Source organism: Diadema antillarum, unplaced genomic scaffold (genome assembly GCF_040938485.1).
Source record: "Diadema antillarum isolate AM-2024a unplaced genomic scaffold, OU_Dant_1.0 seq00000343_RagTag, whole genome shotgun sequence".
NCBI classification, from domain to species: Eukaryota; Metazoa; Echinodermata; class Echinoidea; order Diadematoida; family Diadematidae; genus Diadema; species Diadema antillarum.
Genome location: NW_027271355.1, coordinates 1,039,944 through 1,112,032, shown reverse-complemented (window position 1 = coordinate 1,112,032; position 72,089 = coordinate 1,039,944). Strand labels below are relative to the sequence as shown.

At 38.8% G+C, this 72,089-nt stretch overlaps 2 protein-coding genes across 2 annotated transcripts; both read left to right on the top strand.

Moving 5' to 3' along the window:
* Positions 1 to 4,391: 4,391 nt before the first annotated feature.
* Positions 4,392 to 8,614, top strand: LOC139730933 (monocarboxylate transporter 13-like). Its single transcript, XM_071641816.1, has 4 exons — positions 4,392 to 4,575; positions 5,968 to 6,114; positions 7,811 to 8,425; positions 8,595 to 8,614. The coding sequence occupies exons 1-4, from the start codon at positions 4,392 to 4,394 to the stop codon at positions 8,612 to 8,614; spliced, it is 966 nt and encodes a 321-aa protein (XP_071497917.1).
* Positions 8,615 to 42,087: 33,473 nt separating this feature from the next.
* On the top strand, positions 42,088 to 70,376 carry LOC139730912 (monocarboxylate transporter 14-like). The gene is made up of 4 exons (XM_071641791.1): positions 42,088 to 42,264; positions 62,229 to 62,375; positions 65,229 to 66,452; positions 69,336 to 70,376. The coding sequence occupies exons 1-4, from the start codon at positions 42,138 to 42,140 to the stop codon at positions 69,533 to 69,535; spliced, it is 1,698 nt and encodes a 565-aa protein (XP_071497892.1). The 5' UTR covers positions 42,088 to 42,137; the 3' UTR covers positions 69,536 to 70,376.
* The last annotated feature ends 1,713 nt before the right edge of the window (positions 70,377 to 72,089 follow it).

Below are 72,089 nucleotides of genomic sequence, written 5' to 3'. Positions count from 1 at the left end.
TTATCCTGTGGTCATCTGAAATTAGTTTAAGTATATTTTGACAATATGTTAATCATGGCTCGACACTAACTTTTTTGTTTGGTGGCCCGATGGGGCCACCAAAATCCTAAATTTCAAATTTTTGGTGGCCCGACAGAAAAATTTGGTGTCCCGAAAAAAAAAAACACAATAAAAAACATTAAAAGTCCTTTTTTTTTCATGAGTCAAATATTTAAGATTTATGATAGTAAGAATTAGAAGTTGGACATATCTACTTATAAATAAACTTCAACAAACTTGCAACACTCACTCTCACTCTCAGGCATTCATTCAGTCCTTTTCATCCATCCTTTGAACAAATTTAACTGCTAATTTCCGGCGCAAAGAGTTACGAATTTATTGACATACTTTTCAAAATATTTTGCCCTTTTTTGAAATTTGGTGGCCCGACTTTCATTCATTTTTGGTGGCCCCGGGCCACCGGGCCACCGTTAGTGTCGAGCCCTGTGTAAATTCAAAACTGTGATTTCAAACCCTATAAAAATTGTAAAAGAAACATCAATTTCCAAGCCCTGGTCTTTTGCGTGATTTCCTCCTTTGACTCGCACATGTCTGTAAATATTTTTAATGCAATTTTATGAAATGAATAAATAGAATTGGATTGAATTGATTAGTTTTTGAGATGCATGGAGAGCTTTTGTTAGACCGTGGTGACGAATATTATATCATTTCACATGTGTGTTCCAACAAAGGTGAAATACGTAACACATTCTAGATAGAGCTTGCCTGAGGATTCTTTCCGTTTTCCGCACATGAGTAGATCGACACGTTAACCGACTTATGATAGTAATAGTAGTAGTAGTAACAACAATAATAATGATCACAACAACAATAATTATCACAGTAATAATGATGATGATGATAATGATAATAAACAGTACTACTCATAAAGCGCATAACACATGGTGCATATAATGTCTCCATGCGCTCAAAAAAAAAAAGAAGAAGAAGAGACAGATTATACAAATACATTATAGCTATTACGAAGATGGTACCGAGATTCATGTTTGCTCATCACTGTTAAAAAAAAAAAAAAAAAAAAAAAAAAAAAAAAAATGTTTTCAGGCACCATAAGGAAATGTTCGTTCTCCATAAGATTTGGTTCTTCTCTTCGGAGTAACAAATAAGTCTTTGCTTTTGTTCCTCTTTCGTATGTAGATTTGAAGTAGCTCTCTCAAGTCTAATGCGGAACAAAATAATAATGCTAATGGCAATATCTTAAACTGTCTATCCGAATTTTTAGAACTCGTGATATTGGACACTACTTGTGCAGCAGAGTTTTTTGATTGCTTGACCGGCAATCCACAGAGCTATCCATTACAAAAATCACGATGGTACCGTAAGTTGCCGCGCCACGAGGGCGAAACACATGCAGAACATCTAAGAATCAACACAGGTCTTGGGAAATGTGTGCATTTCCCTGTTCATGCTGCATTGACACCATGTTCCCGGCGGCCACGCGGCAGTCCCGCTTCAGGCCGCCGTAGACAAAACGGGATGGACGTGAGAAAACGCGGTGGAACGGGATGGGCAAACGTGACAGGCCGTGATTGCCGTGGATGCCGTGTCAGATTTTTAAACGGTCAGTCACTGCAGTCCCGGTGCTAATGAGAAACATTGTAGACCGTAATAAAACGGGTTGAACGCAACAAAGCGTAACAGCACATAACAGGACGTAATGAAGCTTAGAGATGGTCCGTAGTTGGACGAGACGGAAAATATTGTATAGTCTAGCCTGACCATGCGGATGCCGTGAGAACGGCGTCTGATATAGCTACATGTTCACCTGAGCGAGGACTGGAACAAACAAGACTAGAATACAGAGAGGGAAAAAGCAGAAGAATATCCCATCGATCCACGGCGCATTACGTTCCCGGCAAACGGGACTGCCGTGGCCTCCGCGAACATCGACACAAATGAAGGGAACTGCCCCACGGGCATGCGGGTGCACTTAACGATTGCGACACCGAGGAATCATACAGCCCACGAGTCATACAGCCCACGAGTCATGCAGCCCACGAGGTATACAGCCCACGAGTCATACAGCCTATGAGCAACAAGGTCGACGAGACCGACACAAAGCTCCGTGTTGTAATGTTGAACCCATGGGCTATTTTTCCGTAGTGTCGAACTCATGGGTTGTATAACTCATGGACCGTTTTTCAATGTCGAACTCACTTTTAAGTTAGTGGTTGATGAGGGTGCGACCTTCTATACTGTACACGCTTTCTTTTAAATTTATAGGGAAACTAGGACAGGTCTTCGATGGAGATCTAGAAAACATGTAAACTTTTGAGTGATAAAACCGAACCATGGTCTTTCACTGTTCTGAGGACCTCTGAGTGGAGTTTGAGCACATAAACTCCTCTTACATATTTCAGAACTGGAGTGAAATAAGTTGGTCTTATACCTGGCTAATAATCATCTGATTAGACCAACTTGTATCACTCATAATTATTATGAGACTTGATAGTCATTGAATCTTTCACGTATTTTTACATAATTTTGTTGATTTTTATTTTTTTATTTTTTACGCAATGTGTGTCTCCGGAGAATTATTTACAGTGTGTGAGACATTAGAACTCACACCTGTAAATAAAGTGGACCAGCCCGAGCCCTATCACATGGCAAAGAGACTAAAATAAATCTGGAAAATAATTATCAGGAAAATGAAAAATACAAGCATGTTACAGGGTGCTACATAACTTTATATTACCACTTGCCCGGTCGGGCAAGCAGATTTTCAAATTTGCTGCAAAACACTTGCCCGAACATGCATTTTACTTGCCCGAAAAGAAAGTCCAAAATGTAAGGAAATAATATAGAAAATTATGTGTTAATCATTTGAATAAACCGCACAAGCCCAAGGTGATTTGCACGCTCACAATGGAGTAACAAATTTGGTCCAATCAAGTGTTGCCGTTACATTGCATTGGGGCTTCTTCACATAAGTGTTGGAAAGTTGCTGAATTCTTTGGGATTTGTGTGGTTGACTTTTGGGGTTTGTTTGGGGAATATTAGTGAAAAAGAGGTGGCTTCAAAACTTTTTACTTGTCCAATTCGGGCAAGCATTTGTTCTCATTGTTCAAAAATACTTGCCCGAATTTGATTTTCACTTGCCCCGGGCAATCGGGCAAGTGCTTATGTAGCACCCTGTGTTAGAAACTACTTAGTAGGTGTGGTGTTGATGAGGATAAATCACTCCACAAAGTACATATCATTTAAAGGCTGGAAACATATTCTTTTAAATAATTACTTAAAATGCCACATTCTTTTGAAGTAGATTCAAAGATTACGTGAAATGCAGATTTTAGGGCTGGAGTTAATTAAATTTGTCTACTCAGATGAGAAATACGAAAAAAAAATGAAACTTTCTACAATCTTTTTAATATACATGTATTATACCTTACCTATATTACATTACATATCATATTAAATTACATCCGGGAGGTGAGACACAGTCATGTGTGATCTTACAACATTTTTGTGATGTCGCAGTTCATGTATTACCTGTCCATTCCAAACGACGTGTATGTTTTAGGCATTTATCTTTCATGTGTGTATAACATTAAAAATAATTTGTATAACATGCGTTTGTGTTTGTATATCTATTCATTATTATTTATTTATTTATTTATTTATTCATCTATTTATTTATCTATTTATTTATCTATTTATTCATTCATTCATTATTTTACCGCTGCATGGGAAGGCTCGACAGTTCGTGATGTCTCAGTAGAGGAGAGCTATGAAGAAAAAAAATAGAGAGAGGGAATTGGACGAAGTAGTCTTTAACCGTAACTTGATTCCCCCTGTCGTCTGAAAGAGATAAGTCACGTGCTCTTTATGTGCTGATTATAATAAAATAAATATACCTTTATCATTGCCTTTATGTATAAAAGGATAGTTTAATATTTTATCCAAATTTATGGATACTTTTCCTCTATGGACTATCAAAGCTATGCCTTCTTCCTTATACAATAGTGTACTGTGTACGTTATATAAACTACTTCTTGAATTGGAATATACTACGCATGCTCACTTGCATTTTTGTCTTGCAAGCCTAGAGAAGTATCTTGGAGTTGTCGGGAATAATCTGTGTTTGAAAGCTTTGCATAAGATTCGATATGCGCGTAATTACAGAAGAAGTATAGTGTGGAGGTCTCAGACTCCAGTGAATGCAAACATCTTGAAAGCACCACAAGAACATTCAAATTTACTCGTGTTTTTTTTTTCTTAACTTCTTTGCCGAGTCTAAATGCGGTAACTGTATATATCGCATTCTCAATGTAGTGACTCTTGCATTTAGCGTATACCTGTTCCCATGTACAGGTGCTTGATAACGCCGTAGGATGAAGGTGACCAGACAGCAGTGGCGATGGGTCGTCCTTGTAGCCACGGTCATCAGCTCGCTGTTCTTCGAGGGGTTGCTCGCGGCTACGGGGGTCTACCTCGTCGTTTGGAAGGGGTACTTCGACTGCACCGCCGCAGAAATTAGCTTCATCGCCAGTACCCAAGTCATGATGTTTCACGTCGGTGAGCTGAGAATGCTGTTTGTCAATGTCAGAAAACAAAACAAAACAGAAACACTAAGAAAGATATGCCTGTATCAATTTTATGCCTCCATTCAAGAGGGTCGCAGTTGTCTGTACACTCGTATACCGTAGATCTTAACCCATTCCATACTGAATTCTGAAATGCACATAGACTTGCTGTTAATACGCAGGCCACCAGGTTCCCGTGCGGAACGGAATAACGAAAGTGTAAGAAAATCATATACCGTGGATTTGTATGATACGTTTCAATGCATGGCTCAATTATATGTCACTGGAAGTGACTTGAGTTTGAAAGTCTATTCAATAAAATGTCGCAAATTCCACAGTGATACTAGTAGCCTCTCTCTTTTTTTTTCTTTTCCTGGAACCTCTTGAAATTAAAATGGCAATCTTTATAGTGACCACTTCGTTTCAGTACATGTTGCTTTCCATTCATAAAATTAGAAAACACGATGAAAATGACTTCATAAAACGATGAGAATGACTCCATAAACATTACAATATGACTTGCGTGATGTTGTGCCCCCGTTGTGCCCAATTATCAATTATACTGTAAGCATGAAGAATGCCTCAAAGAAGCAATGTGTAAATTTTGCCATCTTTAACACTTTTGTTGTTGTTGTTGTTGTTGTTTTTTTAAAGATTGAGAATTACTTACCGGTGTGAAACTTCTGGGGTCACTCCTCAATGTTGCGTCAGTATTTCCGACGGGAAGGAAGTGGCCAGGCTTCTTTGTGGTCATTCTATTCCCATCACCACACGTGTCTATAAAGAAATCGTAAAAACAAAACAAAAACAAAAACAAAAATTTGCTTCCATGCCCAAATAAATTCAATAAGAGAAAAGTTGAAAAAAAGGTGAAGTTTAAATTAAGTCAGAATAAAAAAAAAACATATCTAAACAATTTTAAGGTAATAGTATACATGAATTTACAGTTTTCATGCAAAACAAGTGAGATGCGCTATGGGGCGCCAAGTGTCGCATGACCTATTTCGTAACGAAATAGGCCATGCGACACTTGGCGCCCTGCAGTGCGCAAATGCTGATTATGTTGAGTGGTTCATGCCTATCGAGGTCTGATTCCTTCTCCGACCTGTCCGATTCTGTTGGAAAGAGGATGGGGAAGCGGAGGGGTGACTGTGGAGGCACGGGCGTATGATTGTGTGTGTGTGTGTGTGTGTGTGTGTGTGTGAAAGATCTTCATATTTTGCACTATTGTGCATGGTTAAAATGTACTTAAATCATGTAAATGAGTCATACAATCTCCTTTCTGCGATTATGTCATGATTGAGCAGGAATCACACAATTCAGTATCCATTCAGTATCCATTCAGTATCTATCTTTTCAACATTGTCTTACCTTCTTGTTGCAGGTGGGCTATCGTCTGGTGCGCTAATCAACAGGTTTGGATATCGTGTGATGGCCACATTGGGTGGTTTGATGTCGTCTCTTGGAGTTCTGTTGAGTGTGTTCGCGCCCTCTCGTCTTATGCTTTGCTTGACGTATGGAGTGGTATCAGGTGCGTTTACATCTGTATGCGTTTGATGTCAGGACAATTACCCCCCCCCCCCCCCTCCCCCCCCCCCCCCCCCCCCCCCCGGTTAAATACTGGTTAGTGATATTGTTACAGTGAAGAATTAGGGTATGGGTTAGGATTAGGTTAAGAGTATAGAGTTTGGGTTAGGGGTAAGATTAGGTTCAGGATTTGGACTAGGGCAAGGTCCAGGGGGAGGGTCCGGGTATAATAGCCCAGAGGATAATTGTCCTAGACCTTGTAATGTAATATGGTTCCATGACATTTGCTCATGAGACAATGGCTTCCATGAATATAAATTCTACCCACAAACATAACCATAACCCTAACCCTAATCGTAATACTTACATCAAACTAAACCTAAAACCCTATCACAACCCTAACCCGAAGTCCTTGAAGAAAGTAAGACGAGAAGAAGAGAAGATTAAAATGATGCCAGCATTTCTCGATTTTCAGCATGAGATTGTGTGAATTGTGTGAATTTCATAACAATGTGCACTATGCCCTATTTAAAGAAATATTGAATGTTCACATGGCCACACGATAGACAAGTTATTACGAGTACATGTATAAAGATAAATTGACTGCTTCGAGGGACATCGTTAAAACTATTAGCCCATAAGAGGTGATTTCTAAACAGTGCTATACCCCGAGACAAAGTCGGGTCAAGCCCCTTGAGTTCCCCTTTTAATGCTAGAATAGCAATTCATGTGAAACGTGTAAAAAATGAAAATCATTACACTGTAGAATCGCAAAGGAGCAGTGACTCAATGTGCTGATTAAAGTAGGCTTATACGGCGGCGAGGTGAATCAGTCATATCTGTCGGACATATCAGTCGTATCTGCCTTTCAGTCGAAATGGCTCGGGTTCGGGCGCAGGTTTAAACTCAACGGTGATTCGTACTGGCCCATGTTGTGTGTTATCATGCCATCCCCTCTGTAATAGGGTCAAAATATTCTGTCTCTCGGATAGGACATAAAATAAAGGTCCCGTGTAACAGAGAGCGACACAGCCACAACGTAATTCATTCATTCTGTCCTCGCAAAGAACAGGGTGTATAACCTGGTGAAGTGGTAAACCCTAGGCATACTTCAACTTCCAGGACCCTTTGGACGACAAGCTAGTGCAGCTGAGTAATAGTGGATTATCTAGCCATCTTGTGAGATGGAAAACAAAACAAACGAACAAACGAAAGCAGTAACACTACTCACTAGCACTACAAAGTTGCTGTGTCCTCTAGATGGTATTAGTCTTCCGGTCAAGTGCGTGTGTGACTATTCATTTTCCTCTCTCTATCAATGTATTCACTGTCACTTCATTATTTACTGCATATCTACTTGTTTGTTTGTTTGTTTCATTTTTCTATCTGAGAAGATGGCTTGATAGCCCACAGTATTCAGCTGCACTAGCTGGTCTCCATGGGGTCCAGTTGGGTGTGAGGCGAGACCACTCCACCGGTAATGCACCCTGCTCTTTACTAAGAATGAATGAAGCGGGATCTGTTATGTGCATGAGTTGAGGATCTCTCACACACAGGACCTCCATTAAAATGTTTATGTCCTATCCAACGGTCAGAGTGTTTTGCCTCTTACTAGAGGGGACGGTATGCTTACTGACAACATGGGTCAATGAAAATCGGATGAGATATTATGAAGTCTGTTCCTCTCTTCGTTTATACAGGGTTTTTCGCTGGAGCATTATTCCCTGCCAACGCCGTAGCATTAGCCAACTACTTCGACAAGAACTTTAGCACGATTCGCGGTATCTCGTCGGGCGGGTCCGGCATCGGGATAATTCTCTTTCCACCTCTGGTCCAGTTCCTTACCGACGTGTACGGCTGGCAGGGCAGCCTGCTGATCGTCAGCGCCATTATGGGAAACCTTGTCGTTGGGGGCCTCCTCCTTAGGCCGGTGGACTCGTGGGGAAAACGACCAGTTGAGAATCAAGGCGAAGTCCCACAGCCAGAGCACAGAAGGCGGGACAAAGGCGGTCCAAATGGCGCGGTCTATCAGAGGGTGTCGGGATCGAACGATATTGCTGACGACACAACTCACGAGTTTAACCGGTGTCAACCCATGGACAATGAGGGAAACGCCTACGTCGGGGCTCGTTCACTTTCAAGCAATTGTGAAGGCGTCGCAGGTAATGGCGAAAGCCTCACAGTTGATGGCAAAAGCACAGACGAGACCATCACAGATGGCATGGAGACAAGCTTTATGGATGTTGAGATCATAAGACCATCCAACAGTGAAGCACAATCCGCAAGATACGCGCAGATGGAAACATGCCCTAAAGGTGATGGACACTCATGTGAAATTACTGCAACCAATGAAGTTGCAACTGCGTCACTCGCTATGGAATGTCGCGATGTTGCCAACGCCATATCCATAATGACTCGGGTCAAAAGTAATAACCCTCTTCGCGCAGTTTTTCATGCCGTTGGACTTTCCATGCTCTCTTACAGCTTCCGCTTACCGGTCTTGATGTTTTCACAATTCATAATCGCCATTTGTTACAATGCTGTCATAAGCCACCTTCCTAACATGGTAGTTCTTCGTGGAATCAAACCCCAAATGGCGTCTTTCTTGATGTCGTTCCTCGGAATCGGTAGCACGATTGGCCGAGTTGGTGGCGGTGTTCTGCCCGACTTGAGCAGGCTGTCCCCCTCGAACGTGTACATGATTTTCATGGTCATCTGCGGTGTGACGGTCATCGTGTGCATGGCGAGCTCGACGTACTGGCTGTACGCGCTCTCCTGCACGTTAGCTGGCGTCTCCAGCGGCGGCACATTCAGCCTACAGGTTGTTCTTGCCTGGAATTACGTAGGGAAAGATCACTTGGGCAAGGCAGTGGGACTCGTCTTGCTAAGCCACGGACTAGGAGGTATTGTCGGGCCTGTGCTAGGAGGTTAGTATGTAGTCTGCCCGAGATGCAGGTACAATATAACTGGCAGTTCTTAACCATTTTTCAGAAAGTTGCCCTTACGATGAGGCAGCTATGACATTGAAAATGTGCAGAGTATGCCATTCTTAAGCGTAGGTATGATTATTCTCGTTCGTATAATGTCACTTTGTCAATGGTTTGCTTTGTTTAAAAGAATTAGACATCGATTTGTGATGTAGAGCAAAGGAAGTTACTTAATGACCCATATCTATGGTGTGTTTAATGTATTACTCAGAATTTGTCGGAAATGTCCACTGTCATGACCAACAACGACACCTTCTAACATAGCCCTCAGAATCCATCAATCAAAACGCAGACTGAAAAAAAGATGTCGGCGTTTCGGTGGATTCATCTTACTACAATGAAGAAAAATGTAGTACTTTTAGTTTACCGTTTGTTGATCCCGTCAAAAGTGAAATCAACAAATCCGTTCAGAAATGTCTATACATCCTAGCTTAAAGGTCGTTTCGAATGTCGATAGATCTTTTTTGTTGAAGGGGAAGGGAAGGATGTTTCGTTTCCTTTTTTATTGCTATGCTTTTGTTTTGTTTTTGTTTTGTTTTTCTTTTTATGCGTCCATTTAACAAGATTCGCTATCTAACTATGAGATTCTAAAGTGTGATACCCGCATAGGCCATGGAGGAACTTTATTTAAAGTAAGACTGGTATAAACCTACTGTGAAGTCCTCCAAAGAGTCAGCTTGTAAATTTTCAAACTTACGCTAAGCCATGCCTTTGTTTTTCATGTTAGCGTTGTGTGTGTGTACAGAATATATTATGTGTGGGATTTTTATGTCATCTGCCGAACACGTTACCAAAGATTAATTGTAGCACTCACTGCGAAATCCTCTGCGTTATTTTCCAGGTTGGCTGTACGATTTAACCGGGACATACCACCTGACGTTCTACGTTTTCGGAGCGACCCTGTCGCTGTCCGGTTTCGTCTTCCTCCTGGAGCCGATACTGCGGCGACTTGAAGCAAAGAAAGCCAGACGTATCCTGAAGGAGCATGGATATGATGATGAAGCTTCCGTTGAAAATGTAAACGACTAATGACGTCATTGTGTGAACAGGCTGTAGAAACAGTAAAACCCTAATGGTGAGGAGTATGATGACAACATATGACTTACAGTGTTCCAAATTTAGGGGCCTACTCTGTAGAGTGTTCAAGGCGTATACTATTATTATACGCATGTATTACCCTGGTCACTGGAAACGCCTACATCACTTCCAACCAACATTGACAGTGCTAACTCTCCACTCCCTTGGGAGCATTCCAGCCTGTCGTCATCTTCCAGGAGCGCACATGCTGATCAACCAACATCCTCATCCTACCAGGTACCCATTTATACTCCTGGGTAGAGAGCAGCAATGTGGACTAAGTGCCTTATGGTAGGGCAAATGTGTCGGGCTTCGTTGAGCTCGACCCCACGAACCCAAGCCACATTTATGTGATTCAGAGACGTACAACGCTCTTATCCACTCGGCAACGACACCTCCTAAAGAATAACTAATAAATCTCCAGATTGTATATTATGTTTCAAAGGCTATTGTGCTATTGCGCCATAAGGTTTCCATGCCATGTTTGTTGACTTTGACGAACAGGCAACTTCGTCTAAAAGGGAGCGTTTACACCGAGCACGGTAACGGCAACGGTCATTTTTTTTTTCTTTGCTATGGTGCGCCAAAAGGAATCATGTCTGGTTCTATTTAAAAAATGATAATAACGATTCTGTACAAAATCACCCAAAATATTATTCTAATGTCAAAATCAAGAGCAACTAAATACCAGTTGAAGATTGATTTTGTGACAAAATTATCGTTTGGGAAGTGATATTGTAACAGAACAAGACATGGTTTCTTTTGGCGCACCATAGCAAAAACAAAAACAAAAACAAAAACACGAAATCAAAAACAAAAACAGAAACCCGGACCGTTGCCGTTACCGTGCTCGGTGTAAACGGGCCTTAACCCTAAATAGACTGGGCTATTTTGGTAGCTCGAAAGACTGGGGGGGGGGGGGGGGGGGGCTAAAGGGCCCCCCTTAAGATCTCAGCCGTGGATCGCGCGATCGCCGCGGAAATTTGCACAATGGTAGTGTGCGATGAAATCTACAAGTTCGTATATTTAAATCTTCCAAAATAGTCTTTTTTATTTTATTTTGATTAATTATGCTAATTTATGCGAGAAATCAGACTCTTTGACCTAAATCAGTAAATAAAGCTCCAAAAGAGCTCATTTTTGGTCTAATTATTCTTTGTGGCATTCTTAGCAAATGTACTTGAAAAAAAATTCGGTATCAAAATTAATTTCTTATTTATTTTATTGTTTTATGAATTTCTTATGTATTTCTTTGTTTTTTCGACCTTTTGTTTTTGTTGTTTTTTTTTTACAAAATTTCTGGCAGACACTTTTTGAAGCATGATACTCCTAAAACAAATTAATTTTAGCCATTGAGAGTAAAACTAAGCATATCTACATGAACCATGTGAAAAAAAAACTCAATTTGCATTGACTTTGTACACAAAATCACATTTTTGAGCCATTTTCGGCCTCACGTGCATGTACAAAAAGTTATGTAACTTCAGAACCGTACCCCCGGGCGTCACAAATTTGGTGTCAAAATGTGCGGGAAACTCGAAAGAAAAAAGTCATAGAGCATCGCGGCGAGAGCATTGCGTGTTGCAGAGTAATTGCGCGAAATGTCGAGGGGGGGGGGCCTTTTAGGCCCCCCCCCCCCAGTCTTTTTAGGGTTAAGTCCAACTCGCAACTGGTCAAAAGAATGGCTAGTCGCTAGAAAATTCTACTTCCGGCAGATTATGAACATCTCTCAATTCAGACTGTCTTTATAATATCCAGTTGTAGTATAAATCGGAAATGCCGTGTATACAGGAGTATTATCATTATTTTTTGTTTGGTGGAATTCATTGCCGAATTTATTGCGATCCTTGAGCAGAGAAACCAATATTCCGAAAAATTACATTCAGAAACTATGTAAGCAGTGTAAACCAGTTTATGGATATTCAAATGCATAAGTCTGAAAAGTCTTCTGGACGTCTCCTTCAAGGTTTCAAAGAAATCGAACTAAAATAGAAGTAAAATAGTGAGAATGACATGGCAACCACCCGTCATGAGCAAGTTACCCGAGTTCATGATGTTTGTAAAGGCACAAATCTTCCATCAACTGTTAATGTATATTATAATGATAATAGTCACGGAGATGTTTCGGTCAGTGATTTAGCAAATACGACTCCTTCCCCACATTACTAGCAGATGATTCTTAACAAAGCTTTGATTTGATTTGAAGGATGTACGTCGGGTTTTTTTTTTCTTCTGTTTATGTAAAGGCATGGAAATCTAATTAAGGTTTGATTATAGTTTGGTGCATGGGAGCGGATTGGTGTAACGATTAATAAAACCTCATTGAATTTGCATAGAAGGTTGCTTCAAATCCCGTTTGTGAGAAACTTCAAACCTGTAGTCAACTGTCGTCTGTATAGCTCATGTAATTTTCACTAAGAAAGTCTTTCATTATTTATTATCATAGTGCTTGTGAAAAAGCGGAATTCAGCTAGTTCCTTCTTACTACTTGCATGTTCCAATGGCCATAAAACTTCCACTGTTCTCATTTTATCGTATCATACTCCATTCCATCTTCATATCTTTATGTAAATATCCACAAGGAACACGGAATTGATTTTCACTGTTACATAATTTCCCAATGCGATTGGTATGAAATGCAGACTTCCTGGATCACATTAATGTGAGATGCAATGGTCTTAGCTTGAGGTTTTTATTTTTCAATTATTTTGTTATTATTATTCATTTATTTTTATTTATTTCTTTTTTGATAACGCAGACGTGCAGAGGAAGAAACAAACTGTTCTGCGCATGCGCAATATCGCTTATCAAAATCAACCTCGCGTCGCCTGAGTTTGCACGGTCTGTTAATTCTGGGCTATTTTTGCCCCAGCTTCCAATAAGCCAGTTCGTAATTAGCTCATGTACACCTCGGTACAAATGACCTTTATTTTTTTCTCAGTTGGTTAAGCACATCACTCGTTTTCAAAGCGGTATAATGCATAAGCTGCCCAACATAAAGTTTATTTATGGAATTCGTGTGCAAACAAAGTATGAACTTGTGTTTAGACCAGGTGACCAGAATAGTCCGTCAGTTGACATTTTAGCAGAGAAAGTTTTAACATGTAGGACCCTACCAAACCTATATTCCTTGAATATATTGGTTTGGATCATGTAACACCCTGTTACTTACAAGGGCATATACATTAAGAAACACAAATACATTACACAAATCTAGAATGAAATCAGTCATAAAAAAACCCGACCACCCCCTCCCCTCCCCAACCGAAACAAATCTAGGGCCTACATCTATCCTAAATATTAAATCCTACCAACATCTGTCATACCATTTATAACTATCCTTCTTCAAATCCAATCCCCAACCCACCAACCCCTGATTAAACAAAACCTAAATCATCCCACACCCCATTCACCAACCCAAATACATACATACACACACACACACACACACACACGAAGGTTCGTTATTCCGAAGTTTCGTTTTTTCCGAGGCTTCATTTATCCGAAACACACAATTCCCTATACCTAGAGGTTCGTTGATCCAAAAATGAAATTCGGAATAACGAACCTTCGGAATAATGAGCCTTCGGACGATTGAGCCTTCGGACGAATGAGCCTTCAGAATAACAAACTTTTGCAATAACGAAATGTAACCCCCTTCCCACATACCGACGCACACCCGAACCGATACCACATTCCTTCCTGATGAAGCGATTTCCCAATGTTGATAGATAAGACATAATGGACCGTATGCAGAAAAGCAGCATCCGCCCGTACGCAAGCTCCACTCTGAATTCATATACAAATCTGCCAAACAAACTCATCAAATTCAAAGCTGCTGATAAAATCAATATCAACGTTTATGCCAGCAACAGCTTACTAGGTATCCCTCCCCACGCGCAGCTAAAAAACACATACGCAAAAAACTGACATAATAAACACATTCTTCCATCACACACACACACACACACACACACACACACACACACACAAACGGACACTAAATTATCATGTGCACGCGCACATACACACTTCCTTGAAACCTCACCATGACTTTTTACGTGGCATGTTTGCATGGATGTAGCCATGTAAGTTATGTGTTAGTATTTCAATGATTAAGTCCAGAACGATATTACCCAGCAAAATGTGCTTCGAGGGCGGGCGACAATCCGTGCCGCCAACGCCCGTCACGGATTGTCGCCCCGAGCAGGAGGCGACAATCCGTGTATAGGGGCGACAATCCGTGTCGCAACATTCTTCATGTTTCGCGGCTTATGTGCAGTCAGTAAAATGTAATGAAAAATATTACTATGAACTTTGCACTAAGATGCTATGAGAACAATGTTTCATTGCAAAGGGCAATCTGATAGATGGAGGGTTATATTTATGATACTTTCAGGTGTCACCCAATACATGATATTATGAACAGGTATTATGAATAGGGGGAAGGGTTATGTTAATGCACTGCCATTGCGCCTGAATCCTAATCAAGGGAAATTCCTGTTAAGGTGCATCATTGTAATAAATTGCACGATTTTAGAATAACGTACACGGATATTGATTGTTAGACGCCACATTTGAACTTGCACTCTTTACGCGCAGATACTGAGAGGTTTTAAAGGCTTGTTCTATATCAGATGTACTCTGGAGAATTTTATTGCAATGGTCATAATGAATCACTGCTTTATTTTCAAGTTATATGAAGTATGAGAAGCAATCAATTATATTGTTGTTGTGGGTTTTTTTTCTTTGACCTTCGTTGTATAATGCAACAACAAAAATATAAAAAAAAAAACCTGTGTGGACACAATCGAACTATTTTGTGTACTAAAACATGTCTGGTAGGCCTATGGTTCTTGTGAATGGATACACTCCAGAACAAGTTTTAGTTAACAGCGTAGGCTACATTTCCCCAACAAAAATGTTTTGATGTAAAGGCATTGAGGTAAACAATTCATGACAATTCATTTCATTATTGCATTTGAACATAAGGAGTTTGAACAAGAATTTTGATAAATTCTGTTGTTTTCTGAATAATACTCATGACATATCTTTTTCTATAATAGGTTTTACTGAAACATGGATTACTCAGGATTCTGCTTCCGCATATTCTCTTCCAGGCTATGATTTTATAGAGAATAGTAGACGCGATAGAATGGGCGGAGGTGTTGGTTTATACGTTAAACAAAACCTTGACTACGTTATACAAAAAGATTTGATTTGTATGAACGGAATCGTTGAATCATTATGTGTTGAAATTAAGGTCGCCCGTGCCAAAAACATACTTGTATTTATAATGTATAGACCTCCTAATCGTAACACCCAAGATTTTTTGGATTATTTGCAATTTCTATTCCATAATCCAATATTTCATAATAAAGACTGTTATATCATGGGAGATTTCAATATAGATTTATCTAAGTTTCAAATAATGAATACTGCTCAATCTTTTCTTGATACTATGATGTCCACATCTTTTTTACCCCTTATAACCAAACCAACTCGAGTAACCAATCACTCGGCAACTCTTATTGATAATATATTCTGTAATATTAACCCCTTACCGGTCTCCGGTATCATCCTTTCAGATTTATCAGATCATTACCCTATTTTCACTCACATACCCCTTCAGAAAAAAATCACCATAAACGACCCGGTGTCAACTTTCCGGAAGGTGACACCTGGTAGTATAGAGAGGTTGCAAAATGACCTCGGTAATGTGGATTGGTCTTTTGTATATAATACCGAAAATACAAATGAGGCTTTTGACTTGTTTATGAGTACTTTAATTTCGGTTATGGATAAGCATGTTCCTGTTGTTAAAGAGAAATCCAGAAATCATAAAAGATCCCCTAGACTTCCATGGGTATCTAAGTCCTTACTGCGATCAATCAATCGAAAGAATAATTTGTATTATGCTGACAAAATTAAACGTACTCAGCAATCTCATGATAAATACACTTCATATAAAAACGTCCTCACACAATTAATATTACGTTATGAGAAACGGAAATATTTCACTACTCAGATAAGTTTGTTTAAACATGATATCCAAAATACTTGGAAAGTTATCAATATGGCTATCAACAAAAATAAGGACAAACCCCGTATTACATCAATCAAATATGGTGATGTATTTGTTGATGATGTTTCCTCAATAGTTGATATTTTCAACCAGTATTTTTCACAAATAGGAAGTAATCTGGCCCAAAATATTCCACATAGTCATCTGAATTTTCAAGATTATTTAGAAGTTCCCAATCCAAGCTCATTGTTTTTCGTGCCTTTGCATAGAAATGAATTATTAGATATAGTTCAGAATTTGAAAAATAAAAAAACTATGGATATGACGGCATTGATAATGTCCTTTTAAAAAGTATTATTGATTATATTGTTGATCCACTTGTATATGTATTTAATTTGTCTATAAGTAATGGTGTTGTCCCTGAGGCTATGAAAGTCTCCAAAGTAATTCCCGTCCATAAAAAAGGGGAAAGGGAAGATGTCTCCAATTATAGACAAATATCCCTGCTAACCTCTGTTTCGAAAATATTAGAAAGGGTTGTTTACACCAGGCTTTTGAAGTTCTTAGACACCCATAAAATTATTTCTGATTATCAATTCGGATTTCGGCAAAAGCATTGCACATCTCATGCAATCCTTACCTTCCTTGATAGAGTTTCAAAAGCGATAGACACATTTTATCATACTATTGGAGTTTTCCTGGACCTCTCCAAGGCCTTTGACACCATAGACCACAGCATACTACTTCACAAATTATCACATTATGGTATCAGAGGAAAGGCCTTGGAGTGGTTCAGGAGTTACCTTACTAATCGAAAACAGTTTGTATTCATCAACGGACATGCATCGACTACACAAAATGTTAACTGTGGTGTTCCTCAAGGAAGCTTATTAGGTCCCCTTTTATTTATTCTCTATGTTAATGATATGTCAAATTCTTCAAACATCCTCTCTTTCTTATTATTTGCGGATGATACCGATGTGTTTTTATCTGATTCTGATTCTGATCGATTAATTGATATTTTAAATAGTGAATTAATGAAGTTACTTCAGTGGATAAGAGCGAACAAGTTATCAATAAATTTGCAAAAAACTAAATGCATAATGTTCAGTAATTTGCTGGAAAATTTACCGAGAAATATTTCCTTGGAAGACACGGTCATAGAAGAAGTTTCCTCCATCAAATTCTTAGGTTTGATCCTGGACAATAAACTTACCTGGGGTTCGCATATTGATTCTGTATGTCGTGTTATTTCAAGCAATATAGGTGTTATAAACAAAGTTAAATTTTATCTTCCCAAAATGTACTTTTTATGTTATATTCCACTTTGATACTACCTTACTTAAATTATGGGATACTCGCATGGGGAAACACTTTTTCTACTTATACAGAAAGAATATTATTATTACAGAAAAAAGCTCTTCGTATCATTTGTCACGAATCGTGGAGAAGTCATACTAATAATTTATTCCACGAATATAATATTTTGAATGTTTTGAATATTTTGAAAATTCATGATCTTTATCGTTTGCAAGTAGGACAATTCATGTATAAACTCACCAACCATTCTCTCCCCCTTGTGTTTGATTCCATGTTTTTAAAGAATGAAACTGTTCATGCATATCCAACCCGTCAATCCCATGAATATCATTTGCCTTTGAATAGGACGGTTTTCGCAAAATCTTTATTCTCCTTTTCTGGACCAAAATTCTGGAATTCTCTGGATAATAATATAAAAGAAGCTTTAAGTTTTTACACATTTTCTTTAAAGTTAAAGAATCATCTAAAAATTTCGTACGCAGCATAATTCATTTTTCTTTTTTTACTTTTGATTTTCAAAGTTGTTGCTTCGTTATTCTCACTACTCTTTCTTCATCAGCGAGCCCGTGCTTCTGTGCCTCCAGTGCCCTGGTTATGACCCACCATTTTCCTCTCCTCTCCCCTCCTCCCCCCCCCCCCCCCCCCCCCGCCCTTGTCCACCTCGGACTTACTACCTTCTTCACTACTATATCTTTATATCTTTCTATCCTCTCATCAATATTTTTCCTTACAAGAGAGCCGCCATGTGTTTGTTAATGTGCGTCCGTATGTGTGCATGTATGTGTGTATTACTCTGTCTGTCTTTGTTTGTTTGTTTGTTTTTGTTTTGTTTTTGCTACCGCTTAGGGAAATTTGTTGTTGTTGTTGTTGTTGTTGTTTTTGCATTTTTTTTCTCTATGAGGGGACTGCATTCTACAAGTTCTGCTTTTTAGCAGTCCCCTCCATTTCCAGCAATATCGTTTATGCATTTACCACAGTGACGTAACAGTTATTTGTATCTCTGCTGATAATTTACCTATATTTTTCTTACAATGTTATTCTGTTCATCGCATTGTGGTACTGATTTCATGACGTCTGTGTATATGAGCGTTTCTTTGTATTTCTTTTGTTTGTTGGAAGTGAAATAAATCAACTTGAACTTGAAACTTGAATGAGGATCATATTGACGTTCTTACAACTATGAGGCGATTTTCATAGCAGTCAGTACAAACAGAGTAAAGTACACAAACAACCGTGAATTTCTGGACATTTAGCTAAATTTTGATACGAGTATCATATCCTTCCCGGGTGTCAATAATTCACTTCCTAGATAAATTTAATTCCCCACATTGATAATTAAAGACCACAGTGTATTTATTCCAGAACAATTACATTGTCTTAATATCGATATAACGAAAGAAAATAGTCGGTCCTGAGGACTACGTTATAACGGAAATCCACTGTAATCAAATTCGGGAGGGCAAACAAGGTCATAAAAGGAGCATTCAGATTAACAGTGTGCGATGTTCATTAAAAGGTACATAACTTTTAATGCGTTTTAAACTGAATGTTAATAACGTCTACATCTGGATCATACGTGATGATGGAAATAAGACGTACGTAAATTTTGATGAAGACCACAAATCTGTATGATGATCATAATTAAAGGAAAGATGTAAGAAAGGAAGGTTGTAAACACAATGTAATGATCTTAATGAAATAAAGATGTGAATTAGAGATAAAGAAAGCCATATGATGACAATACGAAATGAGGATTTTAAATTGAAATTTACATAACATGTTTAGCAGAAGAAAAAAAATCTTGATGTTCAAAAGAAATAAACATATGCCAATCATGATGATAACATTTAAGATGAAAAATAAACGTTACATTCAATAATCAACAGGACATCATTACTCCTGCTTATTCATAAATATATGTACATACGATATTGAATACGTGCCTTACGAAATTGTGAAAATCACTTGCTCAAAAACAAAATTTAAAGTGCCTGTAAGTGCTTATTGGGCCAATCGTACTAATTTGAATGTACAAAACTTGGAATTCCATGCCCAAACACGAAATTGAATGCTTACCTTTGAACTTGTGACCACAACTAATTTGGGTGCCTAAAAACGAATTTGAAAGTAATAAACATGAAATCGTTTGACCAAAGTCACATCACCTCTTCAAACATACAAATTTGAATGCACATAAAATGAAGATGAATGACAATTCCGGGAACTTTCCCGGCAAAACCTATATTAGAACATACATGATAATTAAATCTTCACATTATGCAACGTATGTTAGGAAGGCTATATTGTGCTATTGTGCCTCAAGGTTTTCACACCAACAATTTTACGTTTACTTCGCTGTACAGTCAATCTCTAGTAAGTGACGTCAGCCATGCGATATCCCTTTTTGCTCAACGTAACATTGAGCGGGATGAAAGCGACAGCGCGTGCAATGGTATTATATTACCTGCATATCACTTGATGAGCAATTAACCATGCTGATTGTTACGTTCTTTTTAGGCGTTGAACATGTACTGTTGTATCTATGAGTTCGTGTTTTAGTGCTCGAACGAACTGCAGACGGTGCCTGTAACCTTTCTGCACAATATATCACAATTCTGTAGGCCTATACGTTATATTGTACGTGATTTTACTTATAGATATGCACAACTGCGCATATACACTATGTACTTGTAAGTTTACTGTTACATGTACCAAATTTTTGTATAGTAAAATTGGTTTATATTTTGTCAAGCTGATTGGGTTGCCATTCTGTACATACGTTGTTTCCATATAGGGTTTTTTTTTTTTTGTGTGTGTGTGTGTGTGAACTCGCATACCAAAATAGGGTGAATGAGTCAATACACTATCAGCGGATCGGGGGCGGGGGTGGAGGGGGGGGGGGGTGGGGGGAGGAGCGAACCGGATCCCCGGGTATTTTTTTTTTTTTTGGGGGGGGGGGGGGTTAAACCAAAGAAATAGAAAGATAAAAAGGGGATGCGTGCATCTCGCCCCTTTAATTTTGTAAAGGCGCCCCCTTTACGGAATTCCTGGATCCGCCCCTGTAAGTAGAGTATACTACCTCCTGGTATACGATATACCGTATTACCAAGCAACAATAGCACGCACAAACAAGTAGACAAAATAATGATAACCATCCACAGTTCGCGATACGTGCTGAACGCTCATTCATCCGCACGATGTTATACATACCGGCGGGGTTGGAGTACTGTGTGTTATACGTGTATGTCCTACGTTATTATAAGCCATATTAAGCGAATCTAATTTTTCGCGAAGTGGAACTTCCCCACAATTTTGCGAATGGTTAAATTCGCGACCGTGGAGTACAGCGCTGACTGGGGATAATGAGTGTAGGATTTCTCCGAATCAGAGTAATACTTTCGCGAAAATAAAAACTCGCGAAATATTCGGCGTGTCAGTACACAATCACGACCGTGATCAAAGGGATATCCCAAAGAAGGTAAGAACAGAGATCCCTAGCTTTTTGTTTCTCATTTCTTGTTATTTGTTTTACCAAATTGCTTCTTTGCTGTGCGCGTTCTGCGTTTTAACTGGACCTGAATGTGTATGTGGACTGTCCCAGCAAGGGCTGGGATTTTGGTTGCGCCTAGAAGTTTCGGCTTACAGTCGAATAATACATTGTATCATGGGTGTGTTCACGTACTAGTTGCTGAAACAGAGACAACATGGCACACTTTCAATCCGTGATATCTCAAAAACGTCTACATCAGATGATATTGCAATTGACAATATGTCATAGCTGAATAATTTTGGTAATCGTTTGAACATTCATGAATCGGGGTTTATGAAATATATGCTTGTATTTAAGGTTTGATATATCAGAGTTTGCTCAGTTTCCAACTCGCTGCTGTACCCCCCCCCCCCCCAAAAAAAAAGGTGGGTCTTTGTATGGCTCTGTGAGCTAATCTCCATGCAATAACCCCAGGTTAACGGTCGTGTCAAGAATAACCCTTAGCCAGGGCTCCACACTAACTTTTTTGTTTGGTGGCCCAATGGGGCCACCAAAATCCTCAATTTCAAATTTTTGGTGGCCCGAGAGAAAAATTTGGTGGCCCCGAAATAAACCAATAAAGAACATTAAAAGTCCTTTTTTTTATTAGTCAAATATATTTAAGTTTTATCATAGTAAGAATTGGAAGTTGGACATATCTACTCATAAATAAATCTCGACAAACTCGCAACACTCACTCTCAGGCACTCATTCAGTCCTTTTCATCCATCCTTAAAGCAAATTTGGCTGCTAATTTCCGGCGCAAAAAGTTACGAATTTATTGACATACTTTTCAAAAAATTTTGGTGGCCCGAAGCGCGCCACTAAATTTGTCCTTTTTGAAATTTGGTGGCCCGACTTTCATTTTTGGTGGCCCCGGGCCACCGGGCCACCGTTAGTGTCGAGTCCTGCCTTAGCACAGTAAAAAGCTTTGGTATAAAAGTTTCACGTCCAAAATCGAGGGTAATTGAATGCATTTTATGCACCAGCAAGCATCCTACCATCGCTGGGATTGTATTTGTCCCGTGCAGAGACCGCAGAAAGGGGAGGGGGCGGGCGGGGGGGGGGGCAGGAACTGCAGTCCCCCTAATGGTGCAAATGGGGACTTAAATTGTATACATGTTCATCTTCGTCTTGAAAAGCCCCTGACAGATTTTCACTAAACTTAGAAGGTAGCATCCCTAGAGGTTTAGGATCTCAGTCGGGCACCCTGCTCCCCTTAGGGACCCCCAGGGGCCCCAAACTGCTCAAATTAAGGAATATTTACAGATCTTCTTCTCTAGAACAAGAAGTGATAAAGCGAAGTTTCTACTCTGAGTCAGTACATTACTAACAATACACACAGAGAAATTAGGGTTCTATTAGGGTTCTTATTTGCACCCTACGAGCAAATCTAACTAAGTGGCACCTTATAGGGTTCGGGATGGATGTAGAGGTGCAAATCCGAACCCTAAAGGGAGCCAAGTCTTAAGGGTTCGAATTTGGAACCATTCCATAGTCTTTCCCAAAAGCTGACATGTGGGTGTTGAATGGTGTTTGCTTAAAATGCCACACTATTTTTTGGATATTATCGTATATTTTTATTTGAAAATATAACTACACGTTGTTAAAGAGTGACAGTGTCATCAGTAATATTGTACTAAAAAAAATACTACTTGAATTAAACATTTGTTTTTTCTTCTCGCACCGGGATCAAGAATATCATTTCAATGACGTTATCATAGAGAGAAAGCAAACGAGTGCAAGTACACGTATTATGCGTGCACGCGTGGACCGTTGAGCACTTGGTCAATGGCAAAGTTAAAATCGCATGCGCACGCCACGCCGTAGGTCGCGCGGTATACGTACGTGCATACTACTGACGTTCCTCGTTTGGAATGGACAGACGACCGTCAGGTTTGGATGATGAATTAATCTTTTTGATGAGCCAAACGTTGTGAGTAGATAATTGTACTGTAATTCCGTTGAAAATATTTCACAGTAATCGATGATATGTGTGAATTATGCTCATAGAATGCTGAGTGGTGAAATCTGATGCGAAAGAGTTGTATCGAAGTACATGTGTACTAACATGTCAGAAGTGCGATCATACATACAGTAAAGCATAGCGAATAAGTCAATGAAAGTGCACGTTAATACGGAAAGCCTCAACCAAGGTACTAACTACGACCAACAGCCCCATATGCATAGCGTAATTACGCTATGCGTATGGGGCTGCTGGACGCAGTTACCAAGGTACGTACGTAAATAGGTGACCGGATATAGTCGCATCATTTTCGTTAATGGGAATTATTACGTTTGAGCCGAGTTGAGGCTCAGTTGGATATTGGTTTCTGTGAAGTTGACAGAAAGAACGATGTAGGGATGTATGATGTGCCTAATGAAGAAAAATAGTGTTCCTGGTTCATTTAGGAGAATTTAAGACAAGTATGAAGATTGAAGTCAGAAAATTTAGGTTGGCCTTGACTCCTTGTTGTCTATCAATGAAAATAGAATGTGTGTTATAAATTAGCAATGCCATAGTCACAGAGCATAAGCAATGATACACGATATGTGAATTTAGATAATATCCACTGGAGAAGTTGCATGTGCTAGACATGACATAAAATAAGTCACACAAACAAGGTATGTAAACGGTAAATCACTTCAGAAGTACAAATACTTGATCCCATACTTTAGCAGGTAGATATTCCAATATTGATTGTATGTTGAACTTTGTTTTATTCAATTATGCCTACAGGTTGAACCTTGCTGATCCATGCTGATGCATGGTGTTAGCTTGGTCTCATACTGGGCCAAAGGGACCTGTGTTTGATTGATTATTTATCATCGAGTTCACTATGCATGAAGTTCAATGATGGTCTTCAGGATGAGTGATGCAGGTCAACCTCGAGAGACTGGTGAGCCATATAGGATGCCAGAGCTGGAGATGGAAGATGTTCAGGATGTCAATCCTGGTTCCTCGTTGAGTCAGTGTGGAAGCCATGCCAGTTCTTCTGAGAGTGATGGCCAGAAGGGCATACTATTTGGCAGCTGAAGCAGCTGCTATAGAAACACATCAAAAACTAGAGCTCGAGGAGTTTCGACTTATGCAGCGTAAGATGAGATTAGCTATGAAGACCATGCTGCAGGTTGCTGAAGCAGATCGAGAGGAGCAGATATACCTTGACTACGAGAACAAGAAGTTGGGAGTCGGCTTTCCTGTGAAAGCAGAGGATGAAACCTTGCTGTACCCAACTGAATGCGCCAACCAACCAGTACACACGAGTGCACCGATTTCCCTGACTAGAGAAGTAGCAAAACAGTTATTTTCAAATTTTCTTTGACTTTTAGCAGATATATTGCAAAAGCCAATAAGATCATCAGCATCATGTAGTATCCCTGAACCAGGTTTGATGAAAGCCCATCAATTTTTCCGTAGATACATCCGTACAGACCGGGAGACAGACAGGCAACCTGAAAACATATGCCTCCGGCACCATTCAGGGCAGAGGCATAATAATGAGACTCCTATATGTATGTTTAAACCATATAAAATTTGAGACGGGTCACATTGAACCCCCCCCCCCCCCCCCCCCATTAGAATTGCTAAACACCACGGCTCTAGAAACATCTTTCCATTTTAATCCAGAAAGTAATCACCTCCCTGTTTTTAGCCGAGGGTGAGAATAAAGCCACTCCATGAAATGAAGATTAGCATTTTTTTTTTGCAAAAATTATGTGAAAATGTCTAATTTCATAGATAACAGTAACTATCTATTCTGTCTTCTAAACTGTTGTCAGGTTATTCCCTTTCTTAGAATGCACTGGCCTTGAATATTAACAAGAATACTCTAAAGAAATATATAATAGAAAAATACAAGAGAACGAACTTGCAAATTACAAATTTAAACACAGTCTAAAAAGAACTTGACTTCTATTCACTTTTATCTTTTTTTTGGGGGGGGGGAGGGTGGATTATGGATGAAAATATGAATCTGCTAATGGATATGAAATACTCAAAGTATGCTTTCCATTATATTTCATACTAGATGGGGTTAGTTTGTATTGTTCATATTTTAGTTATTTCTTCCCCATCGATAGCCTCAGTGCTTCAACAACACATGCACACTTTGAATTGATTGTTTAAGTAGGGAACAAAAAAAAAAATAAGTCGCCTGCTGTTTTTTGTAGTAGACAGCCACACAATGTATGTCAATTTTGGGCAGTCTCTGGCAATGCAATGTCATAAGTAGAGTAGCTTTGTGACACTTGACAAAAGCATGATTTTCTCACAAACCCTTTATGTATATAAGGATTGAAAAATAGAGTTTGTTCCAAAACCTGAGAAAGCTCAACATATCATATCTACTTTTTTTTGCAGATAAAAGAACACTGGACTTCACTCTTTAAGAAGGCAGAAACTATTATCAATTCCTTACATACGTCAGTGACTTGTCAAGGAAATGTGCATGTTTTTCCTAAAAGAAAAAAAAATTGAAATTCTTTTTAGGTTTTCCTTGAATTGTTCTACGCATGTGACATCATATACTCTTCTCACTCTGCTGCGACTGCACAAATGATTGAAAGATTATTAACTTTTGAACTGAATGTCCGCTTTTCAATTTTTTTCTGATGTGTTCTAATAGTATAAGCCAGTTTGGGGTACCAGTTTGAGCATGTGCAGAAAAAGGTTATTTGTACCGAGAGACAGGTTTTTTTTAAAAATTTCACTGAGATAAGCATGTGTAATGCTAGGATTATTCATGGAATCATTATAAATGGTGCCTGCCAGTACATCCACTTGACAGCAAGCCTGGTATTTGGCAATGTTAACACACAAAAAAAGTTTGTTAACATATTCAAGACAGCACTTAATAAAATAGATGATTCCCTAAGTGTTGATTGACGAACCATACTGGTCACTTCATCTACACTGGTTAGGTTCATTCTTTGTTTGAATATGAGTTCCATAAATGGCTATGGTGGGCAAGCTGCTGCATTATGTCACTTTGCATTGAGTGAAGTGCCTAACCAACTGAGAAAAATGAAAGGTCATTTGTACCTATGTGCACATGAGCTATCTCCGGACTGGCTTATTGCTGCGCATTCACTCAATCCACATGTAGGTCTATATGAAGGTGGACTTGCCCTCTAACTCTGATTATAATTTCAAGCTTTCTTTAAGTAGGTTGTATAAAGTGCTGATATATTTGTGTAAGGTTTGGTGAAAATTAAGTGTTAAATGATTGGGAGAGTTGTGAGACTGTAACATCAACACTTGAGGTATTTCTCATGCATGATCATAAATCTCTGTAAAATATTGATGGTAATAGTAATAATGATAATAATGATGATGATAATAATAACAGGAATAATAAAGATGATAATAGTAATAATAATATATTTTGTTCCTGATCATTATGCTTGTGATGGTGCCAATACCAATACCTGCTTTATAAATGTGAAAAATCGACTGCTCTTTACAATATTTTGAATGTTGGGGCTAAACTGCATACATTGTGTAATTATATTTATGGTCTACTGAGTACAATGTGCTTCTTGTTTCCATCGCTTGTAAAAAAAAACCAATGTATCAAAAAAAAATTGTTTTTAAACTTGTCTCACTGAAGACATATTCCTTCCTCTTTATGTCCAGTTTGTCATACCACTGATTGGTTAACCTGAATATTTTCCCTTTCTGAGGTAACATTTTCTGTGGAATTGTTAATGTTAATTTGATGCAATGAAAAGTGTTTTCAGATGTGCTATTCTGCCCGAGATTTATAACTGGGACATATCTTTAGCTGTGTGCATAAAAAAGTAACCAAATTTAGATGTGCATTCTTCATTTTTTTATTCTTTTTTTCACCTTTCTTATCATTGGTGTAATTGTATATGAAAAACAAAATGTGAAGTATACTAATTGTATAATGGGGCACATACGCAAGCTCTCAAGCTTGGAATTGGATGGAATATGTCAGTACAAGTAGTGAGTTTCAAATATATATGACAGAACTTTGCCATACCCTTCATTGTTTTGGCAATAACTTGTGTACGAGAAATCAGAGTTGAGAAATCAGAGTTGACATATCGCTGTTAATGTCTAAGAGCGTCATAAAGGTGCTTTTGATTACCGTAAGATGTACCGGTAAATTCAAGATACATATCTATGATCCATTCTAGAAGTAGAAGGACAATGTGAAAGATATTTGTCACATAGTTTACTATTACTCTGCACAAGCTTCAGGGATTTTTTGTATAAGAAGAATTAGTGCTTTTTGTCAATGTGGTAACTTCCTTTAAAAGAAGAAAAAGTAATCATTTGATGGAAAGAACGAATATTTTTCTTCTTATTCAATGTACTGACCAAATTTCATACATTTTTGATTTACATTGCCCCTTTTATGACAAAATATGCATCTCGTATGAGAATTTGTAAAAATACAATGTATATTTGATGGTCATTTTAAAGTAAACCATGAAAAAGAAAATCGCTGTTAACTTGTCCCTCTTCCATGAGACATATATAAATAAAATGTTAATAATTTATATGTAAGTATGCACTGTATTCATCATGTTTATGTTCTATTTGTTGTTGAATTGAAGTCTCTGACTTCAGTTTTCGAAAGATTGTGGATTTAATTGACTGAGAAACTGTGTGTAAATCTATGCATGCTATTTTGCTTCATGTCTGGAGTGTTACCTTAGGTAATTGTTTGTGAAGTCAGTGAATGCATCCAGTATATAATTATTTTGGTTTAAAAAAAAAAGTTATAATTTTCACCATATGGGGTGCAGAAAGGTAACCCTAAATAGAGACGTGTGCAAATTGTATTGCATCCTATATTGCGGTGACTTTATCACCCCATAGGGTGCAAAATTACAACAATAACAGTATGAACCATAATGGGTGCAGGTATGAGGTGCAGAAGGGGAACCCTGTATAGAGGTCCATATTTGCACCTTATAGGGTGTTGAATATAGGGTGCTAAATAAGAACCCCCCAAAATACAACCCTAAATGGAGCCGCTGGTGTTACAACGATATGAACCAGAAAGGGTGCAAATTTGCACCTGAATTTTTGTTCACCCTATGGGGTGCAGAAAGGGAACCCAATGGAGGGGTGCAAATATGCACCATATCTGGTGTTAAATATAGGGTGCTAGATAAGCACCCCCAAAAATAGAACCCTAAATGGAGCCGCTGGTGTTACAACGATATGAACCCTATTGGGTGCAAAAGGGAACCCAATGGAGGGGTGCAAATATGCACCATATATGGTGTTAAATATAGGGTGCTAAATAAGCACCCCCCAAAATAGAACCCTAAATGGAGCCGCTGGTGTTACAACGATATGCACCCTCTAGGGTGCAAATTAGAACCGTAATTTCTCTGTGTGTATAGTTTTCAAGTTGTTGTTTTTTTCGTTGTAGATCCAGGGGTACTTGAATATTCCCTTTGTGTCTGAATGGAGACTAATCGCGATACACAACAATCACATCCGGAGGCCCAGCAGTGGCCCGGCCAAGAGATCTTTATTACACAGGGCTCTGACCGGGCCGGGCCAGACCGTTTGACCCGTGGGCTGACGCAGCTCGCGCCGCAGATCACTGTTGCAAACGTTATCTAAAAAATGGGCCGCTTAGTCTATATTCAAGGCAGCGGAGGCCATAACCACAGGCTAGGGACCCTCTAAGACCATCACAAGTAGCCAAGATCGCCTCACGTAATTCGTCTAGGTCCTGAAATTGTCGTCGAACATAGACCAGGGCTTTGCTCTTGCTGATTTGAATATTCGTAAGGACTGATCAAGAAATAATTTTCCGAAAAAAAGTGAAATGTAAAGATGTTATGTCTTCCTTATTTCTTATCCTATTTTTGCCTTTTTTATGTTGAATATTTTTCTCTTTCTTTTGAAGTTTATTTATTTTTGGTGTGGATTTCCTCTTTAACATTAGCAGAACTTTGATCTATTGTGCTGTCCGTCAAATTGAGATGTGGGTCATGTTGCCGAAAAACTTTGTTTAGGTGTTTGTGTGTGTTGGTTGTTTGTTTGTTTTTCGCCATTTTATCTACAGATTAACTCTGGAAATTGCCAAAGTTCCTATCAACTGTTAACATCAAGTTTGCTAATATGTGCTGATAATAGAGCGAACGATGTTAGTGTTCTTTTTTTTAGTAGTATTTTATTCCATTTTTTATCTTTGAAGTGCATGGAGACGCAATCAATGGCACTGATATGTGCTATAAAAGCACCCGGTATCATTATTATTGTTCTGCTGTTATTATTAAAATTTTTAGTATTATCATTGTTATCATTATTTATTATTTCATAGTTATTACTACAACAACTTCTACTACTACTACTTCTCCTACTACGAGTACTATTACCATTACTATTATTATTGTATCCCCCCGAACAGAGTTCGGAGGATACTATGGATTTGGCCTCGTCGCGCCACGTCCGCCGCCGCCGCCGCTGCAGAGATTTCCTTGTGAGCGCTCTAGCAGCTGCGTTTCTTTTCCGATCATCTTCAAATTTGGGATGAAGGGGTATTATGGTTAGACGAAGACGCCTATTGTTTTTGGTGATGGCGCCCTTGCTTGTTCCGTCTTTATACATGAAAAGGTATTAAAATCCAATAGGGTCTGCTTGTGAGTGCTCTACTGGCTGCAGTTCTTCTTCGATCATCTTCAAATTTGGCATGAAGGTGTATTATGGTAAGATGAAGACGCTTATTGTTGTTGGTGATGACGCCCTCGCTTGTTCCGTCTTTAAACATGAAAAGGTAAATACAATAGGGTCTGCTTGTGAGCGCTCTACTGGCTGCAGTTCTTCTTCGATCATCTTCAAATTTGGCATGAAGGTGTATTATGGTAAGACGAAGAGATGCCTATTGTTTTTGGTGATGGCACCCTTGCTTGTTCCGTCTTTATACATGAAAAGGTAACTTTTAAAGGGTCTGCTTGTGTGTGTGACGCTGGCCTTGTTTCTTGACCAAATTTTTTCATATGTAATAATATGGTATGTAAATATATCATAGTCAAATCTATACATCTATACCTATTGATAATGCTGCCCTCACTGTTCCACCTTTTACAGGGTCAAAGGTCATCTTGATCATGTCAAAATTTGCAAAAGTGCTTATGTATGCAATAACTTGATTGTTGCCCAACAGATTTTATTCAGACTCGCTTGGGAGGAGTATGGGTGATCATTCTACATGAAGGACACAACAGTTGGCTTACTTCGTTTCATCGGGTGATCGCGTTCGGGTCGGGTGGTCGCGATACACGACCTTTCGTAGATTATATGCCCCAATATACGAAGGGTCGGGTGGAGCATTTGAGAATTAGACCCCTATTATTTACGAAGTATCGGGTACAGCTTACCCGAATCTTCGAGAAAAAGCCAGTGCAAATTCACGAACGTTCGAGTGTTTTATCTCCGAATACGCGATTGTATTCCTATGTTTTTACTCTGAAAAAAATATCACGAGCGTTTGTATACAAGGCTAGCAGCACATAACGCTCGCCGTGCATAACTATGGCAAAGCGATACGCTCGCGTGCGATAAAGTGATAATGCTGGTTTCAATGGACGGCCATTCATATTGTACAGTATGTGCGGCGAAAGTTTTAGTCGCCTCGACTCGTGGATTACAACGATACTGGTCCTTCCTGTTCTATCTGAAAATCTTGACAACATTGTTATCGGCATTATCGTGGTTTCTGTCTCCACTCATTTCTTCCCTGCTGGTGACAGCTAGCTCATACCACCTCCATGGACTTTATTGGGCTGAATCGTGATATCGGTCCCCTCTTCAGTGGTGTGCGTGTCTTTATACCATGTGCAAAGTCTATGGAGGTTGATAGCAGTCACCGTGCCGGCTGCACTATGACGAGATACAAATTATGTACGTGTAACTGAATGGCGGTGAATGGAGTGGGGACCTATTTCAGGATAATGTCCTTTATTGTACAAAACCACATAGTATCATTTATGGAGACATTCTTTCAGATCACTGCGAATAATTGTGTTATTTGACTGAGAAAATGGAATTCTTTTCAGATATGATCAGAATCTAGATAGGCCTATACCGGTGCATGAAAGAATCCCTTCAAAATTTGATAAGATTGTGAAACCTTTTAAATCCCTTTCTGAAATATTATTCAAAACTGATTAGTTTGTTTGGTTGGTCAAAGTAGACTCACAGAACTCTGATTAATTGGTTCAGTTCATGTTTTCTGCTTTACCATGTATATTCTATGTTTTGTCGACCCTATAGACTGTGCAACTCTTCATAATATGTTGACGCTTATCAAATAGATTGCTGTTTTGATCGGAAGTTTAAATATTCATATTCTCCATCCTGTACATGATATTGTTTTATTTAGCCAAAGAATTATGTTTCTGAGGATATTTCATACTATTTTATTTGTTATTGCCATTTTTGTGCTATTTTGCGGCCTGTTTGATATCTTTTGCTTTGATTTATTCACTGGTTTCGCCGTTCCTGATTCACCCGAAACTTCGTCACTTGAATGACACTTTTTTACGTATAGTCGCGTTAAGCGATCAGCCTTATGTCAAGGATTATTTGTATTAAATTGTGATTATTTTACCCCTCCTTACCCGACCCTTCGTATATTAGGGCACCTAATCTACGAAATGTCGGGTAACGCGACCACCCGACGCGAACGTGAACACCCGAAGGAACGAAGTAAGCCCAACAGTTTGTGGTGACGGCGCCCTCAGTGTTCCGACTTTGGATGCCAATGCTCATTTTTTGTGTGTGCTCTATCAGCCACATTTCTTATAAGATTTCCTTCAAATTTGGCAAAAAGGTGCATTATAGTGAAATGAAGATGCCCATATTCTTTTTGGTGGTGGCGCCCTTGCTTGTTCCGTCTTTATACTTGAAAAGGTAAATTTTACAGGGTCTGCTTGTGTGTACGACCCTACCTTGTTTCTTGACTGATTTTTTTTTTTTCAAATTTGGTATGTAAATATATCATAGTCAAATCAATACCCCTACACCTATTTGGATTTTATTGTATCCTGCAACAGTTGCCATATCATACAAAATTCTGGCCTAAAAAGCAATTCAGATGTAGTATGGGAGACGGTTTCGGGGGATACATGTGGGAGTGCTTCTGGATGCTATTACTATTACTATTACTATTACTATTTCTATTGCTATTACTATTACTATTTCTATTGCTATTACTATTACTATTACTATTACTATTTCTATTGCTATTACTATTACTATTTCTATTGCTATTACTATTACTATTACTATTACTATTACTATTACCATTACCATTACCATTACCATTACCATTACCATTACCATTACTATTACTATTACTAGTATTATCATGATCTTAACTAACATTATTCTCTCTAACAGAGTGCAAAATGTTCTCATTCTATTAATGACAGAAAGCATCTAATTGTTGTGTCGTGCAATGCCGGCAGAAGACATAGCTGCGAAACGCAAATGTATTGCGGTGTTGATAACGACAACGGAAAGGAACCAGTTTGATATTCATACCGACTTCGTACGAACAGCAGTTCAAAGGGTAAAAAGCACACGAAGACTGGCACAGCTTTATGTGAACACACTTGTTCAATCTATGTTTCATCTTCAATCTATACAGCGCCCCCACGGGCCGGCCGGAAATTCGCCTCACACAATCATGTCGCACTTGCTTTTTGTGGCTTTGTTTCGGTGAGCTCCGACCCTGTGAAGTTGTTGTTGCTGCTGCTGTTGTTGTTGTTGTAGTGGTGGTGGTGTTGTTGTTGTGTTAGAGGCGCGTCATTCACACTTTGATATTTGCGCCTTCATCTGCGTGATCTCAACACTTCGCATAAAATTAGATTCTCAGAAAATAAACTTAATACTGCGAAATTATATTTATGCGCGGGGATCTGTGACGCCTCTTGTGATGGTCGACTGTCTCCCATATGGAACAGGTCGCAGCCGTTCATTCGTCGTTCTCTCAGCACGGAATAAAGGGATGATTGATTATGCGTATGTGCCTGTAGTTATGTAATCATGTAAAGCGCTTATTGTTCTTGTAATACTGGCAGGCACATAGATCCTTACTGCTTGAGTCAGTATCAATTCTTTTGCCCACTTATTAAAAGTACACACGCGTACACACACACACACACACATACACACACACACTCACACACACGCACACATCGTTCATTGTAGAATGATGAAAAAGTGAAAATGGTGATTAAAAACAAAAACTTTAAATATGTCACACATGCCGCAAATTGTTCTAAATTAGTCTCTTTTTCATATTAAACTTACTTCCGGGTATCTTTGCCGGAGTTGACGTGACCCACCTGTCTTTGTTCCATTTAACACATAAAACTGGTGACAGGAGTTCGTGGAGGACGAACACACAAAGTACTTATAATGCATAATATGACTTCACACACTTTGGCCGAAGTGAGCATGCGCAACACCAACAGCATCGGCACGCATTGTAAAAGCAGCACCCGTACAAATCTCTACGGGGGAGCGAACGCTGTCGGAATACTGAGCAAATAATGATTAGTGTGTTCACAGGGTCCCCTTTTCAAATAGAGACAGGTTATTGATCTCATTCGACTGTGCAGCTTATGCAGACATCACCGATCCGCTGATGTCTTCTCTTCAACTACACTCCTATCAACAAACGAAGTTCGGACAGTGAATGGGGAGGCCCGGCCGCCACACGCTCAGCCCGCTTTTATCCTTGCGAAGTGTTTCGTCCGAACATCGTGAGGATTCCCCCAGCGATTGATCAGGTTCTAAATCGATGTAAGTTCAAGTCACTGAGGGATTTATTCACATTGAAGTTAAAGAGGATGGCTAGTAACTGATCAGTGGGAATCAGTGGGAATGCTGGGGGGGGGGGGGGATGATTGTTCCAATGCTTGTGGGATTCATTTAAAGGGATGGTACAGTATTGGTGGAGATGAGAATTGGGCTTTTAACTTTTTGCGAGATACCAAGAAAACACTTATGATATAGTACAGAGCATACCATTTTAAGAGGAATTCAAAGTTTATTTGATGAAAATCGGGTTTGGAATGACTGAAACATCCAAAAACAAAGTAAAACAAAGCAATTGTAATAAAGTGTGGGTCCCACACTTTATTAGAATTTTTGGATATCTCAGCCATTTCAAACCAATTTTCCGTTAACGTTGAATTATTCATAGAATTACATGCTTTTTCATATTTCATAAGAGGTTTCTCAATGTCTCACCAAAAAATGTTAGAATCCTGAAATTAGGTCTCAACCAAAACTATACGATCCCTTTAAGAGTATTGTATCTATTGTTGTGTGAAAATTAAAACTTCAGAATGGTCTCATATTCAAGTAATGTGCAGTTTAGTGTTTCCAGGTTAGCATGCCTGTAGGCCCTACAGTGACGGGGCGATCGTTATGCACATTACTTGAATATGAGACCATTCTGAAGCAAATAATTTTCACACAACAATAGATTATAAATCATTATAATTATGATGTGCTCTTAAATGCATCCCAAAATGATTGGAACAATCATCCCCCAGCATTTCCACTGATTTCTACTGATCAGTTACTCGCCATCCCCTTTAAATGCTCGTTTCGCTCGGTCACATCGTCTCCAGCTCCGAAGAAGTTTGGTTGGAAAACCTTCGTGAGATTTGAGGTAAACAACTAATTGAATGTCAAGTGACCTTAGAGAAAGATAAGAGTTGGCGGTGGCGTACCGTGGGTCAAGACATTGGGGGGAGGGGGGGGGGGGGCACCTCGTGGAAAAGTAATTTTGAGGGTGTGTATGCTTGTGCGTGCGTGCGTGTGTATGTGTGCGTGCGTGCGTGTGTATGTGTGCGTGTGTGCGCGCGCTGTAAGGTCTGCAAACTTACGGGGACTACAATACATAACTGAATGTTACATTCCACAGCACAGTCATTGAACAACATTGTAAGTTTTCCTTACATGGATTATGGAATGACGGTGTGAAACGACAAACTACTGGCAGCAGCATCAGTAGAATTGCATAACAATTAAATGCGAGCGAGCGGAGCGAGCGAGCTTGAAAATTTGGACATTTTACAGTCCCAAAACTGTCGTTTGTTGCTATATTTTTTCGCTTTGAAATTTAAGGAGGGGGGGGGGGGGCGCACCGGGCGCAACTACTGGCAATTACTGGCAACACCATCAGGAGAATGGCATAATGATTACATGCGAGCGAGCGGAGCGAGCTAGCTTGAAAATTTTGAAATATTACAGTCCCCCAACTGCCGTTTGTAGCTATATTTTTCCGCTTTGGAAATTAAGGGGGCACACCGGGCGCAACTGCTGGCAATTACGGGCAGCAACATCAGGAGAATGGCATAACGATTAAATGCGAGCGAGCGAAGCGAGCGAGCTTGAAAATTTTGACATTTTACAGTCCCCAAACTGCCGTGTGTAGCTATATCTTTTCGCTTTGGAAATTAAGGGGGGGGGCGGCGCACCGGGCGCAACTGTTGGCAATTACTGGCAACACCATCAGGAGAATGGCATTACAATTAAATTCGAGCGAGCGGAGCGAGCAAGCTTGAAAATTTTGACCTTTTACAGTCCCAAAACTGCCGTTTGTAGCTATATCTTTTCGCTTTGGAAATTAAGGGGGGCACACGGGGCACAACTGCCGGCAATTACTAGCAGCAACATCAGGAGAATGGCATAACGATTAAATGCGAGCGAGCGGAGCGAGCGATCGGGCTTGAAAACTTTGACATTTTACAGTCCCAAAACTGCCGTTTGTAGCTATATCTTTTCGCTTTGGAAATTATGGGGGGCACACCGGGCACAACTGCCGGCAATTACTAGCAGCAACATCAGGAGAATGGCATGACGATTAAATGCGAGCGAGCGAGCTTGAAAAATTTGACATTTTACAGTCCAAACACTGCCGTTTGTAGATATATTTTTTCGCTTTGGAAATTAAGGGGGGGGGGGGCCGGTGCGCCCCCCTTGATCCTCCACTGGTAGTCAAGGATGTCGCTTTGTGTTCGTGATTGGGGGAGGTATGACCAGCGAGGGGGCGTCGAAGTGACCAAGCGGGGGAAAGAAATCCAAAATCTGCACTTTAGAGCATCCCCTAATTGTTTGTATTTGTGTGTGTGCGTGTGTGTGTTTTACATACATGGAAAAGTTAGGAAATAACCCAGTTCAAGTCTTATCATTGGCAATGCAAGGCATTTTGATATAGACTAGTATGTAAAGCAACACTGCAAAATCAATGATATCTAGCTGTGATATAACGAAGCGTAGAAGGTACAAAGGTGTACATTCTACATCACATTGCGCATCTTTGCAGCGACTCTTTTTGCCGTTCGGATGTTCTGAGTACACTGCGCACATCCTGCTTCTATGCAGAATGCCAACCATGCAGGAATCACGATGAATCACAATCTTTTGTCGGCTCCGGGCTTTTTGAACAATGTTTCACACTTACATACCTCTTTAATTATGGTTAGAAGAAAATGTTAGAAAAATATCTTACTTCTTGATCACCCTTTCATCTCGATTTCAAAAGCAGTTTACTAACCCTTGAATTACCATTTTTTTAAATCAGCGGATTGGGGGGGGGGGGGGCACGTGCCCCCATGCCCTCCCCCCCCCCCCCCCCCCCCGTAGTTACGCCACTGAGAGTTGGAATGGGGAAGAAAAGAAGAGCGAGCGTTACAATGTAGATTCGAGAATTCAAGGTGGCGGTAAGAAGGTTATCATGGGTGAAAATAATCTTTATCGGTTATACATGTTTGTAGAGTGAATGCACAACGTATTGGTATTCAAGTGAGTTAAAACCTGTGTTATTCAAATTCTGAAATGTAAAAAATAGCTCCTATATGTTCTTGCTCCAACGCTACCGAGGTCCTCTTACGGCAAATTACGATTTCCCCACTTGAAAAAAGGAAAAGGAGAAACACAAAAATGCAGGTGATAACTATAACTCGACGCCGAACTCTTGTATTCATATCATCGCCAGGGCTTCATAGGAAATCAATGTGAACAGCTCCAGAATGGAGTGGATTCTGTAAAACTGAATTCATCCTCACTAATCACAACACACATACCGGTTTCTCTTCAAAAGCTCATCATTAATTCAATCGTTGTGGATGTTTCTTCAATTTACTTTAATCGAAAATTTACTCATCTAGCCCCCAGATAATAATGTGCACACTAATTCTCTTGTTCTATGCTGTGCCATTCGTATTCTAATTTTGATGTTTTGATACTGATTGCAAGTATTTCATATAGGTCTGGTAAACAAGCTAAATCTTTCATTTAGACCCTATGTTGTTCAGTGATCCATTTGCAGAAGTGTGAAAAAGCCTCTCATGTACCTTAAAGGGATAGTACAGTATTGGTGGAGATGAGAATTGGGCTTCTAACTTCTTGCGAGATACCAAGAAAACACTTATGATATAGTACAGAGCATACCATTTTAAGAGGAATTCAAAGTTTAGTTTATGAAAATCGGGTTTGGAATGAATGAAACATCCAAAAACAAAGTAAAACAAAGCGATCGTAATAAAGTGTGGGTCCCACACTTTATTAGAATCGCTCTTTTTTGGATATCTCAGCCTTTTCAAAACCAATTTTCATCAAATAAAAGTTGAATTCCTCATAGAATTACATGCTCTTTCATATTTCATAAGAGGTTTCTCATTATCTCACCAAAAAATGTTAGAAACCTGAAATTAGGTCTCAACCAAAACTGTACGATCCCTTTAATCTGTGATGCCATAATTGACAACCCACTTTTGAAGATTAGAATTCTTTTTTTCTCTTTCAAAGTAGTCGAAAATATCTTTTCTGAAAGAGTACAAAGAGATACATGATAGGACCTACATGAAAGCAACCATGAAAATCTCGAGTAATCAGTGTTTGTGAAAGAGAAACGGAGAACGGATAAAAGTGATTTAATTATAGGCTACCAAGTAAGGTAAGCGGGAAAATTCTTATATGATTAAAAAAAAATCTGTACTAAACTTTGAACCGTAATTGTGACCGAACATTCATTAATTGTTTCAGAGTAGAACATGATTATATAGGGCCTACTTTGGTGTACTCTAAACCGTTCTTACATTAGAACTATCTCATTATGAAGCAAAACACACAAAAAGTGACATGTACAGTATAGCTACTGAATCATTGGTGCCTGCCGCTAAAGCTCTGGGTAGAAGGTGAGAGAGAGAGAGAAGGAGACGAAATGAACTCAAGAGAGCGTGACGAAGACGGCAGGCCAGACTGCAGTCTACAGCGTGTAAACAGGTATGTTTAATTGGATAAAGATATTATAACGAAATATTACTTCAAACAATTCGAGTTTTTTCAGTGTCTGCAGAATGTGCATTCAACCAAAACTCTTTTAATTTGCGTTTGAAGGAATGTCAGGGGGCCCCCATCTCACTAGGAAGGCGACCGTGACGATTTAACAAATCGTGGCGCGATCGCCGTCCGTCTCCATTTTTGACCTCCGAGGCGATTACATACATACGGAAGCTTAAAAGTGTCAACCAGATGACGAGATAAGAAGACGAGAAGACAGGTTAAATACCGAGAAGCCGAGTTATTGCAACTCGGCAAGTCGACTTGTTTAGGTCAAGAAGACAAGAAGCCGATTTCTTGTAGCTCGGCAAGTCGACTTGTTTGGGACAAGAAGACATGATATCGAGTTGTTGAAACTCGGAATATCGACTTGCTTGGGACAAGAAGACAAGATGACAAGTTATTGCAACTCGGCAAGTCGACTTGTTTAGGTCAAGAAGACAAGAAGCCGATTTCTTGTAGCTCGGCAAGTCGACTTGTTTGGGACAAGAAGACATGATATCGAGTTGTTGAAACTCGGAATATCGACTTGCTTGGGACAAGAAGACATGATAACGAGTTGTTGAAACTCGGCAAGTCGACTTGCTTGGGACAAGAAGTCAAGATGTTTGGGACAAGAAGACATGATAACAAGTTGTTGAAACTCGGCAAGTCGACCTACTTGGGACAAGAAGTCAAGATGACAAGTTGTTGAAACTCGGCAAGTCGACTTGCTTGGGACAAGAAGTCAAGATGACAAGTTGTTGAAACTCGGCAAGTCGACTCGTTAGGGACAAGAAGTCAAGATGACAAGTTGTTGAAACTCGGCAAGTCGACTCGTTAGGACAAGAAGTCAAGATGACAAGTTGTTGAAACTCGGCAAGTCGACTTGTTTGGGACAAGAAGACATGATAACGAGTTGTTGAAACTCGGCAAGTCGACTTGTTTGGGACAAGAAGTCAAGAAGCCGATTTCTTGTAGCTCGGCAAGTCGACTTGTTTGGGACAAGAAGACATGATATCGAGTTGTTGAAACTCGGAATATCGACTTGCTTGGGACAAGAAGACAAGATGACAAGTTGATAAAACTCGGCAAGTCGACTTGCTTGGGACAAGAAGACAAGAAGACGATTTGTTGTAGCTCGGCAAGTCGACTTGTTTGGGACAAGAAGACATGATACGAGTTGTTGAAACTCGGAATATCGACTCGCTTAGGGACAAGAAGACAAGATGACAAGTTGATAAAACTCGGCAAGTCGACTTGTTTGGGACAAGAAGACAAGAAGCCGATTTCAGCTCGGCAAGTCGACTTGTTTGGGACAAGAAGACATGATATCGAGTTGTTGAAACTCGGAATATCGACTTGCTTGGGACAAGAAGACAAGATGACAAGTTGATAAAACTCGGCAAGTCGACTTGTTTGGGACAAGAAGACAAGAAGCCGATTTCTTGTAGCTCGGCAAGTCGACTTGTTTGGGACAAGAAGACATGATATCGAGTTGTTGAAACTCGGAATATCGACTTGCTTGGGACAAGAAGACAAGATGACAAGTTGATAAAACTCGACAAGTCGACTTGTTTGGGACAAGAAGACAAGAAGCCGATTTCTTGTAGCTCGGCAAGTCGACTTGTTTGGGACAAGAAGACATGATATCGAGTTGTTGAAACTCGGAATATCGACTTGCTTGGGACAAGAAGACAAGATGACAAGTTGATAAAACTCGGCAAGTCGACTTGTTTGGGACAAGAAGACATGATGACGAGTTGTTGAAACTCGGAATGTCGACTTGTTTGGGACAAGAAGTCAACAACTTGTCATCTTGACTTCTTGTCCTAAGTAAGTCGACATTCCGAGTTTCAATAACTCGTTATCATGTCTTCTTGTCCCAAACAAGTCGACTTGCCGAGTTTCAACAACTTGTCATCTTGACTTCTTGACCCAAGTAAGTCGACATTCCGAGTTTCAACAACTCGTTATCATGTCTTCTTGTCCCAAACAAGTCGACTTGCCGAGATCCAACAACTTGTCATCTTGACTTCTTGTCCCAAGTAGGTCGACTTGCCGAGTTTCAACAACTTGTCATCTTGACTTCTTGTCCCAAGCAAGTCGATATTCCGAGTTTCAACAACTCGATATCATGTCTTCTTGTCCCAAACAAGTCGACTTGCCGAGCTACAAGAAATCGGCTTCTTGTCTTCTTGACCTAAACAAGTCGACTTGCCGAGTTGCAATAACTTGTCATCTTGTCTTCTTGTCCCAAGCAAGTCGATATTCCGAGTTTCACAACTCGATATCATGCCTTCTTGTCCCAAACAAGTCGACTTGCTGAGCTACAAGAAATCGGCTTCTTGTCTTCTTGACCTAAACAAGTCGACTTGCCGAGTTGCAATAACTTGTCATCTTGTCTTCTTGTCCCAAGCAAGTCGATATTCCGAGTTTCAACAACTCGATATCATGTCTTCTTGTCCCAAGCAAGTCGACTTGCCGAGCTACAAGAAATCGGCTTCTTGTCTTCTTGACCTAAACAAGTCGACTTGCCGAGTTGCAATAACTCGGCTTCTCGGTATTTAACCTGTCTTCTCGTCTTCTTATCTCGTCATCTGGTTGGCACTTTTAAGCTTCCGTACATACACTATTACATACCGCTCATGAAATTTGACGGGCGGGTGTTACGTTGTCATTTTTTCGGTGGCTGGAGAGACAGTCACCTAATGACTATACACACTCCGAACAGGTTCGGTTATCTTGGTATCTTTCTGTGGGTAAAGAAAGAGGGCAAAAGTTCAGAGGTGTAGAACAAAGGTAGGATATGGATGAAAGAGCGCCGCAAGCGGTGTCTGTGGGTTAATGATGGCAATTCCACATGATATGAGACAATAACACTAATTGAAAAACAGTAAAGCGAATGTCTCACTTAGCGGCGATTGTTTGCGAATGTTTTTGAAAAGTAGCAAATTTTTAGGTGTCGTCAGTGGTCGTGAACGGTCGCAATCAAGTTCGTAAACAGTTGCAATCAATTTCGCAAACAGTTCACGCGTTTGTTTTGCATCTATGTTCCAAATTTTGATTTTATGGAACATTTTACTGACGAAACCAAAAATTCGCAAGGTTCGCAAATATTCGCCGCTCATTGAGTACACTGTACCTTCTTGATTGGGTAACCTCTTAAAGAGATGACATAGTTCTAGTTGGGATGAGTATTCAGATTTTAACTTTCTGAGAGATATTAGAAACACTTTAACTTGCATGAATTATGAAAAAAAATTATAGTCCTATCGGAGGAATACAATGTACAGTATCTGATGAAAATCGGGTTTGAAATGGCTGAGTTGCCAAAAAAGTAAAAAACAAAAACAAAAACAAAAACGGTACTGATAAAAGATGGGACCCACCTTTTTAATGAGGACCACTTCGTTTCGTTTTGTATCAGAATATTTCAGCCATTTCAAAAATGATTTTTTTTTTTTTAATCAAATAAACTTTGATTTCCTCTTAATGTATACTCTTTGATATTTCATGTAGGTGGTTTCCAATTATCTCACAAAAAAGTTAAAATCTAAATACCAACATTCATCAAAACAATACCATCCCTTTAAGTGCAGAGGGCCTGTCACCATAATCATTCTATTGACGCTATGCAAACATTGTGTTTATTCCATACTCCCCCAGATAAAGGTCTCACTTTGCAGCGATGAAGGTGTCCAAGAACCAGTGGCGATGGGTTGTACTGTTCGCTACGGCCGTCGGAATGATGATCGCCGATGGGTTTTTCGTGACTTCTGGAATCTACCTCGTCGCCTGGAAAGATTTCTTCAAGTGTACCGCGGCGGAAGTCAGTATCATCGCTAGCATACAGATTATGATATACCATATCGGTAAGTGTAGGCCTACTCTGAAACAAATTCGTGCTCGAGTGTAGCAACAATAACTGCGATCTTCTGGTAATCCAATACGTATCATAAAATCTATTTATCTATTTAAAGATAATATCCATAGATCATAGATTTGGTCATTCATCATTATTTTTAGTTTGATCATAATTTGATCATAATTGATCCTGAACAAAATGAAAATGCTTTGAAATCATCAGTGTAATTTACTTTCATAGAGCGATCTGAAATTTACTTGGTTTTTCTCCTCACGTATACCCACACTGCTGTCACTGTCTAGCTGAAATTCCGGTTGGTCGTATAATATAGCATGTATCATTGTTGTCCGGGGCTAAATGGGCAGTGACCTTACAGGCGATGGCTAGTAACTGATCAGTAGGAATAAGTGGGAATGCCGGGGGTGATTGTTCCAATCCTTGTGCGGTTCATTTAAGAGTACGTTATATAATATCTATCGTTGTGTGAAAATTATTTGCTTCAGGACGGTCTCATATTCAAGTAATATGCAGTTTAATGTTTCCAGGTTAGTATGCCTGTACAGTGACGGGGCACTAAACTGCACATTACTTAGGGTTCCCACATTCATGGAAAATCCTGGAAAATCCTGGAAAAATTTGTGGCCATGGAAAGTCAGGGAAAAGTCAGGGAATTTGGAAAATTTGTGAAAAGTCATGGAAAAGTCATGAAATTGCATTTACCTCTTGGCTATGGCAGCTTTCCAGTTTGTCGTGTCTCGCAACTCTCATTCTCTGTGATCATACTCTGCTATTATAATTGGTGTTCATGATTTCCATTTTTCCCAGTTTTGTGACATCCAAAATTCTACATAACTCCCGGGACATATACTAATGATAATAGATGTACTTTTCATGAGTAAGATAGTGGGTGGAACGGATGACTGTGAGGGGAGGTGGAGGCCATCATAATATGTCTGATTTCGGAAACCGTGCCAGAAAGGAAGTCATGGAATGCAGCAATTCAGTCATGGAAAAGTCATGGAAAAGTCATGGAATTCTGTTTTCAAATTTCTGTGGGAACCCTGATATTTACTTGAATGATGAGACCTTTAAGCGTGCACGACACATACTCAAGTTGGCTTAAATGCATACATCTTATCTCACGTGAGTGAAAAGGCAAATAAGGGAAATTAGATCTTTATGTGGTTTCAAAGTTCACAGGTTATACTAGACACCAACAATAGTCGCAACTTCGCGTGCAAGCGACGACCGCATTGCCTTACCTGCTGTACTACTGACTTGTATATACAATGTATACATGATATACACAATATAAAATCATTATCACGTAATCATACATGATATATACTGTGATTTGATAATGATTTGATAATTATTTCAATATCGTGTGCCTGATAATGCGATTAACATGGACACGATATAAATCATTATCAGGACTTTTGTTGATTTTCCAGATATCCCTTTTCGTTTAAATGTTATCCTTGGTTTTCACTAAATTTCTGTAATTTTGAGGATACATCTTATTGTTGCTGACAGTGGCGTACCGTTAGTCAAGTCATTGGGGGGGGGGCGGCACTTCGTGGAAAAGTAATTTTGAGGGTGTGTATGCTTGTGCGTACGTGCGTGTGTATGTTTGTGTGCGCGTGTGTGCGTGCGCTGTCAGTCTGCAAACTTTAATAATGGAATGTGATAGTATTATATACATTCCACAGCGCAGTCATTGAGCAATATTGTAAGTTTTCCTTATACATGGATTATGGAATGACGGTATGAAACGACAAATTACTGGCGGCAACACCAGGAGAATTGCATAACAATTAAATGCGAGCGAGCGGAGCGAGCAAAATTGAAAATTTTGACATTTTTACAGTCCAAAAACTGCCTTTCGTAGCTATATTTTTTCGCTTTGAAAATTAATGGGGGGGGGGGGCGCACCGGGCGCAACTGCTGGCAATTGTACTGAATGATTTATTATTACCAAATCTAAGTTCAAGTTTACAATCACAGATAATTTATACAATCATTGAGAATACAATAATGATAATACAATAAACAGGAATACAAGACATGAAAGTATAGAATCACAATAATGAATATGAATATGAAAGTACAAACATAATATTGCAAATTTGGTAAAAGGGTCCAACAAATAGCAACGCTAGTGGACGTTGGCCCTTGACTACAGAAGAAGAATATATAAATTCAACAAGACAATTATTTACATTATAAACAAGTGTATTTACACTGTGTACAAAATTAACATTTTGAATTATTGATGAGTGTACTGATATTACTTATATTACTAGAATTGAAGTTTTTGCTTTGTGAATTACAAAATAAACAAGTTCATTCCAATTATGTGTATTCTTCCAATAAATTTTTGTTGAAGACTTTACAAAAATCTTTATTGGCAGCAACATCAGGAGAATGACATAACGATTGAATGCGAGCGAGCTTGAAAATTTGGACATTACAGTCCAAAACTGCCGTTTGTAACCACATGTATATATTTCCGCTTTGGAAATTAATAGGCGGGGGGGGGGGGGGATGGGGCCCCCTGGATCCGCCTCTGGTAGTCAAGGGTACGGTTTATGTTCATGATTGATGGAGGTATGACCAGCGAGGGGGTGTCGAAGTGACCAAGAGTGGGAAGGATGTCCAAAATCTGCACTTTAGAGCATCCCCTAATTGTTTGTGTTTGTGTGTGTGTGTTTTATACATGGAAAAGTTAGGAAATAGCCCAGGTCAAGTCTTATTATTGACAATGCAAGGCATTTTAATATAGACTAGTATGTAAAGCAACGCTACAAAATCAATGATCTAGCTTTGATGTAACGAACCATAAAGTACAAAGGTGTACGTTCTACAGTTGCGCAACATTGTAGCGACTCTTTTTGCCGTTCGGATGTTCTGAGTACACTGCGCACATCCTGCTTCTATTCAGAATGCCAACCAGGAATCACGCTGAATCACAATCTTTTGTCGGCTCCGGGCTTTTTGAACAATGTTTCACACTATATACCTCTTTAATTATGGTTAAAATAATATATTATGTCTTGATTACCCTTTTATGTCGATTTCAAAAGCAGTTTACTAACCCATGAATTTACCATTTTGGTAAGTTTTTTTTTTTTTTTTTTATTACCACCGGATTGTCAAAGTATTGGATCCCGTTAGATTTTTTTGTCAAAATTGATTTCTTTTTTTTTTCTGCTAACTTAGTCAATTTTGGGGGTGCTGAATAAAAAAAAAACAAAACAAAACAAAACAAAAAACACTTTGGTTTCGTTTTTTTCTGACCTCGTCTACAGCCGCCATTTTGAATTTCAAAATGACCGCCGTAGCGAATTGTATTTTGACCCAATACTCATTATGTGAGCATCATAAGAAGGTTTAATGTAAAATGCATATCTATGATGTTAGACGTTCTGATACACCATTTTCTTATATTGCAGATTGTGCAGATACAATTTGTAGGCTGCCATCTTGAAATTCAAAATGGCCGACCTATCTAGATGTATTCTTACCCATGTATCTCAGGTTGTGAGCATTATGAAATCTTTAAATTTGGTGCAAAAAGCGTGCTTATAATGTCAAACATGCTAATATACAATGCCTTTTTAAATGGTGGATCATTTTAGTAGGCGGTCATCTTGAAATTCAAAGTGGCCACCATAGCAAACGTATCTTTGGGCCTATATCTCATATCGTATACGTTGTGTAAGGTTCTAATTCGGGCACTGAGCATGCGTGTGCTATCAGACATTCTGAAACATCTTTTTTCTGGAACGATGGTTCATTTTGATACTATAGGCGACCATGTTGAAATCCAAAATGGCCCGTCGGCACACCAGAATGTATATTTAACCCATATTTCATGTTGCAAGCAATACAGAAAATTCACATTTCACTCGTAGATTTAGGAGTGATCCCTGAGGTCACTCCAAAACGAGTGAAAATAAACATTTTCACTCAAAATTCACTCCAATTTTACTCTAAATTCACTCTTTTTTGTGTTCACTCCTTTAAGAGTGATTATTTTTCACTCGACTTTTTTAGAGAGTGCATTATATACATCTAACCTTCAATAAATGGCATTTATTACTATTTCGTGGGTTATAACTATGAATTTGATCGTTGCATTTAAACATACCAGAAAACATCTCAGGTAACAAATTCATTTTATGTTTGAACATATACATAGGAATATAAAACGTTAATGAATTGCGTAGGTGGGACTGCTTCCTGTGTATCCTGCCATGTTGAAATGCAACTGGCTGCCATGGGAAACATGCCTTTAAAAACATTGCATGTGGTTAAAACTCGTGAATGGGAATTTCATGTGATTCTGGTGTCAAAACAAATGACTAACACAAGTACCTCATAACTGCCTGGGCGATTAATGCCCCTATTTAGACCATTTTGTGACCGTGCATCACAAAACCAACAGAAAGTCGTAAACACTGATTTTGTGTCAGGACTCAAAATAGGTGAGATGGGTCAAATCAGTCAATCTTGTGTTTTGTTTTGTTTTTTCATATTTTCTGAAAGAGCGAAACTGCATCTACATCATGGTAAAGTTTTGGATAATAAAACGAATGAAAAATTGTGTTTTAACAGGTTTTCTGCAACACCTTTTTTTTTTTAAAGAATAGTCATGACAGATAGGTGAGATTTATCCGTCATTGTCTTGACATTCAAGGCTAAAGCTCTCAAAATAGTTGATACTCGATCAATGAATGATATACTTTTGGGGGTTTAACAGTGAATCTTATAGACCTTATACCCCGACTAAATAGACGACAAAACTCGAGGTACGGAGTCCGCTCCCCCGGAGGACATCCGGATATATTGATTGTCACCTCGTGTCTGTGAAGACGCAAACTAGTAGACAGTGATTTAAAGTAGGCTTACGGGTTCAGGAAGATTATTGCTTTACGAAAAAAAAAACACACACATTAAATTCTAATATGGAAAATATACTAAATCCTACTAGCAAGCATGCTGTTTTTTTTTTCCTCTTTCTAATGATTTGCGTGTGTATTCTAATGGTACTTATGGTCACGGTCATAATCATGATTTCACTTTCTGTACTGATCGCGTATGCAGCAGCGGCAAAATCTGAAATGCATGCGGGACAGAGATTATGCAGGTATTGCTAGATTTTATTCAGTAAAACTGAGAGTACTTTTTGTGTGTGTATGTGTGTGTGTGTGCGTGCGTGTCCGTACGTATGATCCCTCACTTGCCTCATGGACATTGTTAGTTGTTAATAAGGTTCGGTGTAAAAATGGCAGGGGTAAAAATGGCAGAGGTAAAAATGGCAGAGGTAAAAATGGCAGGGGTAAAAATGGCAGAGGTAAAAATGGCAGGGGTAAAAATGGCAGGGGTAAAAATGGCAGAGGTAAAAATGGCAGGGGTAAAAATGGCAGAGGTAAAAATGGCAGGGGTAAAAATGGCAGAAGTAAAAATGGCAGAGGTAAAAATGGCAGGGGTAAAAATGGCAGAGGTAAAAATGGCAGAGGTAAAAATGGCAGGGGTAAAAATGGCAGAGGTAAAAATGGCAGAGGTAAAAATGGCAGAGGTAAAAATGGCAGAGGTAATAATGGCAGAGGTAAAAATGGCAGGGGTAAAAATGGCCCATTTTTTCCCGGTCTCCCCTATTTTACTTTCCTGCATTTTTTTTTTCTCACGGATACCCTCTGCGTTTTAATGGAAAGGACCAAACCTTCCACCCAGCCTCCAATGTCTCTAAACTATTGCAAATGGAGCATGTACAAAAATTGTCCAGAATGAAAACTGCATTCCTTCACGACCAATAGGGCTTACGTACATGTACAAAATATTCCCCTCGTTTTCCTCACTTAAACAGGTAGAATGCATATCGCCTCACCTGACCTCTTTCTGGTTTATCCGAAACATTTTCTTGGGGCTATGAGATGAGAGTGCATAAAGCGTGACGTAAACGATGTATACGTTATTATAAACATTAAAACGGAAAAAAAGGTATACATGCGCGAAAAAAAAACACGCGTAAAGGTTTGAAATTCTCAGATCACCACAAAAATTTAATCGTGTGTTACTTGTGCCATTCTCAACCTTTCCTGCAAGTTTCATCTCAAACCGTTAACCACTTTTTGACTTATTTTGCACACGGACAAACTAACTAACTAACTAACTTACGAACGAACAAATCAACGGTAACGAAAACATAACCTCCTCCCTTGGCGGAGGTAACTAACAAACTAGAAAAGCACTCTGAGAGCGCAGACCTCCGTCAAGCATGCAGCTCATTTCCACAATTGATCATGTTCTTCCATAGAACATTAAAAAAAAAAGGATTGTGAAATTATCTTGTGTAAATTAAATATGGCGGGGTCTAAGACTCTTCATATGGCATCGTACTACAGGCCTCATGAAAATGACGAAGAGAGTCTTGCAGAGCTTCAGCGATCCCTGTGTAAATTAAATCGCGATCATATGGTAGTCATCGAGGCGGTGATTTCATTCTAAATGGATGGGATTGGATTGGATTTTCTTACTGTTGTTGTATAACGAGAGAACAACGTCATTTTCGGTGGCTGAATCTACCAATCTTTAGCAACACACTATGTTGATAGATTTACTACGTTAAACGTAATGGAATCTGAATTCGGGAGCAACAGCTAAGTTTGAAAGGCGTCAAACATTTACATTTTTTCGCCTGCGGATTCGTTCGACAATGATTGAAAAAATCCCATGGCAAACTATCGGTTTTTACTCTCACTTGAACAGTTTATTGCTAAAGTTCGTCTCCAGTTTTAATAAGCATAAGTTTGTTAAGTGACCACAAAGTGTTCATTAAACTTCGAGATATTTGTTTTTGCGCCATGTGATACTTGAACAATGTAATAAAATATTTTGCAAGAGCTTACTTATGTCTGCCGATACATCTGCTGTAGTTTGTTTTTTTGCGTTTTGTATTTTTATTTCTACATTATGTCGTGATCAGGCCTTGTGAAATAAATAGCCTCCTACGAAACCTGAATGTGAGAAAATAACATAGAACAGGTGAAAAATTAGCGGTTTGCTTCGACTACTGATGTCTCCTTTACTTCTTTACACTAAACAGTTACAAAAAATGAAAAATAATGACAATATACTCGCCTGGACGTCAGCGGAATTCGTTTGTGTAAGAGTGTGTATGTGAGAGTATGTATATCTGCGTATAGAAGTATATGTTTATACCAAAGGTGGGTTCGTGAGTGTGTGTGTGTGTGTGTGTGTGTGTGTGTGTGTGTGATAACTTCATTGGGCGAAACAACATAGGATTATACTGTTTAAGGGTTTTGCAGCATTGTTGGAACCCCCTTATAATGATAGATAATAGTAATAAATATAATAATAATAATAATAATAATAATAATAATAATAATAACAGCAATAATAATGATAATAATAATAAAAATTTCCCATAGGCCTACTAGGCTCTTAGCTGGTTTATTATTCCTCTGAACGGACAGATTACGCCACTGCACTTGAACCAAACTCAGAATAGTGAGAGTGCTCTAATCTTTTTAAAACATAATTCAATATTCTTCAAACCTGCAGTTGGAATTTGATAATTCGATACAGTTTGCTCCGGCTAGGTTATCAATCAAAACCTCTTCATACGTTTATCTCTGACGAAATCACTCTCATTAATTCTGACATTTTACCTCTGACATTTTTACCTCTGCCAGTTTTACCTCTGACATTTTTACCTCTGACATTTTTACCTCTGCCATTTTTACCTCTGCCATTATTACCTCTGCCATTATTACCTCTGCCATTTTTACCTCTGCCATTTTTACCTCTGACATTATTACCTCTGCCATTTTTACTTCTGCCATTTTTACCTCTGCCATTTTTACCCCTGCCATTTTTACCCCTGCCATTTTTACTCCTGCCATTTTTACCCCTGCCATTTTTACCTCTGCCATTTTTACCTCTGCCATTTTTACCTCTGCCATTTTTACCCCTGCCATTTTTACCCCTGCCATTTTTACCCCTGCCATTTTTACCCCTGCCATTTTTACCTCTGCCATTTTTACCTCTGCCATTTTTACCCCTGCCATTTTTACCCCTGCCATTTTTACCCCTGCCATTTTTACCCCTGCCATTTTTACCTCTGCCATTTATACCTCTGCCATTTTTACCCCTGCCATTTTTACCTCTGCCATTTTTACCCCTGCCATTTTTACCCCTGCCATTTTTACCCCTGCCATTTTTACCCCTGCCATTTTTACCTCTGCCATTTTTACCTCTGCCATTTTTACCCCTGCCATTTTTACCCCTGCCATTTTTGCCCCTGCCATTTTTACCTGGCACCGTTAATAAACCTCTGGGAAAATATAGTGTCGGGAGGATATTGCACTGTTATAGGTTATTATGGATGTCAAAGGACAAGTTCACCCTCATATACACGTGAATTGTTTATGTTCCGTTAATGATATGTGTTTTCCATGTTCCTTTCCTAGGGAAAGTATAGTGAACCCATGTGTTAAGTTTGACTTATAGTCGATTGGTTGATGGAGTAGCTATAGAAGATCACTATTACAACGCATACCTCTTGTCTAATCATCATCACCGCACGTTGTCAACAAGTATAGATGAACTACCTTACATATACATGGACCATAAGGTCTGCTATCGCAATCGCGTCATTACAACGGTATATTTTTTGATCACGATCACTGGCCCCTAGAACGTGCATGCATATTGGTGTTAACACGGTTACAGCTCGTTATTCCGAAGGTTTGTTATTCCGAAGGCTCTTTATTCCTATAAAGATTCGTTATTCCGAAGGTTCATTGTTCCGAATTTCATTTTCGGATTAACCAATCTTCGGAATAATGAACCTTCGGAGATAACGCCACAAATTTTCGGATTAACGAACACTTTTTCATTTTCGGATTAACGAACCTGTAGGTATAGGGAATTTGCGTGTTTCGGATTAACGACCCTTCGGAATAACGAACCTTCGGAATAGCGAACCTTCGGAATAACGAACCTTCGGAATAGCGAACCTTCGGAATAACGAACAGCACCCGTTAAAACACACCAACAAACGAGCAAACAAAAATAAATGCTATCAAGACTGATTCTCATTCGTGGGGATCAATTCCCGGTTCTTTGTTTTCTCTTCGGACAGTGTGTTGATGATATAATTTCAGATGCTCTATAATAGCCTCTGTCAAACGACCTTAGTAGTTATAGCAAGAAAAGGAAGCTGAGTGTTCCCTTCGGTTTTATTTCTGCATTCCGTTATCAATACAGGAAATGTAGCAACATTTTAACAAAGTGTCGGCAAAATGATATTTAAAATGTATTATTCATTAGATGTCGGTAAGCATTTACTGTAAAGCAAACGCATCAACTAATAGATTATTATCATTTTGAATGTACACTTACAGAGGACACACTCAGAAGTACAGATGAAAATCTCAATTGGAATGGAAGGAATCGTCTTCAAAAGCTAAGCTTCATTACGAAGATGGCTTGGACAAATTGTGTTAGATATTTTTTTATGTTTCACACCATGTATACTTTGCTTTTTAGCCTCTCTCGCTTTAGTATAGTTACATATAAGGAGCAGACTGAGGATCGTCACTCCAAACAACGTAAATGGAGACCAGATGATTTCAAGATTTTTGCATTTGAACAGCTGTATAAATATTGCTGGGTACAGAGATATTAAAACACTGCTTAATCGATGCTTATTAACGCCAGTGTAAGGCAATTAAGACATTTTGTCAGTCAGTTGCAACAGGTGAACTTGTTAAGCAAGTATTACTGTGTGTTACATGACCCGTGTCATCATCCTTACTCAGTGTATTATGTTGAATTTTACAATCACAGAGTACTGTGTGTATCTGCCCAAGGATCACATGAAATTCCACAATAAACAACACCAAAAAATAAATATGTACATGGCACTATTGATTTATGTACTACCTGCTGTGGCTGTAATTATCTAAATCGTCTGGAATGCTCCTTGATTAAAGGGATGATACACTTTCAGTTGAGATGGGGCTTCAGATTTTGTTGATGATTTTTTTCCGTTGTCCATCCCTCAGTTACACATCTCGCTATACAGGTTAAATGCTCACTTTATGAGATATGGGTCAGAATACAGTTTGTTATAACACTTGAACAGCCATTTTGAAATTCAAAATGGCGGCTGAAGACGTGGTTGGAAAAAGATGGAACCAAAGTTTGTTTTTTTTTTTGGGGGGGGGGGGAGGGGGAGGGGGGGAGGGGGGATTCAGCACCCCAAAATAGTTAGCAAAAAAAACCAACAACAACAATCTTGGCACAAAAATCTTACGGGATTACATTGTAGCCTCTACCATGTGGTTTGATTTTACTTTAGATGAAAAACGTAGTGTGTAAGAAACAGAATTTAAGGAAATGCAGGGAGATCAGCGAAACTCCTGCAAAAAAGTATTAAAAAAAATTAGAACAATTCGTCAAAAAGTAATAGCTCTTTATAGTTCTATGGTTAACCTCATGTGTGACTCTTTTATCATTTTGAGACTGTAAAAAAAAATGTAATGTAGCAGATACTGGAACGATCTACAGAAAATATGAAGGAATTATTATATCAAATGATTTTCTGGTGCATCGAGAGAAAGGCCCCTCCTGTATCCTGAAAGGACGTGATTAATAACCATTAATGATACGACCACCGCGCTGTCGATCAGCGTTGATTACGAGTCCTTGTTTAACTCAGGTAACCTTTTATTTATTTATTTCCAGCAATAGGGTGGATAGCCCTTTCAGCACAGCTGATTTTCAAAGGGGTCCACTTGACATACATGTACATATAAAATTCATATAAAAAACAACAACAGCGATAAATACACATTTTAACTTGTACAACGTGGGTATGAAATCATTGTAAAAAATTTTAAAAAGTGACTTACAGTCGACAAATTGATAAATTCATCAAATCAAAATTATTTCAGTAGCAAATAGAAAAAGATATACACACAATGACTCACAGTTGACATCTCAATATCATATTTTGAAATAACGGCAGTAATAGAAATTGCCGGACAAAAACAATAAAAATATACTCAGAGAACTAAACTTAACACAACTAAATACCTATAATCAAAATACTAATCAACGACAACAAAATGTATTTGAGTGTGTGTGTGTGTATATATTATGAAGAAGGGGATATCTAAAACCGGAAACTTGGAACCGGTGACCAAATGATAAATAAAACAATACTTTATATAAAAAACGGATTTTAAGAATATAAATACAAATATATCAAATTACAACTTAAGAAGTCTGGATCTCATTTTTCATCTTCTTACAAAAACAATGTATATCTTTTGTGTTTCGGGTGACCAATGACAATGAATTGAATAAACCAGAACTTGCATATAAAAAACTTCTTTTCATAAAATTTGTTTTAGGTTTGGGTAACCAAATTTGAACCTGAGAATTACGGAGTTTATAACTGTGTTCTTTTAAATGTATTCTTGACGAAAGATGTTGTGGTGCCAAAGCCGTACAAACATTTATGCAACAAAATCACATTTACTCTTTTCCGACGAACATTATATTGAATAAATACCTGATTTACTAAACAATATCGAAGTTCTTTCCTAAATTATCTACCTTTAAAACTACGTAAAGCCCTTTTCTGTATAACAAAGAGCCTATTTAAAGTGGACTTTGCAGCATTACTCCATACTGGTGAGCAATAATCCAGATGAGATTGAATAATAGAAAAATACAACATTTTTGCAACTTTAAAATTCATACAAAACCGGATTTTCCTCAGTAGGAACAAATTTCTCAAAATTTTCCCTCTCACATAATCCACGTGAAGTTTCCATGTAAGGTTTGGATCAAATACAACTCATAAAATTTTACATTTATATACTTCTTTCAATCTTATACCATTTATTTGAAGAATGATACCAAAATCATGAAAATACTTCAACTTTTTCCTGGAACCCAAAATCATATATTCTGATTTATCAGCATTCAAAACCAGGTTATTCGCCGTCAACCACGTAGAAATCTCTTTCAAATCTTGATTTATACATCTTGTCATTTCAACAGGATTATTGGAGGAAAAATACATATATGTATCATCTGCATAAAGAGATAAATCAATTCAATGTTTGACCGTGTGAGTAATATCGTTTATAAAAAGTAAAAATAATACCGACCCCAGTATCGAGCCTTGTGGCACCCCATACACAACAGGTGCAGGGTTAGACATGGCACCATTCATTTCTGTTCTTTGCATTCTTCCGTTTAAATAATCCGTAAACCGCAACAGGCTGGTGTGGTCAAACCCATATTATAATCTTAACTTTTCAACCATTATTGTGTGGTCGACCATGTCAAAGGCCTTTTTCAAATCTAATGTTACAAGCCCAGAAACCAGGCCTTTATCCATACTGGACAATAAATTTTCGGTAACATTTAACAAAGCTGTGGTAGTGGAGTGACCCCGTCGAAACCCCGACTGATTAGTAGACAAAATAAAGTACTCAGATAAGTATTTGGTGACTTGAGAATGAACGATTCTTTCAGTGACCTTAGACAAAACCGGTAGAATGGAAATAGGTTTGCTAACTCTATTTCCTTGCCGCCTTTGAATAAAGGAACGACTTTAGCACATTTCCATTCACGCGGGATGACCCCGCTGAAAAGGGATAGATTACTTATGTGAGTAAATGGCAGAAGAATACATGGCGTTGACAGTTTAACGAATCTCGCAGGTATTCCATCCAAACCTGTAGCTTTATCTAAAGACATATTATTAAATACATTACGAACATCACTTTCAGTCACTTTAGTAAATACAAACGTTGAATCAGACTCCATCGTGATATACTGTCTAAAATCTCCTTGAAACACTGTATCTTGTTTTATCTGATGTACCATGTTCGAAAAATAACTGTTGAACACATTGCCAATTCCAAAGAATCAGTAATTTCCCTATTAATACATTACAAACATCACTTTCAGTCACTTTAGTAAATACAAAAGTTGAATCAGACTCCATCTTGATATATTGTCTAAAATCTCCTTGAAACACTGTATCTTGTTTTATCTGATGTACCATGTTCGAAAAATAACCGTTGAACACATTTGCCAATTCCAAAGAATCAGTAATTTCAATATTATCTATTTTAACATCACGCACATCTCTATTTTTAGCTTTAGTGGGCAATACCTTTTGTATAACTTTCCACACCTTTTTACTATTACTTTGGTTTTTATTAATACCATTTAGAACATAATTCTGCTTCAATTTTCTCATAATCAATGTTACTTCATTTTTCAACTTTCTATAATGATTCCAATCTCTACTACTATCAGTCTTTCTAGCTTTCTTTTCAGCTTTATCTCTCTTATACATCATATCTTTTACTTCAGCGGTTATCCAGGGTACATTATTTTGTTTTACTCTTCTTTTCCTTAGTGGTGCATGTTTATCAATGACTTTCCTATACTTCGTTATGCACTTCAGGTAAGCCTTCTCAACATCTTTTTCTTCTATGACATCATCCCACAATTCATGAGACAAATCTCTTTAAAAATCGTCAACATTCATTTTCTCAAATGCACGTGTCATTACATACTTATGATGGTGTTGAGTTTTATGTTTAACTCGACCCCAAGTTGCTGTCAACATGTAGTGATCACTGAGACACATTGGTATAACATCGCAATGAGTAACTTTCTCAGGGGCAGACGTCAATATGAGATCAATAACTGTCGAGGAGGAGGGGGTAATTCTTGTTGGCTTATCAATCAGTTGTGTTAAATGATAATCCTCAGCAAATGTCAACAATCGCTGGGTGGACGAACTTTTACGCTGAGTTAAAACATTTTAACCAATCAAATAAGAAGAATCTATATTTTCGGTATATAAAACAAACAGGCCTAATGACAACTTGATATTCGGGGCACAGTTAAAATTATGTAGGCCCTCGGTGATGTGAAAACCATAACTATGCCCTCAGCTTCGCTTCGGGCATAGTTATGGTTTTCACTTCACCTTTGGCCCATAATTTTAACTGTGCCCCTCATAGCAGTCATTATTTATATATTATATATAGCAGTCATTATTTGTATATTATATACCTCATTTCTAGAATCCTCTCATCTGATTGGTTAAAAGGGGAGTCATGAAAATAACTGTGCCCTATTTTTGAGTTACTGTGACCGGGGCCCGGGCACAGTTAGTAAATAGGTTTTAGAGACAGTCGCGACCCCGCACACGTAGATCGCTCATAATACGCACCAATGATACGACGCCGCGCATTCAATCAGCGTGCTGTAATATACGAATAATTTATGAGTTGTGAGTGCATAGGGCACGAATATCGCACGAGGCGCGAGATGAGCCACTGGTCTATTCAACAAGGCGCGTAGCGCCGCGTTGAATAGACCAGTGGCGAATCTCGCGCCTCGTGCGGTATTACGTGCCCCAATGCACGAACAAAATCATAAATTATTCGTTTTATACAACACCTTGTCCACAATCACAATACAAAATTAGTGACCGCCAACTCAGGAAGGCCCAAAAATAAATGTAACAATTAGGCAGAGAATTGTAAACCACCCTGTGTACTGCTTTCAAACACTCGTCATGATTCGACCACACAGTCACAGGAATCACAAACTCCGCAGGGTCTATACCCATTCTACGCTAACGTTAGATCGAGTTAGGCATGACTGTTAGGCCGATCTGAGATGTCGGTAGATCTAGTAGTAGGTCTAGACTTTGTCTATTTCCGAAAATGATTTTGTATAAAAACACAGAAAAATAATCAAATTACGGTTTCTCAACTTGAAATGAAGTCTTGATTTTGGGATCACTGTGGTCCACGTAGCAGATCAGAGTCAAAAGTAAAAACACAGCAGTAGGTGTAAAGGCCGCGATACATGCAACTAGCTAGGTAAAGTAACTGCGCGTACACGTTAACGTTGCAGTACTCCGCCGCGCCTGGTCTGTGAGACTTCCGGCAGCGCAGCGCAGCCGGCCAGCACGTACACTGTACAAAGTAGTTTGCTGGCGCTTTGTTACGGGTGTGAGCCACAGAACTCTGTGAGCGGCCATGCATTAGTAGCCCCCCGCGAAGCCGTGCTATAGTACCTTCGAGCCGTGCAATAGGCCCATGCCAGGGGCCTATTGTATGGCTGTCACTCTCAATGAGTTTGATAGGTATTTTCTATTGAATGTCATGTGACATGTTCTTGGCCAATCAGAATTCGACATCATTCTGAGGTGTTGTATAAAAGAGACTAGCGGACTGGTTTGGAGACAATCGCAACCCCGTAGTACACGTAACGTACACTGTACACATCACTGTACGCACCAATGATACGACCGCCGCGCTGTCTATCAGCATTGATTACGAGTGCTGTAAAAGAGACTAGAATCTATATTTTCGGTATCTATATTTCGGAATCTATATTTTCGGTATATAAAACAAATAATAACTGCTTGACATTCGGGTCACAATTAAAATTATGGGCCCTCGGTGATGTGAAAACCGTAACCATGCCCTCAACTTCGCTTCGGGCATAGTTACGGTTTTCACATCACCTTGGGCTCATAATTTTAACTGTGCCCTCATAAGCAGTCATTATTTGTATACTAAACACAGGTGAACTTGGTAAGCAGCCTTTGTGATGGAATTACCTCGCTAGATATATCTGAAATATATTGTGAGCCTCTTTGTCGTCATGCTTCTTACCTCCGCCAGGGGGGGGGGGGGGGGGGGGTATGCTTTCGTTACCCTTGGTTTGTTTGTTTGTTTGTTTGTTTGTTTATTTGTTTGTCCGTGTGTAAAATAACTCAAAATGTAGTGAACGGATTTGAATGAAACTTGGAGGAAAGGTTGAGAATGACACAAGTGATCCGATAATTTTGGGGCAATTTATGAATGATTTTTTTGATATTTTGGCAGGTAGGGTCAATGAACTAGGGAGTTCAGGCTGCGCGTATTTGAGGTTTGCATGCGCGCACTAAAGTGCGTGCTCTAGTTTCTGCTAGGGCGAGGCGCGCCGTACAGCTGAGGGCTTATGACGTAACAAAGGCTTCTATATTTGGAAATCGGGTGACTTTCAGCACGCAATGCTATATGATGGGACCTACTACTCATCGACCGCCTAATGTTTATTTGCTTGATAAGAATATTTACCTCCGCCAAGGGGGAAGGTTATAACCGTTGGTTTGTTAGTTAGTTTGTCCGTGTGCAAAATAACTCAAAAAGTAGTCAACGGATTTGGATGAAACTTGCAGGAAAGGTTTAAAATGATACAAGTAACAGATGACTTTATGAATGATTTTTTTTTTATATTTTGGCAAGTAGGGTCAAAGAACTAGGGAGTTCAGGCTGCGCGTATTTGAGGTTTGCATGCGCGCACTAAAGTGCGTGCTCCACTTTCTGCTAGGGCGAGGCGCACCATGCAGCTGAGGGTTTATGACGTAATAAAGGCTTCTATATTGGGAAATCGGGCGATTTTTCAGCATGTCAGCCTATGGGTGGAAATCACTGATCTCTATGGAAGAGCCCAAAGAAGTTTTCCCCAGTAGTGGGATGGAGAAAAATCTCTTTGGGAAGAGCAAGATCATCGGTGGAAAGTAGCTGCGCTCTCAGAGAGCTTTTCTAGTTTAGTATTATTTGTTTGGGTTTTTTTCAGTGTATTGGTTTCTCCACTTAAAGGGATTGTATAGATTTGGTTGAGACCTAATGTCAGGTTTCTAACATTTGTGTGTGTGTGTGTGTGTGTGTGTGTGAGAGATAATGAGAAACCTCTTATGAATTATGGAAGAGCATGTAATTCCATGAGGAATTCAACGTTAAAGGGGCTGTACAGTACTGGTTGAGGTGGGGATTCGTGTTTTGAACATTCCTAAGTGAGATAATGAGAAACCTCTTATGACATATAAATGAAAGAGCATGTAATTTTAAGAAGGATTCAACGTTTATTTTATGAAAATTGGTTTTGAAATGGCTGAGATATCCAAAGAAGTGATAATAATAAAAGGCGACAGGCCACAACTTTATTAGGATCTCTTTGTTTCACCTTGTTTTTGGATATCTCAGCCATTTCAAAACCGATTTCCATCAAAAAAAAACTTTTGATACCCTTTAGAATTGCATGCTCTTTGACATCTCATAGAGTGGTTTCTGAATATCTCGCTAAACGTTAAAAGCTAAATCCTCACCTCGATCAGAACTGTACACACCCTTTAAAAGCTCAATTCTTATCTCCACCAATACTGTACTATCATTTTAAGGACCTCAACGAATTCCACAAATCTATACATTCAGCTGTCGATTTATGTACTATACATGACGTCAAATGACATCTGGAATTTTCTTTTAAGGTAATCTCTCGGCAGCAACAGATCAGGAGAATTCCTTGTATCAAAATCAAGATAAAACATACATAATTTATACTCATTTGATAGCTCGCTTGCACTCTTCCGTGAGATATCAGCCGCTGATAGTGCAACTTCTGTTTGCAGGAATTGCTTTGGTAAGTCAAGGTTAAAAAAAGTTGTTTTTGGTTGGTCAGAGGGTTGACCCTAAGTGGACTTTTGACAGGGTCAGTCTTGTTGATGAGGTTGCCTCCAATGAGAAAATGAAACACACGAATGAAATTGAATAAGGTCAGGTGGCCTGGCACAGAACCTGGACCCTGTTTTATGAAGAGTTATAATTGATTATACAGTTGATTTCGATTGTAAGTCTATGGCAGCCTGTGTGATAAGGAAATTTATAATCAATTATATCTTTTGATAAAACGGGGCTCAGGAGTGGTGTGATTGAAGTAGCGCCTACCTATCTTTTAGCAACGTTGATGTTACAAAATTTTTAATTTTGATTTGGGAAAACTTAAAACGGTATTAGTAATTAATGGCGGGAATTCCAGACCAATGTAATATTATTCTGAATATATATATATATATATATATATATATATATATATACCACACATAAACACCACACCTGACACAGGTGCTGGTCTGATTGAAGTAGCGCCTTCCAATCTTTTGGCAACCAATTGATGTTAACCAATTCTGATTTTGGGGTAAACTTAAAACGGTATCAGTAGTTAGCGGCGGGAATTCCAGACCAATGAAAGATTATTCTGAATACACACACACACACACACACACACACACACACACACACACACACACATATATATATATATATATATATATATATGTACAACTCTTTTTTAAAAAAAAAGTCCTGCAAGTCCAATTTGATGTATCATATTATTCTTAAAAGTACATCATTCCATTCAAATATATGACATAAGAAAGCCTGATTGATTTTCTTTACAACGGCAACTCACTTGTTTACCATGTTTACATTATGCATTCCTGGAATACACAGTATAACTTAGAATGAGGAAAGGTCAAATGTGAAATGTTGCAAAATGGAGCAAATGTGTTATGCCAAACAGTGTAATTCCCATTTGCTTTTGTCGTTTCAGGGAAAGAATGTGCTTGGAAATAAGGCATTGTGAGATTGTTATTAGATTCCAGGCTTCATCCATGAATTAAAAACTGCAGTAGTATCTGCAGATTAAAATTAAACAGAAAAGTTGACCAAAAAGTCATCTAATGTCTAGGAAATGGGAGTTTTTGGAAGTGCTCTCATTTCAGCATTGCTTATTCGTTTAGCCTTTTTTCATTAAAACTGTACATCATCAATAGCAGAATTGTTGCGATTTTTCACTTTTGATCTCATACTCAGCTGTTTTGCACATTCCAAGAACACCCAATCATAGCAAGTGAGATGTCATTTTAAAGACAATTAATCAGGCTTTCTTACTATGTCATATCTAATGAAGATAACGGGGGTATAAGAGAAATATGATCTATCAAAACTTTAGTTGCAGAACTTATTTTGAGTAGTTTATATCTATATCTATATAGATATATATGTGTGCGTGTGTGTGTGTGCGTGTGTGTGTGTTTGCGTGTATATTACACAACAAGCACTGACAAGGGCAATCTGATCAAAATCAGATAAAAAGCAGTGAAGTTTTGAAAGTGTGAAGATCTGCTCTTTTTTAACAGCTATTGAATAGTTGATATGAATGTACATAACCGAACGAGTGAGCTGATAATGTCATCCCCTTACAAGTTTCCACTTATATGACTTATAGGCCCGAATTCATGAAGGTGGTACAAATGAATCCATGGTTTATACCATGGACAAAAACCATGGGACGCCAAGTGTCGCATGGAATATTTCGTTACGAATTTGGTCATTTCGTCGATGAAATGATTATTTCATTTTCATTTCATTTCATTTCATTTTATTTCATTCTCCTTTATCCAACAGAACACAACACAGTATGAATTAGGTTATTATCACAATCGTATACACACAACTTGGAAATGATAGCAAATGATACAATAATAAAGTGACATAGGGAGCCTATATATGCATGTATACGCAAAATAATACAAGTCTATGTTTCAGTTGGACAAACAAATTGTAACGAAATGACAACATTTTGTAACTAAACAAACATTTCGTCCACGCAATGATAATTTTGTTAACGAATTGGTCATTTTGTCGACGAAATGACCAATTTCGTAACGAAATATTCCGTGCGAAACTTGGCGCTCCATTGTTTTTGTCCATAAGTCAAACCCTGCTTTCATTTGTACCACCTTCGTGAAGTCGGGCCATAGTGTCATAATGGCGAAAATTCATTTTTTTCTGTTGTACAAGTGTAAAACATAATTCCTGGCGGAATAAACTTCAAAACTTAATGTGACTTGGATATGGTAGGATTTGGGGTACACATGAGTTTGAACACTAAAAAGAAAAAAAGAAAAAAGAATGAATGAAGAATGAATCAAATAAATCTATCAAAAGGTTATGTCACACATGTTTCCCTTCATTGTCTTCTTCCTACATGCAGGTGGGTTGTCTTCCGGTGCAATAATCAGTAAAGTCGGATGTCGGATCGTAGGAGTAGTAGGCGGTCTGATGACATCGCTAGGAATACTACTGAGTGTGTTCGCGCCTTCTCGTCTGATGCTATGCCTGACGTATGGAGTAATATCAGGTGAATGTACTTTCATTTCCATTTCATAGGTATCCCATCAGTGTCTGTTCGTTTGTTTGTTTGTTTGTTTGTTTGTTTGTTTGTTTGTTTGTTTGTTTGTTTGTTTTGTTTTTGGTAAGTTTCCTTGCCTTCTCATTTAATATCTTAGAAGGGTGAAGGTGATTGGTCTATTAATTGCTGCCGTCAATTCTCCGTCCCTGGTTTCCTTGCGAACTTTACATTGGGTAGTAGCTCAGTAGCTTAATCTCGTAAATGCCCAAAATCAAAGTTGAATGTGTTTCAATGAAAACGTAGTATGTAATACGTTGTATGATGATGAACGTCCGAGATCCTTTTTCCCAGGATATTTAAAGTAAGAAAATGATATGTAGCTTCTTGTCAAGTGTAAAAAAGAGATACAAAAGGCTGGGGTCAACAATTTGCTCTGAAAGTCGTACTTGTCTGTCGTTTTTAAGGGATGGACATTATTGGTGACAATGGGGCTTCAGTCTCTTGTGAGATAATGAGAAACTGCTTATGAAATATGAGAGAGCATTAAGTTCTTAAAGGGAACAAAGTTTATTTGATGTTAGACCGACTTGAAATGGCTGAAATATCCAAACACAAAGTGGTTCCTAAAAAAAGTTGGGCCCAAGTTTTTCAAGAGCCACTTTGGTTTTGAATTTCTAAGATGAACTTTGAATTCCTCTAAGAATTGTCTTATCTTTCATAGTCTTATAAGTAAGTGATTTCTCATTAAAAAAAAACCAAACTTCAAAACCTGAAGCCCCCCCCCCCCCAAAAAAAAATATATATATATGTATTGGATTATATATATGTAAATTATGTATATATATATATATATATATATATATATATATATATATATATCAGCCCTTTAACCCCTTGTGCGCTTTGAGAGTTGAATAGCACAGTAATGGCCACGGCTCTGTAAAAACTGTCCAAAGTCCTTGGCAAAGAAAAGGTTTAACCTTACCTCTCTGGAAAGCGTGTGCTGATTCCTGATAACCTCATTACAAAAGATCTTTCCAGTTACTGTGGGGGGGGGGGGTTCTTCTTCTTCTTCTTCTTCTTTTTCGTTTCTTTCTACCAAAAGTTTTCAGCATTATAACGCTATCGATGAGCAGAGCCAAAACTCTTTCTAGAGACCCGAGTTTCACAACGCGTAGTGAGATTTCAAACATGCCCCCCCAAAAAGTCTATAGTTTGCGTTTATTCTTCGTGTGATTATACTTACACTCTAAGCATCCTACCATGCCTACTGGTACGATAATCATCCCACGCTTTATAGCGACACTGACCTCCCGCTGATTGTAAAAAGAGGGTCGAGACATACGGTTCGAATTGCCTTGATTGCATCCGTGATCGATCTTCCTTTTTAAGAGGCCCAAGGTTATATAGACACATCGAATATAAAGATCTGACCACAAAAAAAAATATCGGTCTGAGAGCAATTGTTTCTTGGTCGAGGCGAACAGACATCGGGATGTAATCAGTCGTGTTCCAAATATGCGTGTACTTATCTCCACAAGGGGTCAACGAGTGGTAATTAGGGGAGTACAATGGTTCAAACTGCTAAATCAATCTTGAAGGTAGCTGTAATTTTCTACCTTTTTTGCGTTTTTCTTTTGCCAAACTACAGGAACAATGGATTTATATACTTTGGCATATGATTTTAAAGCGGGATAATTTTTTTTTTTAATCCAACAGAAATACACAATACATCTATGAATTCATAAAACAATACATCACTTAGAAAATATCTAACCATGCCAATTTCTCAAAGATTCGGAATGCACTTATGACTTCAAATGATCTTATGATCCAAATGTTATATTGATGCGAAATAAGAACTTAAAGGGGATGGCTAGTAACTGATCAGTGGGAATCAGTGGGTATGCTGGGGATGATTGTTCCAATCCTTGTGGGATTCATTTAAAAGTACATTATATATCTATTGTTGCGTGAAAATTATTTGCTTCAGAATGGTCTCATATTGAAGTAATGTGCAGTTCAATGTTTCCAGGTTAGCATGCCTGTAGAGTGTCAGGGTGATCGTTAATGGGCCGTTAACGATCGCTCCGTCACTGTACAGGCACGCTAACCTGGAAACATCAAAGGGACATTCCAGACGATTTTCATAATTTCACATCATGTATAGTACATTAATCGACAACTCCATGTATAGATATGTGGAATTTATGGTGGTTCTTGAACAGAGAAACAATAGTTTGAAAAACCTTAAACAAATTACACTGAACAAGGATGATGACATGGAAGGTTCACATATTTCAAAAATGTAGCAGTGTAATTCTATTACAATACCGCTTGCTTGCGAGTTCACCTGTGTATAATGTATGCATGCCTTCTTCTTTTGTTCTGCTCCTTGAGCCCCAACTTATGCATTCTTATGGTGACTCTGCCGTCATCCTTGTTCATTGCAATCAATTTGTTCTAAATTTTGAAAATATTCTTATTCTTCATCCCAATTATAAATTCTGAAACTCTGTCCTCAGTTTAACTAATTTATAGTTGTTCAAATGTAAAAATCTGAAAATCATCCGGAGGTCTCCTTTAAGTGCCACGTATAATGTGCCACATCACAGTGAAATTACTGTTGTTGCTTTGTATTTGTACAAATTAATGAATAAAAGGAACTAAAACTGGAGGCTGCTATAGGCAGGTGACTGCTACGCTAGAGAGTGATTTCAAATGGCTCTTCTCTCGTGAGTGGGCGTACACGGCAGTTAGTTGACCGCTGTCGAGAGGTGATATCATCATCTGGAAGCATCATCAGAAACTTTATGAGACTTTCTAATCTTCAACATTATGTATTCCTTTCTCTAATGCTAGGGCTGTTCTGCGGTGCACTGTTCCCGGCCCACGCCGTAGCAATAGCCAATTACTTCGACAAGAACTTCAGCACGATTCGCGGTATCTCGTCGGCCGGGTCGGGCCTGGGGTTAACTCTCTTCCCGCCCTTGGTCCAGCTTCTCACCGACATGTACGGCTGGGAGGGCAGCATGTTAATCGTCAGTGCCATCGTGGGGAATCTCATTGTTACGAGTCTTCTCCTTCGGCCGGAGGACTCGTGGGAGACACAACCAGTCGTGAACGGCCAGGGGAACATTGTACTCGATCGCGGCGCGCTGGAAATCAGCGGTCAGAATGGCGCCCTATATCAGCGGGTGTCGGGGTCCGACGACTTAGCCAACGACGCAAGTCACAAGTTTCATCAGTACCGACCCATTAGCACGGAGGAAAACTCTGATTTTAATATCAATTCCAACACCTCCAACAAAACACATAGCACAAACTGTGAAAAGACGAATGATAGGAAAGATTGTAGCAGTCCCTCGACGGCGCCAGAGGCAAAGTTAGGTTGTGATTATGACGTTACCAGTCCGTTACAAAATAACGAATCCTTTACCAAACTGGATCCGAACAAACGCGCATGTTGTAAAGATAAAGTAGATACAAATGAAAGAGGCTCAACTACCAAAGTCAAGACTGCGTCATCCATTGCAACAAATTGTGATATTGCTGAAGTCATAACCTTGGATGCAAGTGTCAAACTTTATAACCCGTTGCACGCGGCCTTCCGCGCAGTGGGAGTATCCATGCTGGCCCACAGCTTTCGCCTATCAATCTTACTATTTTCACAATTCATGGTTGGCTTTTGTTACAATGCCGTCACCAACCACCTCGTCGCCATGGTGATACTCCGTGGCATCGAACCGCAGGTGGCGTCCTTCTTGATCTCTTTCATCGGCATCGGCAGCACCATCGGCCGCTTCGCCAGCGGCTTCCTCGTCGACTTGGGTTGGCTGTCCCCCACGAATCTGTACATGATCTTCATGGTCACCTGCGGACTGGCTGTCGTCGTGTGCATGGCGAGCTCGACGTACTGGCTGTACGCTTTAACTTGCACAGTGGCTGGCGCCTCCAGTGGCGCCACGTTTAGCCTGGAGGTTGTACTTGCCATGCAGTGCGTGGGGAAAGCGCACTTAGGCAAGGCAGTGGGGCTCGTTTTACTATGTCACGGACTTGGTGGTATCGTGGGCCCTGTCCTTGGAGGTGAGCACCCGCTTTCGTTACTGGGAGGGAGGGGGAGGGGGACGGGGAAGGGGACGTGGAGGGACGGGGAGGGACGGGGAGGGGAGAGTATACAGGTGTAAGCCAGCTCTTTCCCCAGTGTTAAAGTACTGCAGTATCATACAAGGAGTCCAATGAAGAAAGGTACTGAATGCAAAACTCTTTCATACCCTAAGATTGACTCAACTCAAGGTTCTCTTGCAGGTGGTTGTACACCATGTTTTGTTTTGGTTTTGTTATGTTTTTTTCTTCTTCTTCTTTTGTCATCCTCCCCCTTTTTCGTGTAAATTAGCCATCTGAAAGTTGATGTTGATCGTCTCTTTTTAAAGATACTGCCTGAAAAGAAATTCAGTCGAGCTCAACCGTATAGATTCTACGTAATGTAAGAGGTTAATGCGTGTATCTGTAGATCATGGAAGTCGCAGTATAGTGATTAGATAGGACCCCTAAAAGGGGTTGTTCTTTTTTTTTCAGAGAGATTCAACTTGTACAAAATTGATATTTCCATCCCATTTGAAAGAAATATGATGCATGGCAAGATTGCAATTAACACTTGACAGGAGTTATCCATATTTGGTGAAGAGGATACAAAGTTATTATGATTATGATTATGATTATTATTATTATTATTATTATTATTATTATTATTATTATTATCATTATTATTATTATTATTATTATTATACTGTTCATATTATATTCTGGACTGGAGGGGGGCACAGGAGCTGGGCTCCAAAGTAGGTATGGTAGGTATGACAAAATAATGATGATAATGATAATAATAATAGTATAATAATAAATACTACTACTACTACTACTAACTACTACAACTACTACTACTACTACTACTACTACTACTACTACATTGTACTACTACTAATGATAATAACAATAATGATAATAATAACTATAATAATGTTAATGAAATAGTAATCATAATAGTAATAGTAATAACAACAAAAATAATATCTTAAACATCTTGCCACACTGAGAAAGCTGGAGCGCATCTTAGTTGAATTGCATTGTGTCCACTGCTGCATTCTTGAAAGACAAAAATTTTTGTGAGAATTCTGTGGGTTGCCCCTTTAGACCTCTATGAGGAAGCAAATGACATGATTCATTAAAGGACAAGTTCACCTTCATAAACATAAAGATTGAGAGAATGCAACAATATTAGTAGAACACATCAGTGAAAGTTTGAGGAAAATTGGACAATCGATGCAAAAGTTATGAATTTTTAAAATTTTTGTGTTGGAACCGCTGGATGAGGAGACTACTACAGCTTGTGAGTCATATGCGTACAACAGTATAAGGAAATTGTAAAGAAAATTCAACATATTTTCACTTTTTTCGCATAATAAAAGAGCACTTGACTTGCCTCTTTCTAAAGGCAGGGGGAATTAACATTTGTCGGTAACAAGTCGGACAAATGTGTACTTTTTTCAAAAGATGAAATTTTGTGAAATTCTCTTTATATTTTCCTTATATTGTTGTACGCATGTGACATCTAAGTTATTCACACACTGCAGTAGTCTTCTCATCCAGCGGTTACTGCACAAAAACTTCAAAAATTCATAACTTTTGAACGGATTGTCCGATTTTCCTCAAACTTTCAATGATGTGTTCTACTAATATTGCTACATTCTCTCAATCCTTATGTTTATGAAGGTGAACTTGTCCTTTAAATGCTTAGGAGACAAGATACTGGACGTCTGATCATTTTGTCGTTTCGCGCTCTCTCTCTCTCTCTCTCAAAGTTCATGATAAAAATCTTAACCAAAATGATGTGGACATAATTCCCAGGAACATGACGAACAGTTAGGTGGACTCCCACGGGGGCCTTTATTCAGGGGTTCGGGGCGGCTTAGGATACAAGATACTGGACGTTCACGTTTCGACCACGAAGCTTCATGTTTCGACAGTCATCATTGTCCCCAGGCAGTGGATCTGTAGCTGGGGTATGAGTTGTACTATCTGTAGAACCGTGACAGAAAAAAAAAATGTATGTATACTAGTCGTGAAACCCCTGAAAAGGAAGTTAAAAGAGACACCATTGGGACGTTGCTTCGAAGTTCGAATTTGTCATGGAGCTAAGTTGAGCAGCAAGTGCCCCTCTCTCCCCACCCCACCCCCTTTCCGGACTTATCCTTCAACTTGCTCAGTGTATTTTTAGTGTGTGCTTTTTGGTTGTTGTTGGTTTTTTAATACTTTTTTTAGTCTTATTTCAATTTAACAGAATAAGGAATAATGCCCAATGCGAGCATCGCAATTGGATATTCAAAACATATAATACATTTATAAAGAAATTAGATGTACATATTATGTCAAACCTGTCTTTAGCGGCCACCCATTTAGGAAGACGGAAAAATGACCGTTGTAGACAGGTGATCGCTATTGACAGGGTCGTTGGCATTGGCTTTTCTCTTGGGGAGAATTGTGTGTAGTGGTCGCATACGACAGGTGGTCACTATCGACGGTGGTCGCTATAAACAGGTTTGCTGTTTAAATATTACATTTTACGCACATTCGACGCTAATTATTTCTCTTCACAACAGTGACTTAAAAACGGGTTGGAAAAACAACCTGTAAGTTTCGACCGTCTTCGGAATGCTGAGGAACAACCAGTTGACCACACATACAATTGGCTCTGAACTATTAAACCTCACTGTCGCATTACACCATACAATAGTGGCATGGGTGAATGATTATTATCCATGAGTATGTGCATTGGTTATAGATTTGGTGTAGTCAGTAGTAAAAGAATAATTTACTTTTGAACAATCCTTGAAATCGTTGTTGATATGCAGGAATGGTACTGATTCGTCAAATATATCTGACTACCATTCGCTTTGTATATCACTCCAGGTTGGCTGTACGATGTTACTGGAACGTATCATCTAACGTTCTACGTATTTGGGGGCATTCTCGCTCTGTCCGGTTTCGTTTTTCTCCTGGAGCCGAAGCTGCGGCAGCTGGAAGCCAAGAAGGCACGGCGGATTCTGAAGGAACGTGCTGAAGCAAAAGAAGCTTTCCCGGATAGTTTGAATATGAAAATGACGGTATAACGGAGATGTAAACACATAGATAACATCGGGTGTCAATATGATAATTTGTATTAAATACATATAGTTAGTTATGCAATATTTTCAACTTTTAACCACCGTATGTAAAATATTTTATTTTAATTCACTATTTAGCTATATTGAGCCATATAGTTCGTTGCTTCTCGATATACGTATATTCATAATCGTTGCTGGATGCGCCAGAATAGGACTAGAAAGAAAGGACTGCGGATCACAGCTATCCACTTAAATTGTCCAACTCCTCAGCCGAATGTAAAATAATATTTTTAAAAAACAGATAAATCTATACACGAAAGATTCAGTGTCAGTCGTTATTCATTAATGTAACCAAATCATTTCACGCTAGTCCTGAAATCGTACAAGATGGTTAATCTGCTAAAACTCCGCACAGCGGTTTTTGAAGAAGGACTATGCAATTTCGCCACTCAAAAATTTCGCGAATTTTCTCAATTTACGCCGAAACAAATGTTATTCCATTGATTTATATGGGAATTAGCCAGCCTTCAATATTGAGGAGTATTTTGTAGGTGAATTCACCCTCAACAACCACACCTAAACAGCTTTAACAGGTTTTTATGGCTTATTGTTGAATATTTTCCCCATGTCTGTTTTAGTTTTAGCTGTTTTAGTGGACGATTAGATTTTGGAATTCGTTAAGCTGTGAAATAAAAAAATTCCCCATCTTTGCATTCTTTTAAGCGCAAGTTGAAAGTCTTTCAGTTAAATCCTCTCTGATATTTTTTCTTTATTAGTTAGATCTCATCAACCTCAGGGTTCATCATCCATCCACCAATCAATTGATCACTGAATTCAATATTACGTAATGAAGTAGCCATCACAATCTTTGCACAGCTGCGTGCAGTACCAGCTCTCTGAAGCACATCCTCAATCCCCCCCCGTTCCATTTTCCTATATAGTTCATCGTGTAGGCATTCTCTTTTTTCCTTTCTCTCCTTCCATTCTTTCTATCTATTCTGTCAAGTCGTGTCATGTATTTGTATTTCTCCTGTTTTGTTCCGTTCTGTCGTAAATTATATCTGTGATAAGTGTTTGTCAATAAGTAATAATATTCATAAGTTTGTTCTTTCTTTAAGTGGTTCACAACATACAAGCTTGCTTTTTAGTGGACCTGTCAGTTCTTTCTTTTTTTTCTCAACTGAAGCATAACTTTGTACTTTTTTTTTTTGCCAGTATGCATTCTTTTGTTTATTTGTATCATTTATCTTTTGCAAAGTCGAATGTATATGTTTGTGGTGTAATTCCAGATTTATTATGTGTTATGTTTTGTTGGAAAAAGAAAAAATTAAAATAGATGAATTGAATTGAATTGAATTGAATTAAATTAAATTAGATTAAATTGAATTAAATCAAATTGAATTAAATTAAATTAAATTAAATTAATTAAATTAAATTGAATTGAATTGAATTGAATTGAATTGAATAGTGTCTTTAGTAAGAAAAATTGATGCCGTTCGGGCTGGTCCACATTATTTACATGCGTGAGACCCTCGATCATGTTACTGTGTTGTTAATGCCAACAATGCCAAACTAGTTTATCTGTTTATAGACGGACGCCCTCAAGTGGTTAACGTCAGACAACGACCCTCACGTCGGAAGCCCAAACTTCGAAGGTACACTCATCGTCGTGGCAATGTAATCAGACACATGAAAGTCAACTAAGTCCACAAGTTCCGTCTATGCTAAAAGTTGGCTTCACTGTTATGTGATCGTTTTGATTTAAGTTGACAGCAATTATCAAGAAAGTGTGTTGATGAATCTTTAGTTTCAAATACAGTTTGTTGGCACTACAATGGATTATCATTTTTTTATCCATTTTTTTTTTGAAAGGGGGGGGGGGAGGGAGAAGGGGGTGTATTATTGAATTGAATTGAATGACTGAAACTGCACTGGTCTTGCACTCGAGACACAGTGAACAGTTCCAGCACGTTTATTTTCATATTTCACTTGACATCAAAATACATCCAAAAAAGAATACAAACCAAGCAAGATACAAATGTCATACGTCGGGACATGAACAGAAAGTGTGTCAGCATACATAATGTACATAAGACTATTCTCTATAACTTGTGAAATATGATGGAACCGCAAAAGCAAAGCTTGTAAACGCAGGTTCCATGAAAAAATACCGGTGTAAATTTGCTATGCAATCAATGGAGATAGGACACAAAGTAATAATGACGAAACGATATGAAAGCTAAAATATCAAAGTACAAAGGGAAAAAGAAATAAGAGAATAAAAAGAAAAAGTGAAAAAACAAAACAAAACAAAAGAAACCAAAGAATAAGAACTGAGTGAAAATATGGCATATAGGTACACAAGTATATACGTGCACATTATCTATAATCAACTTCATAATGAGTTCAAAATGTTAATACAAATACGGATGCAGTGATTATATAACGGGAGCATAAACCAGAAATATACATTGAACGAGGATACTGCGCATATAACATATTGAAATACTCTAATCAGACTGATTATATTCATTTATTAACATTAATTTCAATTTTTGTT

Excerpts from the sequence above, each read along its gene's own strand:
- LOC139730933 (XM_071641816.1), top strand. The coding sequence starts at position 4,392 with ATGAAGGTGACCAGACAGCAGTGGCGATGGGTCGTCCTTGTAGCCACG. Across the intron at positions 6,115-7,810 it reads GACGTATGGAGTGGTATCAG|GGTTTTTCGCTGGAGCATTA; the intron begins GTGCGTTTACAT and ends TCGTTTATACAG. Across the intron at positions 8,426-8,594 it reads GATGGAAACATGCCCTAAAG|CTTCCGCTTACCGGTCTTGA; the intron begins GTGATGGACACT and ends GCTCTCTTACAG.
- LOC139730912 (XM_071641791.1), top strand. The coding sequence starts at position 42,138 with ATGATGATCGCCGATGGGTTTTTCGTGACTTCTGGAATCTACCTCGTC. Across the intron at positions 42,265-62,228 it reads GATTATGATATACCATATCG|GTGGGTTGTCTTCCGGTGCA; the intron begins GTAAGTGTAGGC and ends TCCTACATGCAG. Across the intron at positions 62,376-65,228 it reads GACGTATGGAGTAATATCAG|GGCTGTTCTGCGGTGCACTG; the intron begins GTGAATGTACTT and ends CTCTAATGCTAG.